At 41.2% G+C, this 72089-nt stretch overlaps 2 long non-coding RNA genes across 4 annotated transcripts; both read right to left on the reverse strand.

Moving 5' to 3' along the window:
• Nucleotides 1–21652: 21652 nt before the first annotated feature.
• LOC141574285 (uncharacterized) lies at nucleotides 21653–45906 on the reverse strand. Of its 2 annotated transcripts, none has more exons than XR_012501197.1 (3): nucleotides 29366–29588; nucleotides 27593–27716; nucleotides 21653–21771 (listed from the first exon to the last, which is right to left on the reverse strand). It is a non-coding gene; the product is annotated as an uncharacterized LOC141574285 (long non-coding RNA). The 2 variants fall into 2 exon arrangements; XR_012501196.1 differs by lacking the exons at nucleotides 27593–27716; nucleotides 29366–29588 and adding exons at nucleotides 45312–45435; nucleotides 45738–45906 and having other exon boundaries at nucleotides 21668–21771.
• Nucleotides 45907–52096: 6190 nt separating this feature from the next.
• On the reverse strand, nucleotides 52097–59648 carry LOC141574284 (uncharacterized). Of its 2 annotated transcripts, none has more exons than XR_012501195.1 (4): nucleotides 59362–59648; nucleotides 58465–58598; nucleotides 54787–54972; nucleotides 52097–52300 (listed from the first exon to the last, which is right to left on the reverse strand). It is a non-coding gene; the product is annotated as an uncharacterized LOC141574284 (long non-coding RNA). The 2 variants fall into 2 exon arrangements; XR_012501194.1 differs by having other exon boundaries at nucleotides 58465–58524; nucleotides 59362–59627.
• Between the last annotated feature and the right edge of the window lie 12441 nt (nucleotides 59649–72089).

Here is a 72089-nt window from a genome sequence, read left to right on the forward strand (position 1 = left end):
CCATACATATATATGGGGAGGTACTAGCTGCAACTCGGTTTTACAGTGAAAACTGCAGGAACTTCAAACCAGCACCTGGAAACAGACTAAAAATCCATTATAAGTCTTTCTACTGGACCCACTCCCTTTTGTTAGTTGAACAAACGTCTCTCTATATGTTGAATATTGAGTGTTAAATTTTTGGGAAGTCTTCAATCTTCTAGATTGTTAAGAACACATATTTTTTCTGTTGGAATCTGCCCTTCATACATATATATGTTGATTACTAGCTCCAACTCAGCTTTACAGAAATAGTTCATGATATTTGCCCAGATCTAGAATAAGATACTGAGAAACCAGAGTAATTTTTTCTACTACAGTCCATTCCATTTATATTGGATGATAAATCTTCTCTTCTCATTCTCAATTCTGACAGATAAATATTTGTGCATGGCATCAGAAAGCTTAATTGTTGGAAAAACCGTTTCTTTTCAGTGGGTAAATCCACTACATGCATATATATGGGGAGGTACTAGCTCTAACTCGGTTTTACAGTGAAAACTGCGTGAACTTCAAAGCGTCACTCTGAATCATACTGTGAGTCCAGGGTATGTGATTCTATTTCAACCCTTTTCCTTGTTATAGATGAACGAACTTCTCTCCACTTGCACAATTCTGAGTGTTAAGTGTGTGTGAAAGTCTTCAATTAAATTTCCTGTTGTGAACACGCAGTTTCTTATGAGTGGTTTAATTCACTACATTTGTATAAATGTGGAGATACTAGTTACAACTCGTATTTACAATGAAAACTGCATGAAGTTCAAACCAGCACTAGGAAGCATAGTGAGAATCCAGTGTATGTGTTTCTCTTGCACACCATTCCCTTTATGCTAGACAAATGAATATCTCTCCCCATTCTCAATATTCAGAACTGAATGAGTGTTGAAGCCATCCTTCATCTACCTTGTTAATAACCCAGAGTTTCAGTCCAATGGAAATTACTTTTCTTTCATATATATAGGAACTTTCTAGCACGGACTCGGTTTTATACTGCAAACTTCTTTTATTTGGAACCGGCTTTGAGAAACATGCTGACAACTCATAGAATCTGTTTCTGTATATCACTTAACCTTCAATGCTGGATGAAAAAACTCCTCTCCACAGGCTTACTTCTGACATCTGAATTTGTTTTGGAGACGACCTTCACTTAACTTGTTTGAAAACCAGAGGTTCTGTTTTAGGGGAACTGAGCTACTTACGTATCTAAGGGCAGGTGCTCACTCCAACGTGGTTTTCCACACTAAATCGCTTTTACATTGAAAACGGCGTTAGGAAACATGCTGAAATTTTAGAGAATGTGTGTCTGTAATACCTCTGCATTTTATTCTGCATGAAGGAACTCCTCTCAACATGCTCAATTTTCATAACTCTATGAGTTTGGAAGCTGTAATTCACCTAGCTTGTTGGAAACCCAGAGTTTCAGTCCAAGGCAAACTAAGCTGCTTCTGTATATATCGGGATGTAATAGTACTAACTCAATTTTAAACTGCAAATCGCCTTTACTTGAAATCGGCTTTGAGAAACATGCTGAGAAATCAGAGTAATTATTTCTGTATGTCACTTAACCTTCAATGCTGGATGAAAGAACGTCTCTCCACAAGCTCAATTCTGATATCTGAGTTTGTGTTGGAGCCGTCCTTCAGCTAACTTGTTGGAAATCCATAGTTTCTGGTACAGGGGAACTACGCTACTTACATATCTAAGGGGAGACACTCGCTCCAACGTGGTTTTCCACACTAAATCGCTTTTACATTGAAAAAGGCGTTAGGAAACATGCTTACAAATCAGAGAATTTGTGTCTAGACTACCTCTGCCTTTTATGCTGCATGAAGGAACGCCTCTCAACATGCTCAATTATCAGATCTGTACGAGTTTGAAAGCCGTTCTTCACCTAAGTTTTTGGAAACCCAGTGTTTCATTCCAAGGTAAACTACGCTGCTTTCCTATATATGGGGAAGTACTAGCATGAACTCGATTTTTCACTGCAATCGGCTTTTACTTGAAACCGGCTTTGAGAAACATGCTGAGAAATCAGAGTACTTGTTTCTGTATGTAACTTAACCTTCAAGGCTGGATGAAAGAAGCCTCTCCACAAGCTCACTTTTGACATCTAAATTTCTCTTGGAGCTGTCCTTCACCTAACTTGTTGGAACCCCAGAGTTTCTTGTATAGGGTAACTACGCTACTTACATTTGTAACGGGGGGCTTTCGCTCCAACTTCGTTTTCCAGATCAAACCGCTTTTACATTGAAACCGGCATAAGAAACACGGTCAGAAATCAGAGAATGTGTGTCTAGAAGTCCCTCTGCCTTTTATGCTGGATAAAGGAACGCCTCTCCACATGCTCAATTTTCAGGAATATAGGAGTGTGGAAGCCACCTTTCACCTAGCTTGTTGGAAACCCAGATTTTCAGTCCAAGGTAAACTTCGCTGCTTTCCAATATATGGGGACGTACTAGCACGAACTCAGTTTTTCACTGCAAACCGCTTTTACTTGAAACCGGGTTTAAGAAACATACTGAGAAATCAGAGAACGTGTTTGTACATTTCACTCTGCCTTTTATGTTTACTGTGAAACGCTGGTTTGAAAGAAAAATCACTTTGCTTTGGTAAACTGCTTTGAATCGAGTTCCTCCGCTTTGATATGTAAATTGGGTAGTTCCCGTTTTCCAGAAGCTCTGGTTTTCCAACAGGTTAGGAGAAGGACTTCTCCAACACAAATTCAAGTGTCAGAAGTGATCTTGTGGAAAGGCGTTCTTTCATCCAGCATTGAAGGTTAAGTGACATACAGAAATACTTACTCTGAATTCTCAGCATGTTTCCTAATGCCAGTTTCTAAGGAAGAGTAGTTTGCTGTGGAAAACCACTTTGGAGCGAGAGCCTCTGCTTAGATATGTAAGCAGCGTAGTTCCCCTAGACCAGAAACCCTTGTTTTCGAAGAAGTTATGTGAATGGCTCCAACTCACATTTAGATGTCAGAAGTGAGCATGTTGGGAGGCGTTCCTTCTTCCACCATTGAAGGTTAAGTGACATACTGAAACACTCACTCTGATTTCTTAGCATGTTTCTGAAATCCGTTTCAAGTAAAAACGTCTTGCAGTGGAAATGAGAGTTGGTGCTAGTTCGTTCGCATATATATGAAAGCAGCGTTGTTTCCCTAGTCCAGAAACTGTTGGTTCCCAACGAGCTAGGTGAAGGACGGCTTCCATACATATACAGATTTGAAAATAGAGCATGTGTAGAGGCCTTATTTCACCCAGCATAAAAGGCAGAGTGACATGTAGAAACACATTCTCTGATTTCTCAGCATGTTTACTAATGCCGATTTCAAAGTAAAAGTAGTTAGCTGTGGAAATCCACGTTGAAGCGAGTGCCTCCCCTTAGACATGTTAGTAGCGTAGTTCCCCTAGACCAGAAACAATGGGTTTACTGCAAGTTAGGTGAAGGACAGTTCCAACACACATTCAACTGTCAGACGTGAGCATGTGGAGATGCGTTCTTTCATCCAGCATTGAAGGTAAAGTGACATACAGAAACATTTACTCTGATTTCTCAGAATGTTTCGCAAATCCGGTTTCAAGTAAAAGCGGTTTGCATAGGAAAACCGAGTTGGTGTTAGTACATTGCCATATATATGAAAGCAGCGTAGTTTCCCTAGTCCAGAAATTCTGGGTTCCCAACAAGCTTGGTGAAGGACGGCCTCCACACTTATACAGATCTGAAAATAGAGCATGTGGAGTGATGTTCTTTCATCCAGCATAAAAGGCAGAGTGACATGTAGAAACACATTCTCTGATTTCTCAGCATGTTTACTAACGCCGATTTAAAAGTAAAAGATGTTTGTGTGGAAAACTGCATTGGAGCGAGTGCCTCCTCTTAGATATGTAAGCAGCGTAGTACCCTCAGACCAGAAAATCTTGTTTTCCAACATTTTAAGTGAAGGACGTCCCCAACACTCATCCAGCTGTCATAAGTGAGCATGTGGAGAGGCGTTCTTTCATCCTGCATTGAAGGTTAAGTGACATACTGAAACACTATCTCTGATTTCTCAGCATGTTTCTCAAAGCCGGTTTCAAGTAAAGCGGTGTGCAGTGGAAATGAGAGTTGGTGCTAGGACGTCCCCAAATATAAGAAAGCAGCGTAGTTCCCCTAGTCCTGAAACTATGGTTCCCAACAAATAGGTGAAAGAAGGCTTCCATACATATACAGATTTGAAAATAGAGCATTTAGAGTGGCGTTCTTTCATCCATCATAAAAGGCAGAGTGACATGTAGAAACACATTCTCTGATTTCTCAGCGTGTTTACTAACGCTGGTTTCAAAGTAAAAGTGGTTTGCTTAGGAAAACCGTGTTGGAGCGACTGCCTCCGGTTACATATGTAAGTAGCTTAGTTCCCCTAGACCAGAAACTCTGGGTTTCCAACAAGTAAGGTGAAGGACACCTCCAACACACATTCAAATGTCAGAAGTTATCATGTGGAGAGGCGTTCTTTCGTCCAGCATTGAAGGTTAAGTGACATACAGAAACACTTACTCTGATTTCTCAGTGTGTTTTTCAGAGCCGGTTGCAAGTAAACACGGTTTGCAGTGAAAAACCGTTTTGGTACTAATGCATCCCCATAGATATGTATGTAGCGTAGTTTCCCTACCCCAGAAACTGTGGGTTCCCAATTAGCTAGTTGAAGGACAGCTTCCAAACTCATACATTATCTAAAAATTGAGCATGTGGTGTGGAGTTCTTTCATACAGCATAAAAGGTGGAGTGACATATAGAAACACTAACTCTGATTTCTCAGCATGATTCTGAAAGCTGGTTTCAAGTAAAAGCTCTTTGGAATGGAAAAGCCAACTGGAGCTTGTGCCTCACCTTATATAAGTAAGTACCGTAATTCCCCGAGACCAGAAACTGGGTTCTCAAAAACCTAGGTGAAAGTTGGCTTCCACTCACATATGTTTCCAAAATGGAACAAGTGTAGAAGAATTCCTTTGTCTCACCTAAACAGCAAGGCTAAATCTCAAGTACTTACCATGATTTCTCTGCATATTTACTTGAGTATATTTAAAGCTAAAAGCATTTTTCGCTCAGATACCTAGTTAGAGCTTATTCCTGCTGTTATATATATCGGTCGGGCAGTGCCCCAACACCACAATTCTGTTTTTCCAGCAGTGTTGGTGAAGGGTGGCTTCCACACATATTCGGTTTTCTCTCATCCTCACTCTTCTGCTTAGACATCAATGCAGGTTGTGTATTGTGGAAGCCAAGGAAATTTTTTTTCATTTAGGATCAGCCTCGGAGAAAACTGAGACCTGCTTCTGCTTCTTTTCCCTGCTAGATTTCCTCTTGGTGCATTACCAATCCTCAAGAGTGAGTTCCTTTAACCAAGTATTTCAAAAAAATGAGCAGGTTTCCATAGGGCCATTACTTCTTTTATATTCTTGCTTTTTAACACCTCTCTTCCATCTCTTTATCTCCAGGTGTCTTATTTCTATGTCCTTTGGTTTGGGCTGATGGCTAATCAGCATTAGTGTAGAAATTGTTGCTTGATATTACTGATCTATATTCTTTCCATGGATATTTGATTTATCATTGGATTTTAGGGAAGATAGTTTCTTTAAAAAATCTCTGGTAAGTAACTTGTGGAGGACCCTGATTCTGTTGGTCTAGATCTATAATGCTTAATTTCTGAATAAGTGATACTTTCACAGAGCTCAAACTTCCAAAGGTTTGAGTGCCACCACTGTCCCGAAGACTTTCAAACTTTTCTTTGGGGGCACTCAGAACTGAGTGTGTGTGTGTGTGTGTGTGTGTGTATGTGTGTGTGTGTCCTTCTGGACTTAGTTTAGCCTGAAATGAGCAAAGGCAAGTACCCCCCATTTTACACAATCAATAGACGACTTTCACAATTTGATACCTTTTAAAAATATATGAACTGTAATGTTGTAGAATTTTACAAGAGGCAGTGACCTTCAGGACTGTCAGCAATGGAGGCAGAACAGTTGGAGGGACAGCAGGTGCTCGTGCTCAGTGGCTGAAGTCACACAACATCCACGGCCACCTCTGGTTAATCTTATAGAGTGGGTGCTGTCTGCAGCCTTTCAGGGCTGTGCCCCCTCCCCACCAAACATATATATTAGGAAAAGTGGTGAGCCTCAGTATGAGAAACAATAAAGAATTAGTAGGGGAAATTGAGTTTATTGTTTTTAAAAGAAAAATTAACATCCAGGTATTTTAATTTCAGCTCCTAATAGACTGATGTGTTGACATTCACAAGGATGCGTAAACACCTGCAAGATCATGGGGCAGGACCGGAGACTCTGAAGCAGCAATCACCACACACAACTTCCACTGCTGTCCTTGACAGCCTTATAGAATTACTTGATTAAGAAAAGGCCATAGATGTTAAATATCATCATTTTGAGGAACCAGTTCTTTTGAAATCTTATATACTAATGTAACTGAATTGGATAAAGAAATGCTAAATGTGTAATAAAGTATCCAAAGAGGTAATGATTACTGAAAACACCACAAATTGAAGAGGACCACAGCATAATGTGCATATATATTTTAATGATCTGGAAGAATCAACTCAGCAGTGTATTCGAGACATCTAGAGATGATGTCAAAAGTGGGTGTCCTTGGATAGCTTTTTGTGAATGTTAGAGTGAAGTCAGGGTCAGGTACACAAATTTAGTTTAAAAACAAAAGGTGAACCAGATTTCTTTTCAAAAATCTATTGTGTCTTGTTACAAATCATAAAATCCAGTGTCAAAGGAAGGAAAAAAAAACCTAGTGACCACGTGACTGTTTCAGGAGCTGGTAGTAAAATGACAGTTGACAATTGTGTAAATTAGATATGATCTTGATGTCCAACTGACCCAAAGATTTTTAGTCCATGTGCCAATAATATATCAAGGAATAAATAGTGATATATGTTTTATCAGCTCTGTTATCCCCCCTTCAAGCCTGCATTTTGATTGGGAAACTAAGAACTTCTACTGCAGGGAGGGGGATTTTCAAAAATAGAGTGTCCCCCAACCGAGAAAATTAAGAAAATGTAGCCATACACTGTAGAGACACAGGGAGATCTGTTGAGCCAGATGACCCTTGCTTTACTGTCAACTAGTGGAGGTGCAGCTTTTTGAAGACTTGGGTACCACGTTGCTGCCTTTCTCAAGGTATTGCCCACGGCTCTTGAGAAGCGTTGAAGTGAGGCCAAGGAATTAGCCTCCGAATGCCCTTTGCCATGGATGTTGTCTCTATTCGCCACTTTTAAGATTTAGCTTAGACAAGTTGCCGTGTCTTGCCAAGTGAGCTAAATACAGTAAGTACATCTTGAAGCACACGACTCTTTCCTCCTCACTGCAGCAGAGGACCTCTGCATTGGAGCATCCTGAGATGTCATCAATTGTCATTTTTCATGTTCGGAATCAGTAAGGATGCTATGTCCACATGGATGAGGAGGGTAAGATTTCAGTCTCTAAAGTGGGAATGATGGGTTGACCTTTTCACTTAAAGGGTCTCACATCAACAAATGCGTGTCTGTTCTGGACCAAGAAGAAACAAGTGTTTGCAAAAGAATAGCTTGAAAGGTCAGTGGGACATGTCAGGCATCTCCTTCATGTCCTCAAGTTCGGGTATCCAACATGGTTTTCCTATCCTGAGTGATACTGACAATTTGCCGTGCTCTGTGCCACATGTATACCAAAGGCTTTCCTAAATAAAATATCTAGAAATGGTAACATTCTTGATATGTGTTAAACCGGGGGATGTGAAGGATTTAAAATTAGTCCCTAATGTGCATTGATTTTTTTAAAGACATCAATTTTATAGAAACTTTTGAAGAATTAAAGTGACAGAAAATTACAAAGCACCTTTTCCTTCTGGTAAGAAAGGGTTCTGTATTCCTTTATTGATGAATCTAACATAGAATCAGTACAAATATTGTTTGTATTGTACTTAGTGTTTACAGAGTGATTCACCGATATTCTCCTATTTCATCTGTGCAATGACCTCTGGAAGATAAGATTTCCTAGTTATGCTTTTTAATGTCTATTTTTAACTCTGTCTAAAAGCAGATTGATTGAGCCCCATTTGCTCAATTTAGAAGGCTGGACTGATATTGTGTCAGAACATTCCAGGAGGCAGAGGAAAGGAAGAGACTGGGGTTCTACATGATGGAAGCTGCTCCTGAAATGATTTGACCAGCAGTCTTATCCATTTTTCCCAAGGCTGGAAACAAAACATAACCCAAGACAAGGAAAACAGGGAGCCCATGTGACTCCATCCTTGGCACATAGAGTCACTGCTGTCCTTCTGTGCCTTGGAGAGGAGGATGCTTTGGGTCTCTGTTCTACAAACTCTGTTTTGTTTATCTCCACAGTGTCTTGTTTTACTGGCATATGCTGTAACTTGATTTACATTTCATAGCATTAAAACAAAAATCAAGATCTCTTTATAATTTATTAACTATTTGGTAAATAGTTTTTGGTGAATATTGAACTTTATTATTAGGTCTTACCATGGCAATGCACAACACCTAGTTCCCCAGATAACAGCAGTGGCTTAAACATGCTAAAATTGTATTTCCCTCTTACATAAAGAAGTCAAGCAATCGGTAGCCCAGGGCTGGTTTGCATGATGGCCCCTGGGTCAGAGAACAAGATGCCTGTTATCTTCAGCCCATCAACCTGATGGCCCAAAGTGGCTGCCTGAGGGTCAACCATCAGGTCCACATTCCAGGCAGCAGAGAGGAGGGAAGAAAGGTGCTTCAGTTCCCTTTTGGGATGGTTCTGTAAAGTCCCAGGTAGCTTTCCTGCTTTTATCTTGCTTTAGACAGAGGGCTGAGAGACAGCTTGCTATGAGGTAAGCTCAACTCAGGACCAGCCTTCTCCCTCGAGGGGAGGGGAGGGAGTGCGCGGGGAGGAACCGATCATCCTGCACATGGTGTAAGACACCACGATGAGCCGCCGGGGGCCTCTTCAGTCCGCCCATTGCTTTGGGCTGCACTGAGCGGTTGGTAACGGTTGAGATTTTCACGTAGAGGTGCGTGTATGCTTGAACAATTGCTCGGTTCATTTAAACTAGTGGCTACCAGAGCACGTTGGAGAACACATTTGTTCTCACCTTCTAGCCAGTGACCCTCCCGCCAGGTTGCTGTCCTGCTGTTCATTTCCACGTTATTTTTCAAGACTTCCAGAGGAAATGTAAGCAGCCTGATGCTCAAATGCTTTTCTGTGTGATTCCCCCCTTGTTCTTTGAAGGAACAACAAATTGCCTAGAGAAGAGTGGACAAAATTCCAACCCTCCATTTCTTTAAAGCTCTGAGATTTGGTGTTAGGAAATAGAAGAAATTCCAGAAACACCGTTAAGAAACATTATTTCTTTCAAATGTGATTTTTAACAGCAAAGGACAATATAATTTATAGAACAACTTTTAAGACAATTGAATTGGCAGTAAGTTCACATAATGAAACTTCCAACAAGTCTTTATATTTCTCCTGGAAATTCCTTGGCTATTGGTGTAAATTATTAATAATTAATATCAGCTTTCTATTCTTTCTCTTCCTGTAGTTGTAGAGTTAACGTGAAAATAGCTTGTTGTGTCACTGAGAAAGCCTCCTGGTCAGCCTTCTAGTTAAACAGCTTGTGTGCGTTTCGGTGGCAGGTGTGCTAAATAGTAGTTTTCAGGCACTTGGGGGATGCCCATCACACCAGCACTGTGGGAGCCTATTTCTCACCCACGACCAGGTGAGACCCTCCTTTCCTCCACTGCCTCGCCCAGCCCCCCGCATTCTGGTTATTTCTCACCACCCAATTTCATCAGATTCAGCCCTGCACAAGCAGAGCAAGTCTTGGTTTCTCAAAGACCAGGATCTTAGTTCTAGGCTTTCTGTTAAAGGACAGTGTATAAAATCAGGCAAATTTATGTGTCTATTGAGGCCTCGGGATCTCTGCAATTAAAACAAGAAGTTGAGTTACAATACTATTCTTTTCCACTTCTGAATTTCTATAACTCCACACAATAGCTTTTTTATTAATTAGCTAAAAATTTTTCCAGAATATATTTTCCTAAGATTCACAAATATCTGTTACTTTATATTTAAAGATGCTATATTTAAAAAATGGAATAATTATTTACTTTTAAAAAGTAATTTAAGTCAAGAAATGTTTGATACTGAAAGTTTACTATGAGTCCAAGTATGTAAGCTTAATTTTTGTGGTACTGTCGTTAAAACACACAACGTGAGAGTTGTGGGTTAAGTTTTATCTGGGGCAAAATGAGGACCAGAGCCCAGGTGTCAGCATCTCAGAGAGCTCGGAGGAACTGCTCTGAATTTGAGGGGGAGTTCAGCATTATATGAGATTTCATTGAATGCTGACGTGCAGTCAAGTATACGTTAAGTCAGAGGCTGCTGCTATTCGAGGAACAGGTGTCTCTGTTAATGATTTTAGTGCTTTTCTAGATAGGAGGAGATGCAAGAATTTGGGCTCATAAAATTTCCTGAAAATGTCTAACTATCTGAAAGATTTTCTGCCCATTTTCCCAGAGCACAGAGCGCCCCATTCCTGATCTCCACCCTGAACTACTTTCAGAGGGTGTTCAGGGTCAGCAGCTGCAGCGGCTGATGACTTAATCAAATCAGAGGCAGATGACAAGTGCCAATTTTTAGTTGACAATATGTATATATTGTAGGAAAAAATGTTACTTTCCAACCCTACCCCTGTTTTACTTTTAGTTAGAGGTCAACTGATAACTGTTAGATGACTTAAGTCAGATGAGGGGTGAAGGAGTCGTCTCTTGAGCCAGCCAGTGCTCTATGTCAGCCTCCTTGATCACATTCAATTTTCTTTCTGTTCAAACAGCATGCATCTGATTTTATGAAGTTTGGAGACTGTCCTGAGCACATGGGGTCTGGAAGTGGCCCTGTTCCTGTGGTCTTTGTTTATTCTGTGAATTATGGTGTGAATCTTTATGTGCCCAAGCTTCATCATAATTTCAAACTTTAAGGATTTAAATATGGGAGATGGATGCCAAGTTCTGGGAATAGATTTTCAGGATAACAGCCAGGATTGGTAAAAAGTAGGGAGAATGGATACAGCCTTTAAAAAAGAAAAGTTATTTTACAATTTCTGGCAGATAAATTAAAGTCCTTGTTGGGATTCTATCAGGAATGTTTAATTGGGAGACCTACCTCCCATTTTCATGAAATAAAATAATTTTATTATTTGTTTAGTGCCTACTGTCTAACAAATAAGTATCCCCTTTGCATATATTTTTATCATTTAATCTCTACAAAGATTCCCTGGAGAACACATGTGTCACAGGTGAGGGAACCATGATCATCCAGGGTAAGTGGCTGGAAGGCAGATGGGTTGGAGGGCTTACCCTCCTTCAGGCTGAGACAGAGACACCAAGGTTTATTGACAAGCGTGTAGCTGAAGTGGTTTATTTAATACTTTGCTTCCTTGATGAATTGGATCTCTGAAATTGTTTATGTCTGTCTTATCTTCCCCTCTCTCCTCTGCCTCAGGACTTCTCCTCGTAAGTAGTATGAATTCAGCCTGAGCTGATTCAGGAAAATCAGAAAATAAAAAATTAGCCCACACAAATGACTTCTTAGTCCTTGTAATTCAGTACTTCCTAAAATTCTCAGAAACGCAAGGAAGGTGTGTTACCTCGGGGACTGAGTGCATTTGAAGAGTGAGAAATGTTAAGTGTGATCTGGTAAAGGCGCAGGCTCTATAGACAAAGATCCGGGTTTGGATCCTGGTTCCATCAAGTACTGGAAACATGACCACCTACAGCCTCAGTTTCTTCATGTGTTAAATGGGCTGATGGAGCTCACCTCCAAGTGGTCAGGTCAAAATGAGATGGTACGAGTGACTCTCAGGCAGAATGCTTGGCAAAGTGCTAGTTGCTCTTGCTGGTTTATAATGTCCTCTTAGGTAATTCCGTTGTCCATTGGCTTGAGACTACCTCCTCATTTGATTTAAGAAAAATAGCATGCCTTAAGAATTTTAAAAATAAGGAATGAAGATTTACTGATTAATGCTGGGTGTATTTTTATAGGTCATTTATTTTAAAAAAATTAGGAGTTCTCTAAAGAGAATTTATTCAGTGTGCCTAGAATATGATTCAGTTAAAAATGGTTTTCCTTTAAATACTTTTCAGAAATTTTCTGTGATATTTTTCTTGAAAAGTACTTGAAGATTTCTGAGGAGGTTTTACATTTAGAAAAGTTTATTCTTGTAAGAATTGACACATTAAATAAATGATTCATATCCCTGGACAGCATAAAGCCCTGGCTTTTTTTTTTTAATATATATAATTTTGGTGGTTAGTTCTATGACATTTTATTGGGTAGAACTATCTCCCATTTCCATTTTACAGGCAGAGAAGATGAGTCATACGATACTCACTATACAAGAGAAGCAGAGGCTGATTAATTTGGGCAGAAGTGTAAAAGGGTGTGGAGAAAAAAATCGTTGACTCGCAAACTGGACGCATTCTGTGGTGCTGTGCAGCTGAAACGGATTTGATTTTGCTTCTGGTTTGTCCTAGGTTTTGGCACATGTGCCTGGAAATGTCTCTCGGGCAAAGATGCTTATTTAAGAAGGTTGTCATTGTAAATGTTCTTAAGAGTATTAAACAAATTCCACAGCAAATAAATGAACATGTTTGGAAGGTTTTCCACCCTAATGTAATTTCCAGAAAACAGACATGATTCACTTGCTAAACCAAACACACAGGTACAATAATGAGCCTGGCTCACATGACTGGACAGCACGGAGGGAGCCTCATCTATTGGCCTGGGTTATGCTGCAGTAACTGCACCTGAAATTTTAATTAGAATTTATTTACAGCGAGTGCTGCTTCCGCGTTTTTCTCCCCAAAGTAAGGAAGCGCCCTCAATGCCTGGCCATTAGTCTGCAGAGCCCCGCGGCTCACACACTCCCCTGCTCATCAGGAGGCTGATGGAGCCAGTTTGCTTAGACACACTTAGCTACACTCGCAGCGGGGATCATCAGTCTCTTCTGTGTGTTGATCTCCACGTGCAGGGGAGAAAATCGACTTTTGCTGCCGACAAACGCTAATTGACTACCAGTTGTTTCAGAGGGACTGTGATGTTGAAAACTGGTGTCCCATTCATTTTTATATGTTGGATGCTGACAAATTTCACGGCAACACCTTCACGGTAAGTACACCCACCAGGGAGGGTGTCAGAGTTTGAATCTGTGTGTTTTAGTATTCAGATCCTGGCACTGGTCAGTTTACAGTGTTCTCGCTGGGTTTGGGAGACTGTTTCTGGAGCGATTTCTTTGGCTTCCAATAAATTTGCAAAGCCGTCTCCTTCAGTCGATTTCTGATGAGTTGAGTTGGGAGGGGCATGTGAAATTGGGGCGGGCAGAGAGGTGCAATGAAAACTAGCCACCATCTGGTTACCTTTCATTTTTTGTGGGCCAAAAATGCGTGTCTTCTTTTCTTTTCTCCTCCATTCATCCCTTCAGGTCAGGGAGTCGTCTTCAAGAATTTCTTCCTAAAATGTAAAGTAATGATGAAGGCAGTGTGTTTCTGTGGTTGATTTCATTTGATTTGCTTTCATTGTTAAAGATTTTCTGGTGAGGTTCTTATGAGCTCTTAAAAGCTGGAAGAGCAGCAATACCAAGGAGAGAAAGTCAGAGAAATGAGTCAGCGGCCCCTGTGAGGTCTGGGGGACGAGGGCAGGAGGTGGGGCGGAGGCAGCACCGTGGCCTCACCTGCAGCCCTGAGGGCAACGTGCGCATGTAAAGCCAGCGTCTCTTGTCACCATGTGTTCTAACAGGACTCCCACTAAAGGAATGCGAGGAGATTTGGGGAGGCCTTAACTTTTACCCTCTTGCCAAACATCTTTAATGCTGACTGTATTTATTGAAGATGACACAGAGATCACCTGCAGAGTGTGAGGAAGCGGTGCTTGCTTCCTGTCTTGCCCGCCCCAGGCTCACTCATCAGACACCTGATTCTTGCAGGCACTGCAGTGCCCGTGGGGGGAGCTCTGCTCCTTGGGGAGCTGGGCACGGCAGTGCGCACATTGAAGCCGGCCGCACCATCGCTGATCCCACTCCAAATGGTGAGATGAGCCCTTTGTGTAAGTAGTAGAGGTGGGATCCAGAGTCTTCCTGTGTTTGAGTTTTGCAGTAAAGCCAACTTGGAGGAAAGAAAGAAAATGCCTACTGTTCCATGACTGTGTCCTAAGGGTTTAAAGCTTACTGTGGAGCACACGTGAGATCTCATTCAGTAAATACTCTGGGGTCTTGATTCTGACTTGTCTTGAATTTGGCATTCTCATGTTATTTCTCTTAAAATATGTCTAAGCAATCATTTTTGTTTGATGGTTATGTGTGCATAAGGGTCCTGAAGAAACTGTTGTGGATGGAAGTGTGGGTACCAGAAGGGCTGGTGGCCCTGGGGGCTGCCCGAGCTCCACACCATTTGTTACCAGCAGTCTTTCAGATTGCATCTTATTCCAGAGCTCATCGGGGCTCCCATCTCTCACTACGTGTCTTGAGAGAATATTTGTTCAGAGGGGAGGGGACGGGGTGCTTCCAAGTTTGGGTTCTGGGGTTCCCTGTCTAAAGGTGGCACTGGAACAAATCATTTATTCATGGAGTAATGAAGCCCCCCAGTCTCGTGGCTAATTGGGACTCCCTGTCCTTCTTCATTTTAGGAGCTGGAGGGCTTGGGTTAGGCCCCCAAACCTGTTTTTTGGTGAGCTTTCAGTCCTATAATTCCACCTGGGTTGTCCCGTTTCAGTCACATGACTTTGATTTTTGCAGGTAGGTGTGAATCCTGGATAGTGCCTGGGACTTCCTGGTTTCCCCTACAGTAGGGACACTGAAGAAAGTTCACCCCATAAGGTGTGTTCGGGGGCCTCGAGGACAAGTAGGGACCCACAGACAGATGTCTGGATGGGTGGCGATCAGGCCCAAGTCTTGGAAGAACAGAGATTCCATTACTGTTTTAACAGTGATATTGAAGGAGTAATTCTGGAAGGTCTGATGCAACTGAGATTAAAATTATTATATGGTTTTTATTGTTAGCAGGAGTGGTTTTTAATCCTTAGACCCAGTCCCCCCTATTGACAATAAATATTTTGTAACCTTTCTTTTCTGGTGCCCGGAAGTGAACGTCATAGAAAATGTAACCTAACTATAAATATGATAAACAAATAGACAGGTAGATGGAAAGATGTTTTGCCTAAATTCTTATATTATGGGGTATTTTATATTCTATGCTAATTAGTGACCACTCAGGACAAAAGGCACATACAAAGGGAGTCACTTCTAATAAACTATTTTTCCAACCCTTACCTAACTGGGAAACAAGTGGCTTCAGAATGTTAGAGCACCTCCCAAGTCCCTGGGGAAATCTCCTTGTCAGAGTTACACTTGCTTATGGTGTCCTGTGCCAAGTGCAAGCAGATGCGGTTCGGAAGCTGCCCGGAGGCTGACTCTGGGGATTCCTTCTCCGTCGCAGCTGTGAGGGAGCCTTGTCTTTCCTGACCACAACCAAAGAGGCGATTTTGAATCTCTTAAAACTGCCATACCAGTGTATACCACAACCCTCACAAGATACGTTGAATAAAGTAGAAAACTTTAAGTGTCTCCTTTAGGATAGAAATAGGGTATAAAAGAAATAAATTAAAAAATTCTAGTGCCCGAATAAGTGCTACATTACACTGGCTGCATTATAAGGTTAGAAAACTTCATTACCGCTTTACATACCACATCTTGTATTTAGATTTTATTTATCTTTTTTTCCCTAAAGAAAAAACAATCATTTGATGAGTTCTTGTGTCAGAGGTGATGAGCAGAGAGCAAGTGTAAAACCGGGAATCGTGGTGCTGGTTAGTCTAAGACCATCTCCGTCACTGCGCAGATCATCTTTACTCATTTTACTGCACTTTTTGGAATCACCTTCTCACTTGGAAAAACTCCCGTGTCAGTTGGATTTGCTAGTAAAACAATTATTTTTCTTACCTAGAACATCAGTGATGTTTTCAAGATGATAAAAAAAATTTGCCCATGGCATTTAAACAGTTGCTTGTTCTCGTAACTCATGGCTCACGGTCTCGTATTTGTCACAATTGGAACTGTGTTTTCTTTGTGCAAATTCTCATTGCTTTGGTGACGCAGGGACACTTGTCCTTACTGGATGGAGTATGATAGTAGTTTTTTGCATTCTCTCCCTAAATCTGGAGTCCTGTGTTATGTTTCCTGTTAACTTAAAAAATAGGAATATTGTTATTTACCTAAATATCTAACCTCACACCAGTGGTGCATATCAAATTGGTCCAAATAAGAATTCCAATATTAAATGAAACAGTAATTTCACAACCCACTTTTCCAAAAATTTGGATTGATGGTTCAATTATACCAGGGACATTAGCTGTTTTAATTGAATCAATCATTGCTTTCTTCAATAAAATTTTCCATTCCATCTGCTCTTTTGGTTTATTGTTCTTCAGTGTTTCATTTGCTTTCTTTCCCCAAAATATATGATTTTGGCTTTTGTCATTGAAAACCCTTACTGGTTTTGCTACCTCATGCTGGAGAGGAAGGCTTGTGACTGTTTTATAGTCACTGGTTTCATGGTTGTATGAGTGCTTAATGCCACGTTGCAGGGGTGTGGAGACCTAATGAATTGTTTACATAAAAGGCTTAGTCTACACTGAGTGCAGGGTTAGTGTTCACAGCCCATGTCATCAGTATCATAATTAATCCATTACAATCATCCTCTATTAATCAGTGTTTTCCTTCTAACGTCTCCAGGAGAGGAAATGTAGTAGTCTAAATGCAAATCTTTGCCAAACTTTCAGTCAATTCAAAACCTTTAAAGCTTTGCTGTCAATAGGACTGTGTGCCTTCTATCCCTAATTCTGCTCCTCCTGACCCAGTACGCGGTCTCCACAGCTGATGATCCATGAGACACTGGATTCTTGGTCCCATGGCTCTGTGTGTTCTGGGACTTCTGGGGACTTCAGCACTGTTTTAGGGGCTTTGGGTCCCACCTCTTCATAGCATTGCTGAGATGAGATCTGTGGGTTCACCCTCATTCTTGACTGTATGGTGCATTTTTTCTAGAACCAACACACGCCACCGTGGCAGCACTACTTTGAACACGTGCTGGGGCAGCGTGTGCTTGTCAGTTCTTGGGTTTAAATTTTCTGTTCTAATTTCTATAATGGGGTATATTGACAGATACACTCCATGTAAACAGAAGCTCTGTGGGGTTTTCAGCAACTTCTAAGAACATAAATATTCCTGAAGCAGCTAATCTTCCTCCCAACAAGTGAGGAGCAAGCCGGCAAGTCCTGGGGGCCTGTGGCGGCCAAGCTGTGCAGCCCAGGCTGCTCACCGAGGAACAAGGAGAAAATCTTAAAAACCTACTTCCATGCTGTCTTTCACAGAATCTCAGAAATGAACGTTTTAATATCTAAAGAGGGGTGTTTTTTTTAAAATAAATTTTTTATTTTTTTCCTTTTTCAGTTTTATCAGGTAGAATTTTTACAGTTCAACTTCACATACACATATTGCATGTAAATACATGTATAGAGCATACTGCATTTTTTAGTTTACATATATGTACTAATTATTGTTTCATAAGAACAGATTAGAGCTTTAGATTTTTAAAATTAGTTACCAGAGGAATAAGGACATCTACAAAAGAATAAACAGAATATGGTAATCCAATCACAAAGGACAGTCAGATGTGCTTGCATATATTCAAGAAATCAAAACAATATTTAGTTCATTTGTGGTCTTATTATTATTGCTATTAATTTTAGATTCCCCATAAATGAAGTCATATGGCATTTTTCTTTCTCTTTCCACCCCACTTCACTTAGAATGACAGTCTTCAGGTCCATCCATGTTGCTGCAAATGGCATCTTTTATGGCTGAGTAGTATTCCATTGTATATATGTATCACCTCGTCTTTATCCAGTCATGTGCTGATGGACATTTGTGTTGTTTACATGTTCCTTGTTCTATGTCTCTTCTGGCAACAATTACGGATTTTAAATATTTTCCACCTTAAAATCCTTCCTGAAGGAGATGTGGTAACTGGAATCAAAAACAGTTACAGCACAGGGTTGTTTGTGATGGCCTTGGGGGCTTGGTAGAAAGGTTGGCAGAAAGGATTTCAGATTCTGATCAAATGAGTCCTCCTCTTGTAGCCCTGCTGACCGCCTCTCTCACGGCCTGCCCTACAAGTCTGACCAGTCCCTTTTGTTAATCCTACTGTATTGTGCACAAATTTTGTCCAATTGGTGTCATCCAGTAGGGACCTTAAGTGAGGCACCCAAGCTCCTGTGTTGGTTTCTTCCATCAGCCCTTACTTCCTTGGGAGCCAGGACTGTCTCATTGCCCCAAGGATCCCTAATGCCTAGTAAGATGCATGATAAAGCTGGTACTTAATGAGCACATGGGTCAAATGGAAAAACCTGATCAAAAAAAGGCCCTCATTTTTCAGACATGCCTACTTGAGCACATAGGGTAAAATGACATGTCTTCTTGGATTTGCTGTCAAATACTTCAACAAAGGACAAATAAAAGAACAAAGGTCTGAATAAAGGAAATATGGAAAAGTTTGTGAATTCCTTAATCTGGGTGATTGGCTTATTGTACTATACTTACTCATGTATACTTAAGTTAGTTTATAATTTTACTGTCATTAGCTGAATAGCAAGTATTAATGCGTATTAATTGAAATCCTTAGAACTGAACAAACTTACCCCACACAAAATCCTTAATATCCTAGTAGTTTGTCTTTCAGAAATCTTTTCCCACAAAGACAGGAAAAAAGGGAAAGGCAGATCCGTGCAGTATTTCCACGTTGTCAAAAGACCAAAGGCCGATACAAAAGAAGAGATTGTAAAAAAGATAAAGAGGCTGAAATCAATGTCCGGAAAACCTAGCTAACAATCCTAAATGGCCCAACTTAACTAACCTCAGCACTGCTGCATCAAGAATGGGGCAAATAGCACCTAGTGGATTTTTTTTAATAAATAAATTATAATCCAGTTCCTACCACAGGCAATTATGATAAGACTGAGTATAATTTCTAACACCAACTAGTGTACAAATCATAATTTCTACTTGATTCAAACTGCTTCTTCTATAAAATTTGAATCTTTTTATTCTTAAGACAGATTTGTGGCCTATGACCTAGTGATAAAATTTTCAGCTGGCTTGTATTAAAAAAGGTTCACCATAGTGAGAGTTTATTACATCAAGTATTCCTTTTTGGGAAACCCATGTGCCTTGTCACTCTCTTTCATAAGATTTCCTGTGGAAAATTCAATCCTTCATTCAGGAAACTGCTGAGCAATATATCTCATGGGAAAACCTTCATAAACTGCAACACAAGAAAATGAAAATGACAGTGAGCAGCCCGTGAAGCCGGCAGACACACAGCGCACGGCTGTGTTCCCGCCTCGAATTTCTTTAACCAGCAGGGAAAATGTGCATTTCAAGAAATAGACATAAACAATTTTCAGGACCTGAGCACACAATTTCCCTTTCAGGGTTTAGTGGGCTTCCATTTAATTCTATGAGAAATGTTTAAAACAACAGAACAACAGCTGAGATAGGGTTTAAAGTAACTTTTATGTCTTAGTGAAAATAAAGCCAACTGATAGTTATCATTTTTACTTTATTTGATCTCACTCTCTTACTTTACCTCCCCAACCTCCTCCAGAAAATGATTGTGAACATCCCCTCCTGTGTCAGAAGGCTAAGTAGAAAGTACCAATCAAATGGAGGTGGGCTTTGTTGTTTTATTTTTCAAAACAAACAAGTTTCATTCATGTGATTTAATAATTTACATCAGAAACAAAGTCTACTCAATAAATGGTAGCCAACACATGTCATCATAGCTGCTCATCAGGTTTGGCCCCACGTTACACACTTTTACATGGACATGTGCCATGTGCTGTCATGGGAAATGGTGAGTGGGGACAGGGCCTCTGCTCTCACAGGGCACACAGCCTGGTGGGGGAGGTGGTGTTCAATCATTGCCCTTTTTTTAATATACTTACAAATTATGGGAAATGCTATTTAAAAAGAACAAAATGAGTCAATGAAAGTGAAAAATACAAGGACAGTATTTAGGCTGAGGGAAGACAGGGAACCTCTTTGAAGAGCTGACACTCCACTGAGACCCAAAGGACAACTCCGGTGCTGCAGGTGAAGGGCAGGGACACATTGATAAAGGGCTGATATCCAGAATATACCAAAATCTCTTTAAACTCAACAAGAAGGATGAACAACCTGATTAAAAAATGAGCAAAATTCCTGACACAGATCTCATCAAAGAAAAAATCTAGATGCCAAACAAGTCTATGGAAAGATGCTCCACAGCATCTGTCATCAAGGGGATGCAGACTGAAACAGCGAGGTACCACTGCACACCTGTCAGAACTGCCAAAACGCAGAACGCTGACAGCACCAAATGCTGGTGAGGATGTGGAGCATAAGGAATTCTCATGCATTGCTGGTGGGAATGTAAAATGGCCCAGATACTTTGGAAGACGGTCTGGCAATTTTTTACAAAACTAAACGTACTCCTAACACATGATCCGGCAACTGTGCTCCTTGGTGTTTACTCGACGAAATGGAAACTTATGTCCACACACAAAACTGCATACAGATGTTAATAGCAGCTTTATTCATAATCACCAGAACTCAGAAACAACTAAGCTGTTCTTCAGTAGGTGAATGGATTAACTGTGGTCCAGCCAGAAAATGGACTATTATTTGGTGCTAAAATGAAATGAGTTATCAAGGCATGGAAAGACATGGAGGAACCTTAAATGCATATTACTAAGGGAAAGAAGCCAATCTGGGAAGGCTGTGCAACTGTCTGATTCCAACTGTATGGTGTTCTGGGAAAGGGAAAACCACAGAGACTAAAAGATCAGTGGCTGTCAGAGGCTAGAGGGGAAGGAGCAATGAATGAGGTGCAGCACGGAGCATTTTAAGGTCACTAAGACAGACTACTCTGTATGATGCTGTGACGGTGGATACATGTCATTGCACATCTGTCCAAACCCACAGAGTGCACACCACCAAGTGTAAATCCTAGTGTCAAGTCTGGGCTCTGGGTGATGATGACGTGTCAGTGCAGGTTCACCCATTGTCGCAAATGCATGCTCTGGTGCAGGCGTCAATAGTGAGGAGGCTGTGGGGACAAACTGCAGTTCATACACTGAATCCAGCCCCAGACACCGCTGTTAATAAAGCTCTGTGGGTGTGTGGAATGTCCGGATGCTCTGGCGTCTGAACAGCAGAGCTGAGCAGCTGCACCAGAGATCAGGATGTTTGCAGACCCTGAAATATTTACTCCCAAGCCCTTGACAGAAAAAGTCTGCTGAGCCCTATTCTAAACGAATCAGAATTCACCCTGATGAGACAGGACAGCAGGGCCCAAACCAGGCATGGTTAATTGGACTGAAGCAATCTTTTAGTTCCAACACCTTTGCTGAAGTCCTGCAGATCCAGCGACAGACTGTAGCCAGGAAGCGTCTGCACAAGGAGTCGGTAGCAGGCCTTCCCGCCAGGCTCCCTAATGCCGGGGGCCGCGCGCTGCACGGGGGCCACCCGCTTGAAGAAGGCGGATTTGCGGTGGAAGCCGATCAACTCATAGAGCTCGGAGAGGATGCTGCACTGCTGAATTCTCTCCTAGGAATGCTGAAGCACAGGGAGAAAAGCAACAAGCATCTGAACGAAACATGTAATGGAAAAAAGACCCGTAAAAAATTTTCCCTTAAAACAGAGACCGAACGACACAGGAAGGAAGAGGAAGGCTGACTTCATGCACTGATGGGGCCGGATGCAGAAATGCAGGGAAGCAGCGCTGTGCGGATGCTCCAGACCCCCTCTGGGCCCCACCTTTCCGCGTTCCGCCTCTCCTTTTACTAGAAAGGTCCGTATTCCCTGAAACAGAGGAATCTGCTACCTAAACATGGGACACAGAGAAGGGAAAGAGGAAAAGGACGGGAAAGTAAAGGAACAACATTTCATCTACACCCTAGGGCTTGGGCGGGACTGTCACCAAACACACAACCTCTCAAAGCACAGAGCACACAGTGAGAGGCTGACAGAGTGACTGCGACTTCTGCTCCTTAAACACCAGCTACCTGCCAGCACACGCTGTGCCCGTTACTGAATCATTACAATCATTTCAGAAACTATTATTACCCCAGCTCACAGGCAAGGAAATCTGAATCTCGGGGAGGATTTATTATCATCCTGGACAAATTCCCATGGCCCAGAAGTGTCAGAGCCTCCGGCAGACCCTGGACTAAAATGCTCCTCATCACCACGGGCCCTGAGCCTCAGGCTGAGGCCACATTAGGTCTGCACCGGCCCAGAGCACGAGTCTGTGGGACAGGGAGTGGTCCCATTTGAAGTGCCAGGCCAAGGCCCTCAGGAACATATGTAATGAAACCAAATACCCAAACTCATTTCCAACGCACTTCCCTGTCCGGTAGGACTGCTCAGCACATCTGGCTTATCACCTGTGCACAGGCTGTGCAAGGGGCCCAGACAGTGACGTGACGTCCCCATGGAAGTGGCTCAGAGACCGCTTCATCACAGGACAGACTCTCCCGGCTTCCAACGTTAACTCTCCATTCCATTTCCAACTGGAAAGTAAGTTTAGACTTGTTTTCCTCTCCAGAAACAAAGACAGTGGTAACATCAGCGGGAAACTCAAGACTGAGGAAGAGTCTCCTGGACATTTGGATGGATAGGCTGGGGAGGGAACAGAGATAGGGATCAGAAAGACCCGTGTTCCAGTCCAAAGTCTGCACATCACACGCTTTGACAGTTTCCTTATTAATACAGGTGATAAAATCTAATTATGATTGTTTTGAAAACTAAAAGAAATAACGTATGCCACTAGCATAGGTGTAAAATCCTCCATGAGTGTTCCAGAAATGGACGTGACCATGGTTAGATACTGTCTGCCAAGTCTTGTGTGCTAAGCTCACATCAGCCAGCCAGAGATGTGCCAGAGAATGCCTCAACAGCCAGCAGCCTTCTCCAACTTGGAAACTCACAGTGTCCGAAGAACAGGCAGTGGTGGATGCTTTGGGACACTGTGGAGGTAGCACTCCAGTGATGACTTTAAAAAGCTGGGGAGAATTTAGGGGACCATACAGTTCAAATACAGTAAACTCATTCCATGTCTACAAATATTCATCTGTAGCCATGATGATTCAGAGAGGAAATACATATTCAAACGTACATCATTTTCCCACATAAGTGCATCAAAACAATTTGGAAAGAATGTAACTTTCTTCTCTAGATCACACAGTGGGGATTACAAGGTTTGTATTGACAGCACTACGTGTAAATCATCTGCAAACGTAACTGGGTCCATTATCAGTCATCATCATTTGAAGGGAAGGATGGAAAAGAACAAAGCCAAGCTAATACTCTCCGGTAATTTGTTGGGTTACGATATCACAGAGGAGACGGACAGCTCAACCAGGAACCACTCTGCCGTGATCACGGAGCCGGGGAACGGGATGGGCTGCAAGATGTATGGCGCAGCCGTAGCTGTGCCCGCACTTCTAGACAGGTACCCAGTCACTTTGACAAGGTGTCAAAAGTGTATGCCCACGTCCTCATCACCTGTCATGCATTAAAGAGAAATGGAAACCTATTAACGGCCAATAACCTCGGTGGGTACACCGTCCAAAGAGCAACGTCACAGTTTGACAACTGGCCATCCCGGTTCCCTGGGCTTCATTCTTGGAGAACCTTAAAAACCACTCCTCTGTCCTCAAGAAGTGCTGCCTACTTGTCCTATATTTGGCTCAGGGATACAGCACGTTCACGTGGACTTTAATGTCTGCACAGATTTGACTGTCTTTCTCCAGGTTCACTTGTCCATTCTGAAGAGGCCTGAGTTAAGTCCAAACTCCATAAGATCAATTCCCTCCAGTGACAACTCAACGAGCCTGCAATTACAAACCAACTGAACAGGACTGTCCTCAGCTAAAAATGTCACCCGCCCTTCACTGCTTTCTTAATCTCCTGTCCTGGCTAATTGCAACAGTCTAACACCACCCTCCACCAAGTTCCCCAACTATGTCAAATAGAAAGTAAGGTCCATAAAAGAGGTGACAACTCCATAGTCACCTCTGAATTCCTAGCATATATTAATGTCAATAAATAGAACTATGATTATGGCTTCTTTCCTTTAAAACCTTTCTGGTTATTTAAATGAGACCATGGAAGGGATGTGTTTGGGTCCAGTATCTTGATCCAGAAGACTCTGGAGACCTTTTTCGGAATGGCTGCCCACTGATTCATTCAAAACACAACTTCTCTTTCCGGGAGGAGCTGTGATTTTCTGCCAGGAGTTTGTTGTCAGTCTCATGCCAGAACAGATTTAAACTAAATACTTACATTGGATATGTTATTTTTCCCCGCTTCCAAAAAAATTGACTTTCCTTACTTCCTTGCCTTGAGAAATGCTTTTTTACTTTTCTTTCTAATTCACCCTTTTATAAAGCAGGATTCTCAGGATGTGCTTGGCCTTACATAAGAACAGCCATCCAACTCCCAGTGTGAGAGGCCTGGGGCTCACCTCCTGCCCTCCTGTCAAGGCAACTGAAACTCAGTTCAGGAGCCAACTGGCCCCCAGGGCTTCTAAGGCTCGTGTATCTCCCAGAATCCCTGCTTTCTGGTTGACTTGGCTTCTGAGGATTTCCCCTCACTTTCTTGACAATTAGCTGTGCAGCTTGAAAGATGAGGGAGGAAGGTTTTATTTCTTAATCAGCATTTTAAGGAACTTATGTAATGAAGGTTTTCAAGAGTTTCTAGAACCCTCCATTGCCGAGACAGAAAACACACTAGATATATTCTAAATCTAGCTATCATGTGCATTTTTTATTTGCTTTTATTTTCTTAACTGCTAACAGACATTTTTGAATTAAAAAATAAAATAAGGCCCCAAATAGGATAGAACATTGAAGAGGAAACAAAATTAAAGGGCAAAGACAGAAAAATGATAAGTACTCTACAAAGTTAATAGAAAACATACACTATGGATCAGATCAGCAGTTCTCAGTAACAGCTAATTGAAACCTGACCATGAGGTAAAATGTCTCTCCTGTCAGGAGACGGCCAACAGAAAACAGAATTAAATCAACAAACTAAAATTCTAAGTCTGGCGAAGTAGAGAAGTCTACCAGCTAAATGTGTTTTCTTCTGGAAAAGAGGGAGACTCACAAGATCTTTTCTGTGGAGCCTGAGCCCAGGTGAGGATGGTGAATTGAGCTCTGTAAGTACCCAATTAGCAAAGTGAGTGATGAATAAAGAGACGTGAGCTTTGATGACAGAGATGATACTACTATTCACTTGTCCTGTAAGTATGTCTTCACGTTCAATGATCAATACCTTGGCGTCCTCAGGGATTGAGATTATAGGAAAATGCACAGCCCGGGCCTAGACCTCCTCTGTGATTGTGGCACTGCACTTAGATGTTTCAAGGGCACCACCAACTCCACCCTCTGCCTCTCCCAACTCAGTCCCATCACTCACAGATGTGACTGGACCCCTCCTTCAGGGCCCAATTTCCTCAGTCAACGAGTCACACCACCCACACCTCACCTACAAAGTTCTCACTGGCACTCCCTCAGCACTGACTGTGTGCTGGGGACCACGCTGCACATTGTGCACACGTTATCTCACTGGATCTCCACAGAAGTCCTGGGAAGTCGGTATATCACTGCTTCAAGTAATAAGATAAATTGTTTCACTTCCTTGAGTGCGTCATCCAAAGTGACACGGCTACTGAGCCACAAACCTGGGACTGAAAACCATTTGAAAATTGAACACTGCTACACCTCATAGCCACCCTACTCTGACTTATCACATCACCTCCTGCCGAGCCTTCTAAATGTTTCTAAGCATTCTAAAAGACAAAAGTGATCTACGAGAGCACCCCTCTCCCCTACTTAAATTCTGACAATGACGTTCCACTTCCCTTAGGAGAAAGCCCCACCGGGCCTGAGCACAGCCCAACGGCCCGGCATCCGCGTTCCCTGCGCGGCCGCGCCGCCTCACCCACCACGCAGTGCTACACGTGCCGTGTCCAGGACAGGGATGCTGACTCCGTACAACCCGGGGCTCGTCTTACTCAAACAATGATCTACCTCTTCAGTGCTGACTCTCAGAAAAATGTTTTCTCTGGATGAATCAGTATCTTTTTCCTTACAACTTCCCATCATTGATAATGAGCTCCCCCCAAAAGAGAGAAAACCTAATACTCAGACTCCTTATCTGTAAAGTGTGAATAACAAGGAAATATGAGAGGTTTTAAGCGGAATAATATTCATGTGAGGCTGAGGGACAATTCCCAACATACAGTAAGCACTCAATATGTGCTTACTTAATATTAATAAAATAGATTCCATTCCAGCAACCTTAAATCAATGCTTTATGGCTTTGTCCAAAAGACTACCGACAAACTATTGGACGAACCCCTTTGAGCAGATCCACCCAAGCGTACTGGGATAGGTAAGACTTGACTCCAGTTACAGCTGCAGCCAACCAGCACTACGGGGCGGGGGCAGTTTGCTCAAACTCTTACATGTTGTTTGAGCATTTAGTTGTAGTTATTGAATAAAGACAGGTAGTATATAGTCAAAGCTCCTGAAACATAAATCTTCAAAGATTGATGCAAATTAGTTTCAAGTACAACACTCTCACTAGAAATTATTTGAAAATTATAGTCTTAGCTCCTCCACATATCGAAAGGGCATTTTCTTAATGTATCTGACTATATACACTGAAAGGATTGTTTAAAAGAAATTAAGATGAAGCCATAATGAATAAGCTTTCAGTATAATCTGCACAAAGCCCCACCCAAGGGTCTCACTTCTCACTTCCACATAAGTGTTCAGGTAGTTTAACCTGGGTCTTGGTTTCTTATGACACGGGGGTGGGAAGAATTGTGGATAGATTTATGTAGCAAATATAAATCTAGGGTATTTGCTGTGTAGGAATCCTAGAAATAAATAAATTGATATATAGTCCCACCCTTAGGAAGCTCAGCCTTTCCAATTACAACAGCATTAAAAATAAAATGAGATACATTTAAGAAAATTTTACAAGATTTGCACATTGAACATTTTGAAGTATCACCAAAAAAAATTAAAACATCTACATATATGGAAGGCATCCCATGTTCATGGAATGGTAGACAATATTGTTAAAAATGTTAAGACTCCCGAAAGTGATCTACAAATTTAATGGAATCCCTATCAAAATTCCAGCTGACTTCTTTGCAATAATTGAAGAACTGATGCCAAAATTCATATGGAAGTGCAAGGGACCCAGGTCAGCCAAAACAATCTTGAAAAAGAAGAGCAAAGTTGGAGGACTCACTCAATGGTTACTACAAATCTATAGTACTCAAGTCATTATGGTACTGGCATAAGTTTGGATGCATAAATCTATGAGAAACAATAAAAAATCCAGGGGGGAAACTTACATTTACAGTCATTTTTCCAGAAATGTGCCAACAAAACTCCATTGAAAGAATAGTCTATTCAACAAATGGTGCAGAGACACCTGGGTATCTGAAGGCAAAAGAATGAATCTGGAATCTGGACCCCCTTATTTTATATAACAAATAAAATATTAATTCAAAATGCATCACAGACGGAAACGTAATAACTAAATGTATAAACATTCTAAAAGAAGACATAGTTTAAATCTTCGTGGTTCAAGGATATGCTATGGCTTCCTAGATACAATACCAAGAGCACAAGTGAAAAAAAAGAAAGATAAAATTGACTTCATCAAAATTAAAACCATTTGTTACAAAGGACATCATCAAGAAAGTGAAATGAAGGGGAAGGGTGTAGCTCAAGTGATAGAGTGCGTGCTTAGCAAGAAAAATAAAATGAATAAATCTAATTACCTCCCCTAGAAAGAAATTGTTTTAATGTTTAAAAAAACTAAAGTGAAACGACAATATGCAGAATAGGAGAAAAATTTTGCAAAGCATATATCTAATAAGAGACTAGTATCCAGGATATAAAACAAATGCTTACAACTGACCAATACAAAGAAAATCGACCCAATTTTTAAATATGCCAAGTATTTAAATAGATACACAATTGGCCAATAAGCATATGAAAAGATGCTCAGCATCACTAGCGAAATCAACATCAAAATGATATCTGATTTTACACTCACTAGGATGGTTATAATCAAAACATGGACAATAACAAGTGTCGGTCAGGAGGCAGAGAAATGGGAACCCTCAATACGCAGCCATTGGAAAGGGGCAATGGTGCAGCTTCTTTGGAAAAGCCTGGTGTTTCCTCAAAAGGTTAAAATTATATGGCACAGCAATTCCACTCCTACATATAGAGTCATCCCTCAGTATCCTCGGGGGGTTTGTTTCAGGAACCCCCCACCCTGGATACCATAATCCAAGGATGTTCGAGTCCCTTTACAATCAGCCATCTGGATCCATGAAGTGGAAACTACAGAAATGGCGGGCCAACTGTACAGCCAACAGAATGAAAATATAATCTCACAAAAACTTGCACATCAATATTCATGGCAGTATCATTCAGAGTAGCCAAAGGTTACAAACAATATCCATCCATCAATGAACGGATAAACAAAATTACCAAGAATAGTCCCACAAACTTTTGGTCATTAAATCTTTGACAAAGGAGGTGAGAACATACAATGGAGTAGACAGCCTCTTCAGAAAATGGTGTAGGGAAAAGTGGACAGCTGAATGTAAATCAATGAAGTTAGGCCACTCCCTCACAGCATACACAAAAATAAATTAAAATGGCTTAAAGACTTAAACATGTAGACAAGACACTATAAACCTCTTAGAAGAAAACATAGGCAAAACATCTGACATACATCTCAACAATGTTTTCCTAGAGCAGTCTACTCAAGCAATAGAAATTCAAGCAAAATAATACAAGTAGGATCTAATTAAACTTACAAGCTTTTGCACAGAAAAGGAAACAAAAAGCAAAACAAAAAGACAATCTATGGAATGAGAGAAAATAGTTGCAATAAATGAAACTGACAAGGGCTTAATTCCCAGAATATGTAAACAGCTTTTACACTTAATAAGAAAGAAAAACAAACAATTCAATTCAAAAATGGGCAGAAGTCCTAAAGAAACTTTTCTCCAATGAAGACATACAAATGGCCAATAGGCACATGAAAAAAATGCTCAATATCATTATCAGAGAAATGCAAATCAAAACTGCAATCAAGACTCAACTCTCACCAGTCCGAATAGCCATCATTCAGAAGTTCACAGACAGTAAATGCTGGAGAGGCTATGGAGAATTGGGAACCCTCCTGCACTGTGGTGGGAATGCAGTTTGGTGGAGCCATTGTGGAAAACTGTATAGAGGTTCCTCAAAAGACAAAAAATTGACCTCCCATATGTCCCAGCAATCCCACTCCTGGACATATATCCAGAAGGAACCCTAACTCAAAAAGACACTTTTACCCCAATGTTCACAGCAGCACTATTTACAATAGCAAGACATGGAAACAACCTAAATGTCCACTGAAAGATGACTGGATAAAGAGACTGTAGTATATTTCTCCAATAGACTACTATTCAGCCATAAAATAATAATAAAGTAATGCCATTTGCAGCAACATGAATGGACCTGGAGAATGTCATTCAAAGAAAAGTAAGCCAGAAAGAGAAAGAAAAATACCATATGAGATCGCTCACATGTGGAATCTTAAAAAAAAAAATCAAAAAACAAAGACACAAAAAGATAAACTTATCTACAAAACAGAAACAGACACAGAGACATAGAAACCAAACTATGGTTACCAGAGGGGAGAGGGTGTGGGAAGGAATATATTGATAGTTCAAGATTTGCAGATACTGAGTATGTATAGAATAAACCACATGTTTATACTGTATAGCACAGGAGAATATATTTAATATCTTATAGTAACTTATGTTTAAAAGAATATGAAAATGAATACAGGTATGTTCCTATTTAACTGAATTGTTGTGCTCTACACAAGAAACAGACACAACATTATAAACTGACTAGACTTCAATGAAAGTATTTTTAAATAGACCAAAAACGAAAAAAAAGAAAAAGGATATTATGAAACCAAAAGAATAAAGTACTGACTCAGGCTACATTATGGATGAACCTTGAAACTTTATGCTAAAATAAGCCAGACACAAAAGGACAAATAGTGCCCTTTAAGGTGAACTGTATCTAAGCGTTTACTGTACTACTTCTGTAAATTTTCCGGAGGTTTGAAGTCTATCAATATCAAAATAAAATGTATTATTCATTAAAATCATAAAACGCTTCCTCACAGGAGGGCTTTTATTATTAAATGCAGAAATGCATGTAAAGCTCCTGGAAAAACACTATGCACGTCCACACACAGACACTGCTGTCACTGCCGCTCAGAGGGTGGTGCCAGCGCTGATGAGGGCTGCCTCCACTCGCTGCCCTGCAGACAGGAGTGAGGGCCTGGGCTCTGACAGGCAGGGTGAGCATGACCCTGGGTCAGACACAGCCATGCCCCAGACTCTGCGTTACCCAACTTTCTTATACAAACTGCAACATGTAATGTAAGGCTACAGGGATGTATCTTACAACACAGGGAATACAGCCAATGTTTACAGTAACTATAAATGGAGCATCTATTGTACACCTGAAACATATCATATTTCAAATCATCTATATCTTTGTAAAAAATTAAAAAATAATTTAAAAATGTTATCACTTTAATATTCAATTCGGTATTTAAGTAACTACTAAACAGCTTAGAATGTATAAAAGCATTTAAGTGTGCTGTTTGTTTACATATTTATTTACTTTCAGCCTCCTGCTAAAAGAGAAATTAAACAATTTTTTTTAAACACACCTTAACAACCATAACAACAAAAAGGCAAAACTGAAAGTGAAGAGAAATTGGAGATTCAATACTTAAATGAAACCTGGGGGAGGTAAAGTCATAAAAATGGATTCCCTGGAGTCAGGGCAAGTGTTAAAGGCCGACTAGAAATTCAGCTGTAATATTCTTGGCAGCTAAAGCAAAAAGAAAAGATCATGGGGGGGTGGTAGAGGGTGTGCTTAGCGTGCACGGGGTCCCGGGTTCAAGCCCCAGGGCCTCCACTAACAGATAAATACACCTAATTACCTACCCCCCCAAAAGAGTCCCAAAGAAAAGAAAAAGAGAAATTTCTTTCCAAAAAAACCTGATATTAAATTTGGATTAAATACTTAAAAAAAAAAAAAAAAGAAATATAGAAAAGATGAATGACACTGTGAAGGAAAAGCCCAGCTGGGCTAACGAGCTAAGTCACAAATCTAAGTGTGATAAGTGTCGGTTTACTGATCTAAGTATTGCTGGGCTAACTCGTAAATCTGAAGTTTAGTGTCAGTTGAATGGGCTAATAAGCTAACTCGTAAATCCAAGGTCAACAATTGTCAGTAAAGTGATCTGTTCCAAATTCATAAGCTTCAGTGTACTGATTCCTTGCTTTTTGTTGTTTGAGCTTTATTGGCTAATAGCCCCTTACTTGTAATTAACCCTATAGAACCTCATGTGCAGGTCTTGGAGTTGCTCAGAGCTTCGGAACAGAAGCCCCTCTGAGCCCGCCGGCGTAATAAATCTCAGTGCATGTTTCTTGGCTGGCCTGTTGTTTCTGTAATAACACAAGCGATAATGTCCTTGAGATAAATTTGTGATGGCTGCTGGCAGGTCCCCATGTCTCACGTGGCAAAATCTGAAACATCTTTCTCACCACTCAGAGTCATCATAAGCCCACTCCACACTTCCTGCTGTTAAATGCAGGAGCACAGGCTGGGCCCGGCCTTTGCTCTCTCTGTGTCATCACAGTGAGACAGGATGGAAGGGGCAGAGCACAGCCATTCAAGGAAGGCCACAGCAATTAACAACAAAATGGTGAAGGATTCAACCCCCAGTAGGCCTTGAGGCTCAGGATGAAGAGATTTAACTTCTAGCAGAGCTTGAGCTTCATTATACACCCATTGTAATAGTAACATGGTGAATAACATGCCCCAAGGCACCATGGCAGTCCCAAGGCTAGCCACAAAAGGTCAAAAGGTGGGAAATGGCCAACTCCCTGGGAATCCCAGCCCCTTGCCCTTAGGCTGGTCCTTCTATATATTAGCAAATGAAACCACCAAGCCCAAGAAAACGAGCAACACAGCGCCACCTCGCGGTCACCCCTCTCTCTCCCCCTTCGGAGAAAGCCCACACTCTGTGGAGTGTGTACATACTTTTAATCTGAGCACCCAAACCCCACACCTCGTGGCCTTTCTCTTGCCTTTCAATGTGTCTCTGTGAATAAATCTACCTTTCCTCAACACTGGCTTGCTCTTGAATACTTTACTGCACAAAGCCAAGGAACAAAATCTGGTGGGACACATCCCAGGGGCTCAACCAAAGCCTGGGACACAGCCCTTCTCATGCCTCACATTTTATTCCTTGTATCAACAGGACTGGGTTGTGAAGGGAGCTCTGAGGCCCCAGCTAAGGGACAGAAGCTGCCCCCAGGGCTCGAATTGGCGGGCAGCCTCTTCCCCAGCAGGGGCCTTGAGGTCTGCACGGTTCTGTGTTTCTCTGTTGTGCTGACTCCACAGCCACAGAGCGTTCTCCCTAGGCCTGTCCCCACAAAACCCTTCTCTCCAAAATACAAGCACATCATGTCACAGTCCTCTTGTTCAACCAGGAAATGCTTAACCCACTTTTTCCCTCCACAGTAAAGTACCTAACTGTCCTCCCTCCCATCCCAACACTTCTTTCTTTGTGAGAACTCTGCACTCCCCACACACCATCCTGAACGCAGGTGCCTTGCTGGCTGGGACCGAGATATTTCAGTCTCACACAGCCTGCATCCTTTCACTTTCCCCTTGTTACCATAAAAAAGCCTTTCCTGAGTCACCCACAAATCTGATTCTGAACTTCATAAAGTGCTGAGGTTGCAGTCACTCTGTGCATACCTCCCAGGTTTTGACTAAGTTTCCTTCACGAGATTTTCATTAAGGAGCTGCATCAAGAAGTTGAAAGAGAATATTCTTACATCTGAGCGGAGGAGCCTGCAAAAAATTTAAATGGCTTTGAAGAGAGAGTTAACCAGGGACAGAGAGGTCGCAGGTCCTAGTCAACAGTGTCATGAGGCAAAATGTTCTTCAAAGGCTCAGAGTGGCTTCTGAATGCGGAGACGGCAGGGAGGAGGTGACACGCAGTGAGTGGGGTGAGTGACACAGGGTACGCTCCCCCAGCTGGGGAAGAATTGGATTTTGTTCTAGTTTTCCAAACAAATTCTTACTACCTTTTTCTCCTATTGTCACATACCATTTCCTACGAATTAAGAATATCAATGTCAGTCATTTGGGACACTTGGGAGAAGCAACACGATGCCATTCACAGGGCTGGGACATGACAGCCACACCAGTCTAGGTTGAAAGACCAGTGGGGGTATTTCCATGGTGATCACGGGCATGCAGCAAACTGCTCAGCTTCAATGACCTCATCTCAAAGGTGGGGCAATAAAACTACCAAGAAAAGTGCGTGATGATTATGGAAGACATCTGTTTACTAGGTAAGTGCCCGTGACAGCTGCAGCTTAATGGGGAATGAGTATGATTAACAAGGCCCTGTCTACCTGGCCACACGCTCCCTGCCTTCCTGCCTTGGTGCAGCAGCAGAGTTTGTTTAGCTGAGATGAATGCCCCCAGAGCAGCCCCGACGGGAAAGCTCGCAGCTCTGCATTGCGAGGCGTGTTCCTTTCCTTCTCAGTGCTGGTCACAGTTTGCTGTCATCTGTTTTTATGATTATCCCTTTTGTAACTTCCTCTCCTCCGGAGTTTTTGCTCAAGCAGTGCAGAGCCAGGTGTGTCTTGCGGCCTGCCCGATATTCTGGGCTGGGAAACAGCCGACCCCACATCTGATTCTGGTGCTGAATGGAGAGGGCAGAAGGCCCTGGGGCCCATGCTGAACAGAGGCCCCTGCACCCAAAATTATGGTCTGACTTTGGGCAAATTACACAGTCTTCTTTACCCTGAGATTCCTCATCTGTCCATGAAAATAACTTCCCATGGCACACAGAGTTACCAAGATTAAAGTGAATCACCATATTCACAACATATTCAAGGGGCTACCAGTGCATCCTCAACAGACACATGCTGCCTTTACGGCTCTGACACATGCCAAGCGGGGCGGCCGCACACAGTGAACACTACTAAGTGCCAGTGTGTTAAGTGCTTCATGTGTGCTACAATACTCTTTAGAACTTACAACAATCCCAGGAAGAAACGAATATTATCATGCCCATTTCACAGATTCACCAACATGTTAAGAGAGGTTGCATTCTATTCCAAGGCCGTATGGTGAGGAAATGCCGATTTAAACCGGAATCTGGGCCCAGGCCTAGGCTCCATCTCTCTCCCATCCACCTGACCATTTGCCTATGAATTCCACCTGTCCAATACACAAGTTTGCAGCCGGCCAGCTCTTAAATGCAATGTGTGCCACCATTTGTCAATGTTGGTTAATTACCATAAACTGTTCTCAGAAACCACTACAGAAAAGAAAGGTGGACTTAAGAAATTCTGCATTGCCTTCTCCTGTATTGTGCAGAAACCCTTCCCTACACCACCAAATCCAAATGTATGCTTCCTCCATGTTTATATTTGCACACGGCTTATTAAAGAAGAATGTACCTGCAGTAATTCCATCTCGGTTGCTTTCCAAGTTTGCAGATTATCCATAATCAGTCCGTGAATGAAAATACTACAATGTGAATGAAAATACTGCAACCATGTCAGTAAACAAAGAGTGCTGAAACCAAGTCATTAGCGGCTGCCGCCAACTCCCAGCGAGGACAGGCCTGCAGCCCAGCAGCTGCAGCAACTCACAATGGTGCCCTCTGAGCAGACACAGAATAAGAAAGGACAGGATACTGGCCCTAGGTAGCTAGGTGCTTGTTTAAAGAATGAATTCAGGGAGTCCAAAATATTTGCTTCCTCCCATACATAGAAAAGCACTAAATTCTTGAACTTGAGATACCTGGCTTTCTTTAGATAACAAGCAATCTTTTACTGTTCCAACAACCTGGTCTTTGTTGTAAAGCTCCTATATATCCTAGCTCCTCCTCAACCTCTTGGGAGCAGTCCCTCAGAGAGATCTGAGAGGCTGTCATCACGGCTCGAGTCGTCCCGCCAAGTAAAACATAACTCTTAACCTTTAGGCTGCACATGTATTTCAGTCAACAGTTTTGGACACCATGAAGGGACCCAGAGCAGACTTTCTCCACCTGAACTCTCCGAGTATCTGGAGCCTTGGTACCATAAGTGGCCCTTTGTGCCCATCTGCCTCCTCGGGGAGTCCAGATGAATTTGGGTGAGTCTCTCTTGGTTCTCGGAAATCACATATTGTTTGATGATCCTGAGTTTTATTTGGCGGTGTTTCCAGGTAACTGGCCCTCCAGTTGAAAGATACTGTGGTGAATTACCCACCCAGTGGAGACATACTGGGTGGGGCCTCGTTGAAAGATAACGGGAAATACCCACCTTGCGGAGACGTCCGATGTGGGGCTGGTGGAAACATACCAGGAAAATACTCACCCAGTGGAGACGTCCCGAGTGTGTCCAAGTTGAAGGACACTGGGTTCAGGGCTGAGTGGTTAGGTAAGAGGTTGGTCTAATGTTTTCCTCAATTTGGTTACCTCCTTTGAATTTTTCAGGATAAAAGTAAAACTCTTATGAGTAATCTTTCAACTCCAAAAATGGGACCCTCCTCCTGGCTGGTAACAGCTTTCTCTGGTGACAGAGAATCTTGCAGGAGTGGTAGAGGCAAAGACTTCATGCCATAGAGTTGTCCCTGAGGGAAATCTTACTAGCAAATTTATTGTGAGAACCCGACCTTACAATGTGGAATAGAACTTTCAAAAAAAATAAAAAACAGAAAAGAAAAGAAAAAATGACAGATTGCCAGCCTCCAACTATTACCCCAGCCAGGTTTATGTACGTACAAAACTTACAGCATTAATTGGGAATTAGGAAAAAAAAAAACCTCACTATGAAAGTAACTAACCAGGCCTGATAAAAACATTTTTTGGAATTCTGAACTTATACAAACAAAATTCCCGTTAGGGGGAACTTGGATTTCTCTTCCTGTGTCCTTGAAATGTAAACGTTTTATCTTTCTCTGGGTGTTTTAAGTGTGTGTATGTATGTATATATAAGTTTACTTTTTTTTTAAAGGAAACCTTGGACTCTGCCATACAAAAGGTTCAAGTATTGTGTACATATGGTGGCCACGCAAATAAATTGGGATTCTAAGCAATTCTTTGTACCAATTGTCAGATATTTTGCCATCTTAAACTTTGTTTCATCAGCCTGGACCACAAAGGCCTTTAGCTTTTGAAGAGTAAACCTTTGAATTTTATTTAGGCAACACCCCCACTCTCATGTGGAAGAGCCTCTTCATCTTATTGGTTTAAAATCACTATATATATATTATATATATATTATATAATAATAATATATATATTATTATATATATATATATATAAAATGATGGCCATATGATGGATCCTTTAATTTGGAAAAACTTTTAAATTGGTGAGAGTTGAAAGAGATCTCATTATAAACAGCTGTTTTATTGGTATCTATTAAAATCAATTTTAAAGGTAGAAAAATATATCTAATGTTTAAGCTAAGAACTTAGTGAAAAAAATAAAACTGGTTTGAAAAGCTACATTTGTGTTTTTCCTTTCCGATAAATGGTTCTAGGGATGCTAATAAAAACTTAGAATAATTAATGTTAATTAGGTTGAATAACTGGAAAAAGGATTGTTAAAATGTCGAAAAAAAAAAGATAAGGGGCTTAACCCAAGTGGATAAATATTTTTATATGGTTATTTTGAATGAGATAAATAAAATGGACATTTTTGGATTTAGGTACAAGGTTTTGATACTACACTATATAAAGTAAAAATAAAGGGCCAAAGAGATCACCTACTGCCCCCCAACATTAAAGTTCAAACAAGTCCGTTTTATTTGCCGCAGTTTAAAATATATGTATATATAGACTGAAATACTTGATCAATGATTGGGACAACAGACCAATTAATCAAATTAAAAATTGAGAAGGGTCTAAGCTCTTTGGCTGAAACTTGGGCATCCTAGAGACTTTTCTATAAAATTAGATACAATGCACACACAAAAAAAAATGGCTTCTGGCACTCCTTCTATAAATAAGAATTATTGATTAAAACATAAATATAAAAATTAAAGGTATAAGATTTAATAAAATTGAGATAAAAGTTTGTAAAATTGGTATATTTAAATGGTCTTTATATAAAAGTTTTGCTTAATTATGTTGTGGGATAGATCTGTTTCAATGGAAAAACGCTTCCCCTTCTTGGTTTTATAAGTCTGGGCACAAATCTGTCCCTCAGAAAATATTAATTGAACAAAGTAAAAGAAACCAACAGAGTTACATGAGCCGTCCAGTGTAACGTAAAACTAAAAACTAATATTCAGTGGCTAATAAAAAAATATAATAAGAGGTTTACCCTGGGTTTAACTTATAACTCAAGGAAAAGAGACCTTACTAAATGCCTTATGCAAGCTTTGGAAAACATGATAAATTAAACCTTAAGGTTTTAAAAGATGGAATTCTTTGTTTACAGCTCTTCTCACTGATAAAAAAAAATGCCAATTAAGGAGAGAAAATTGGGTCTGGGTGACAGAGCAGTTCTCTGGGGAATTGGAAGATTGTGTCTTTGTCTTGCAGATCAGAAATGGAAATACAGCAAACAGTGACCTAGGACTGAGCCTAATTAGCTCAACGAAATAAAACTTAAGGCCAAGAAATTTTTGGCATTTTAGAACTCAGAACTCTGACGTGTCCTTCAGACTTTGTCAAGAAATCTTAAATGTCTGTTTCATAAATAGCAAGCCTTAGTGATTTGAGCAAGCAAATTCACTTTACTCCAACTATTATTATACCTATCTTATAAGTAAGTTTTAAAGTGAAGCTATGAGATCTCTAGCTTTTGTCTGTTTATAAGACTGTGTACACATTATTGATGTGAGATATTTCTACAGCTAAAAAAAAATCAAAGTCAAAGAGATCTGCTTAATTGACGTAAAACATAAGAGCTTGAAAATTAAGTATTTTTAAAATAAAAACTGAACAAATTGACTTTCAGCGTCACGTGAACTGGAAAATATTCAATATTAAGATAATATTTGATATTGTTTAATTTAAGAATGTTCTAATTAATATAGACATCTTTAAATTCATCAATATTAAGTATAATGCTTTTACTGTACCTAGGTTTAATGAAAGTCAAATAAGATCCTGTTATATCTGTTGCAGAATTGTCAAGAAAAAAAACAGTAATGTGATGTGGTAAAATTTTAAGTAATTTAAATGCAAATGAGATGAGAGCTTTGGGTAAATTTTTAAAATATATTTTTAAAATGTATGCTTAAGATAATCTCTGAATGTTTGGTATCTTTAAATTCTAGAGTTGTGCTAAATTAAGTCAAATGATAGGATTTTATTAAATAGCTATGCCATTTTCAGATAAAATAAGATTGAAATATGAATTACTTAACATGTAACTTCCTCTTACAGAGAAAATAAAGGTGTTTAGAAATACTAATAAATGGATGATGCCACACTGAAATAGTCTCTATTATTAAGGGAATGATCTCAGTATCCTAGGAAAGTAAGTTAAATGTGTAAAGGAAATTATAAGAATGGAATTATATTTTGTTAATGAAAAATAGTGAATTTCTCCTGAAGCTGGTTACTTCTGAATGGAAGAGAAAATAAGGGACACACTAATATGAGTATAGAAAGCTATGGAAGGCTTGTGGAAGAGGAACCCTGAGGAAGGAGTTTCATACGTGGTCGGAATTGGCTAAGTTTAGAATCAACTTGGGCAAAGTAAATGAATCTTAGAAGTAAGCAGGTACAAGACTAGATTTGGTTTTCTCGCTGTTAAGAGGAAAAAATTTTCTTAAAATGTTAATCCACCTTCAGTAACAGATTGTAAAACTTCTTATACCACTTAACTGATCTGTTCTGCCATTACCTTTGACGCATTTTCTTGTTAATGAATTAGTACTACGTTACAGTGATCTATATGTTTATCTGACCAAGTGTTCTGAAATCTTTTAACAAGCTTCCCAAATATCAATTTCTAATTAAAGTTCTTTTAATCTCCAGTTAAGTTTGGGATGCTACAGAGGGTCCCTGAAACATCCCAAAGAGAGATTTTAATCTAGTAAATTTCATTTGGCATGTTAAATAACACGGTATTGTCAAATGAATAATAAATCTTCTAAGGTTATATTGTATGAGAAAATATTATTAATATAGATATTGTAGAAATTATATGGACTCCCTAAAATTCTGGTATATCTGAAATGTTACCAGTGATAATTCTGGGTATAGTGACCAGGTTTCTTTATCGATTATAGTGTAACGGTGTTTAACCATGATTTTAAATCTTTTGTCATTTATAGACAGTTAATGGTTGTCTTCTGATGGTTTTGCAAAATGCTTGCTCTTCAAGGAGATTTACTGAATTCTAATAAATTTCAAACTATAGCAGTGAACTAAACTGGGTAAGAAATTTTAAATTTCCAATGAAAACTGTGATTAAAAGAATTAGTTACATGGGACTGAGTAAACTGGTGAATATGGTTATAATTTTTGATTTTGTTTAAAATACTACTGGCTTTTAACCTGTTTCCCAGACATAAAGAATCTCTTTTCTTTAAGCTAGCTATGATTCAAAGCAATTTGATAAATTATACCTATGTAATCAGACTTGGAACAGTTATATTTTCTCTCTATCTGATCCCTCAATAGACTAAAAACTCTTAGGTCCCCAGTGGCTCTATCAGACAAATGAGGAAGATCATCTCCTAACAGATATAAGAATCTCAAGGTATTTTAAGGATTTTAAAGAGAAAAGAATTTACCTAAATCTGTAAGGCAGAAATCCATGACAAGCCCTTTACGGGGCTTTCCTGGCCTTAGCAAACCTTATTAACATTCTACACTGAGACTCCTAATTAAAAGTTCCAACACAGCCAATTTAAAAAAGCCTATATGATCAAATAATCAGACAACTTGTAAAGCAATTAATCTTGACATGGCTTTATTTGAGAAAAATGAGGGTAACTTTAGAGAGAAAAAAGATTATATTTTAGTGGATATTAAATTCTAGCTTTGTTAATTGACGTCCGTATTTACTAACACACTTCCCAATCATTCCTTGCTGTTATGTCACATTGCTGTACAGTTTAACTGAATTATTAATAGGATACTCTAGCTTTGTTTCTGAAGCTCACTAATCTATCCTTGGGTAAAGTTCCAATGCCCCATGACATGCAGCCAGGGGATTATACAAACTGGAACAGGCATGACTTAAAGAACTGTCTCCAACCTGAATGGAAGGACCCTTTATCAGGTACTCTTAAATAGACCATACAAAACAAAGTTGAAGGAAACGGACTTTCGGGTTCATTTCCTATCAGAAATAGCCCCTGCAATGCACTGGCCTATAGAGCACTGCTCACCTTAAAACAATGCCCAAATGGAGAAAAAGCTACCAGGCCAGGATGAGAAGAAGACGATATCTGAGGTAGACAGCTGACCCAAGACACCGTACCAGGCCTGCATAAAAATTACTGTGATAATTTCTCCTACCTTTGATTATGAACTACTCCAATTGTTAAGTTTATGGTAAATTACCTATGTCTAGTTCTTCTGTGTTACCTTTGTGAGTTTCCCTACTCCAAGGCTCTAACTAGATAGCCCTCAGAAACGTTATTCTAAAAAGAAATTATAGTTCTGTTTAGGCCTCTGTTGATCTTACAAGGTGGGAGACCTCACCTGACCAATTAATACCTGCTCTGAGACTGACCATAAATATGAACTTTCTCATAAGATCACACAAACTCAATCAGAAACACAAGCAAAATTTTAACCCCAAAATACAACTTCCCGACTATTAAATTCTTAATCGTGACTTTATTAACGTTACTAGCTGTATTACTTATATCCTATCTATTTTATAAAATTGTCTGTTACATTTCCCAAAGTGTAACTAGGCCTACAAAATTGATGATGACTAAACATCTTGAAGAAATAGATAAAATTTATAACCCTGAATAAAGTAATTGTAATAGTGTGATTCTAGGTATGGGAATGAGCAATGAAGGGAAAACACTTCCTGGATCATAACAAACAAGTAAGACAGGTGATCCAGAGAATTTTTAGTATCAACAGGGCCTGATAAAAAACTAACACCTTGAATGGCAACTCAGAAGATTCTTCACCTGAACTAGGATTGAGCCATCCTAGCACCATGGGACAAAATTGGTCATGAAATGTCTCTCAAAACATTGGCAGAATTTAGGACCAAGGGGGAGCACTGTGAATGAAAATACTGCAACCATGTCAGTAAACAAAGAATGCTGAAACCAAGTCATCAGTGGCTGCTGCCACCCCCAAAGAGTGCATGCCTGCAGCCCAGCCTCTCAGCCACTCACAGTGGTGCCCTCTGAGCGGACTCAGAGTAAGAAAGGACAGGATACTGGCCCTAGATAGCTAGGTACTTGCCAAAGGGATGAATTCAATGACACAAATGTTTGCTTCCTCCCATACATAGAAAAGCACTAAATACTTGATCTTGAGATATCTGGTTTTCTTTAGATAACAAGCAATATTTTATTGTTCCAACTACCTGGTCTTTCTTGTAAAACTTCTATATATCCTAGCTCCTCCCCTACCTCTTGGGAGCAGTCCCTCAGAGTGATCTGAGAGGTTGCCATAACGGCTCGAGTCCTCCAGCCAAATAAAACATAACTCTTATCATTTAGGCTGAACGTTTATTTCAATGAAGTCCCAGAATAGACACAACTCATCAATTCTGTAATGGAACACACTGGATCAGGAAACAAAAGCTTGTTTTAGTCTGGAAAAACTACGGTTTCCTCTTTCTTCCTGTCATTATACAATCCCACCAGAACTCATTAATTTGCTGTCTGCTCATCTGGCAACCAAACTCAGAGGAGTCAACTCAGCAGAGTGCTCTACTCGGGAGAACACCCCGCAGCAGCACTGCAGGCTACCTGACTTCCCGCACGCTCTGCTGACCCTTGGTGTCCTCCGTGACAACCAGGAAAACAGAGCTGTTCCCAACAGCTGCGAAGTCCCACACGTTAAATAAATCATTTTATTTTATACGATATTTTACGTATATACCCATCTCTGAAAACAGATTTGCTAGAAGCCCAAATCTTCAGCATCAATCTGCAAAGGCAAATCCGGTCCGCAAGGGAAAACAAGACTTAAGACGAAGCTAAGGCGTCCAAAGTACTCTCCACGACCTAAGGCCTCCAAAGTCCCCTGCAGGACCTTCAACCAAACTGCCTGCAGGCCTGCAGCTGCAGGCGGCAACATGTCTGCTTTTAAAGCAAACCCATCCTGCCCTCGGGTGCTACAATATCCCTCTACGCCCTCCCTTCTCAGGGTAAGAGCAGCCGCTGCAGAACCACACAGGGCAGCACTGACAGGACTGGACACAGAGGATCAGAGCTAAACTAAGCCTTCTGATTACACCAGCTTGTCACTCTGTCACTTTACAGACGAAGATATATATAGAGAGAGGTGGGGTGATTTTGCTCAAAGTCACACAGCTAATAAGTGGCAAAGTCTATAACTCTGCTCCTCCCTCCGGCGTGACGCCCCAGCTGGGACGCCCACAGGGTTCTCTCGTGCCTGCCTGAACAGTCCTTTACTGGCACTCATAAAACACCACAGGGTCTGACCCTTGCCTACTTTTTCAGCATCTTTTCCCTGCAGTCTCGCAGGAACAAGGCGGTTCGGGCCATTGTATGACTTCTGGCTCCCAGAAGCCTCCGTGCTCAGGCTGGTCTTGCCTGTGCATCCAGCACCCTGCTCAGAGGCTCTTCCTCCCCTGCAGGAACACGTTCCCACTCTCCGCATGACACCCCCTCAGGGAAGCCCTCTTCTCACCCTCAGCTCAGCAGGTGTCCCAGGCCACATCCCGAGCTGCCCCATTAGGACTGCGGGTGCCTAGGTTTGCTAGTCAGACCAGCAGCCTCAGAGCCAGGGATTATGCCCGGGTCACCCTGCAAACCTACTGCCCGCCTCACAGCCCCCAGCCAACAGGTCACCTGGAAGTCGCAGCAAGTGCCCCACCCAATCCCGAAGTCTCTTCATTTGCCAGCACCGCTGATGACTGGTCTCCAAACTTTGGTCAGTTTTGCACAAAACAGCAGCTTCCACTGTGAAGCAGGGGGTTTTCTCTTCTGCTCCCCATCCTTACTGGAAACGTCTAGGGAAATGAAAAGGCCTTTTCTCAACCCTTTTCTGATGACACCCACCCACCCACAATACTCACATGCTCAAGAGCTTTGGGTCTACCTGATTTTGTTTCCCTTACGCTAAGGGGCTCAAAACACTGCGGGATTCTTTCTCTTTTGAGGGTATTTTTACTCAGTTTATCGGCTTTAATCTGTTTTTGTCTCTCTCTTCAATATCCCTAGAAGTTGCCACTTCTTATTCCCTTCAGCAGCCTCCCTCCCAACATCTAGTCTAGGAAATCAGCTGTGATGAGGGGCCCAGGGGCAGTCACAGAAGATGCAACTAAGGCACAGAGAGGTGACTTAATTTGCCCGAGAAGATCAGCTTCAAGCCCCAACACTGTGTGTCACGTCCCTCTGTTTAACTCTTATGCTAAGCAAGCGATCTATTTGTAGATTATGGTTATAAACAGATGAGGTATGAAAATACATACAAGGACACACATCAACTCTAAGATGTTCATTATCTCCACTATTTTGTTTCTATTTATTTTATTTCTCTTAAAAAAAAATTAAGAACCTCTGCAGTCAATATAGCAAAATGTTACTGGGCTTTAAATACAGAATATAGAGGTTTTAAGTGTGTCATTACTCATCCTTATTTGTATGTTCACAAGACAAACTGATTTGAAAGTCTCTCTCCCCTCCCCCTACTCACTACTGGCTCTCACCTGAGCTCCCAAACCACACATCTAACAACCTTTCACTTTACCCACAGCTGTACTCATCAGTTATTCCCCAGAACTCCCTCTACAGCTTTCCCTCCTCAGAGCACAGCAGGACCATCACTTACCTCATTAATCCACCCAGAAACCTGTTCCTTCCTCCATCCTACCTTCACAGACAGCATTCATCCTTTCCTTTTTACCATCTAAACATGCCTTCAATCTGTTCGCTTTTACCCAATGACCATCCCACCGGTCAAGTGGAAGCCACCAACACTGCCCACCTGGACTCACGAGTCTCCCAAGTGGCCCCAAAGCCACTCTCCCCTACTTGAGACAAATGGGATTGTGTCACTCCCACGCTTTTAGGACTGATTTCAAACCCACTGTTCTTAGAAGAAAGTCAAGTTCTTCACCTGATGAAGGTCTTGCCCATCAAATTGTCAGCTCAGGGAGGGGAGGACACGCCCTCTCCCCTAGGACCCGCCCTCTGGCAGAGCATCAGCTTGGGAGGACCTGCTGAGCTACACCAGCCTGTATTCTAACCCTGGTCTTGAGTTCTTAGCAAACTGCTTCACTTATCCATACAAATCCAAGGTAGATTAGAAAGATATTAGATGTTGAGCTAGACTATTGATTTGGGGATTTTGCACTAGCAACCTGCAAGTACATGTTCTAATGATTCTGTCTTCTTAAAACCACACCCAGATTTAAGTAGTATTTGTGGAATGTCTTCGGAGTAAATGGGACTGTAGTTTTACAGACTTTATGTTTTATACCATGAACAACCCGGACAGGGTCACAAATGGACCGCCTCAGAAGTGACAGAAGACAGGTGAGAGGCACAAAGCAACAGGTCACAAAGACGGTAAGAGCAAAGTTGTTTCTCCAACCCCCCAAAAAATTTTTGAAAGAACCGAAAACTCTGAATTTTGTAAGTAAAATACTATCATATAAAGAAATAAAATAATCCTCTTCATCAGTGTTTCAAGATCTGACTCCAGAATTTTTAGCAGGCTATACTGAATCCAAGCACAGAAAAATCAGATGGACTAGTGGTGAGTAAGTTCCAGGAAAACTGCAGTAATTCCTCCACTTGTAAAAGGACATAAACTCACCTGTCGAAGATGAATGTAAACCGCATTCTGGAGAAATTCGGTAGCTCCCAGGCTCCGCTTCTGGATGGCAAGGACATGGACAGCTTCGAAGCATGCTTCTAACTCAGTCACCAGCATTCTTACACTGCAGGGGGAAACGGAGGCCCTCAGTCAAGAGCAGAGGTGTTCCTGTCGTGTCTCGCAGGCCGTGCCTCGGGGACTCAGTGCCCTGTAGCAGCCCGGCCCCAGGCGAGGACCCGCAGCATGGCCCACCCAAGCAGGAGGTACACTGTGCTTGAGAAAGCCCATCCCCGATGGGGGCAAGAGTGGCTGGTGGGTTTGAGTGAACATATAAATGCCCATAGAAATATGCCTGCATTCATTCAAGTGATACAAGCAACAGTAGCAGGCTATTTAACAAAATTTCAACTGTCAGTGGAAATTTACCATTCCTTTCCACTTGTCCCCTGCACTCTGAGACAGGCTTAGGCTCTCTCACACCTGCAGCTCTGATGCAATAGTTGTGAAGTCGTTTTACTTTGCTGCAAGTGTCCTCGCTCCCCGTGTGGCTGTGACTGTCGTCTCTTAACACAGTCAGATGTCTTCCTGAATCTCTCCCTGCATTCCTTGCTCCTGCTCCTCAGATCCTAAGATAAAGGGCAAGTGAACACACATGACCAGAAAAGGCACCGTGGACTTGAACGAAGTCCTCAGTGATCCCCTAGGTGAGTGCTGCCCACCCCTTACCTTCGATTCTCAAGGTTCTGCCCAGGGTGACATCCAGACAGGAAAGCGTCCTGGGCCAATTTAAAGCTGTGTGACTTGGGCCCTGGGACAGGTGCAGGAGCTGGTTCCAGAGCCGTGCCCCTCCCCACCTCTGCTCCCCTCTCTCCCAAGGACCCACTGCCAAGCCCCCAGGTTCCCTGATATTCTGTCCTTCTCTTCTAATCTAATCCAAGCCCTTTTCCTCTTCCTTTATTCCCTAATTATCACCAGCTGAAGTGGTTTTTCAGTCACATTATCTGAAAAAATTTCCGGCAGCTGAAAATGGTCTCCAGAGGTCAATGCCCATATGCTGGTTCCTGAAGAGAGCCCCTGGTTATGGGGTCCCTCACCAACACCCACGGGGCATCAGACATGTTGCAGAGTCGACCACCCCCAACAAGAGTTTGCTGTGACCCCAATGCCCACACAGCATCCTTGCTCTCATAAATGTATTTGACCCAATTATCCGTTACTAAGAAGCAAAAGTAAAAAAATTGCTCATGTTTCTTACTAAAATTATTTATGTGGTGGGAAAAGAAATTGTAATAGAAAAGAATAAATTTGACTGCATGTTAGATCTGTTCATTTGGCTTTAAACCTTTGCTGTTTTCTAGGCTCAGACTTGGTAGCTCTGTACCTTTTGTAAAAGAAAGTTGCCTTTAGCCTGAAATATCCAGGAGAGCCTATTCTCCGGGCTCTGATCTTTCACGATGTTAACTCTTCTGCACTTATGTTGAGATGGCAAGTTGCAAAATAGAAAATCAACTTTGGTTTTTTTTGGAGGTTTAAGAGGGGCACCATGATTTGACCCACGTGGACAGCTGCAAGAACAAAGAATTCCAAGGAGAAACAATTCGTACCGCAAGAAGTTTGCAACAACCAACCACATCCCCGCCCCTTTTTAGTATAAAAGCGGACTGATTCCTGACTTGGGGGAGACGGTTCTCCAGCATGTCATTCAGCCATCTTCTGGGTCTGCCAGCTTTTCAAATAAAGTCACTATTCCTTGCTCCAACACCTCAATCTCCCGATTTATTGGCCTGTCATACAGCAAGCAGTACGAGTTTCGACTTGGTTACAAGATGACTGCATTGGAGGTAGTATGTCTCCACTCTTTCCTCGTTTCCAATATGTAACATGCACATCATTTATGATCTAGTTCAAATAATTCATCAAAGACAACCACAAAAAGAAACTACACTCACCTAGCTATCAACACTGAAGTCACAACCTATCAATTTTATATGCTGTTTAACAACACAACTAAAAAACCTAACATAGGGAATTGATTCCACAGAAATAAAATTATTTCTACTCCTTCAAAACCTTTTTTTCTTTTCTATTTTAATTTGTTTTGCATATTGAAAAGAAAATAAAAGACAAATCATTTTATTTCACGTATTTTGTTATAGCTACATAATTTAAATACTACAAAGATATTTAAATTGCAATAAAAAATTGTTCATATATTGTACAAAGATATATACACAATCAATGTGGATAAGGAAAGGAATGGACATTTACTAAAAATCCACTGCACATCCAGTTTTTTACAAGCATATCCTGGAATATAAGCTCTATGATCCAGGGGTCCCCCACCTGCATTCTCACTGCTGAGTCCCTTAGTAATCTTCTACCAAGGCACCAGCATAGAACCACGCGATCAGTATTTTAGGTATAAATGAGGAAATTAGCTCATTCAATTCTAAAACAAAAACCCAAAAATAAATACTGAACTTATTTACAGATAAAGAAAATTGGACACAAACAAGTACAGTTTCTTCCCCAAGTTCACAAAGCTAATAACTGGTAAAGGCAAGATTTGAACTCATCTGTCTGATTCTAAAAACTAAGGTGGAAATCCCTTTCGACTGGGGAGGGTCCAGCAGCACAGCCTATCACCCTATCTTTGTTCAGATCTAGCCTTAGACAGCCTGAGACAGCACCCCATTATTATGGAACTTGAGGGCAAATGATAACAATAAGGATTTTATATCCAGTAGTTTCTTAGGTATCATTTATATAAACTGTCAGCAGGACAGCAGAAAAACTCTGGGAAATATGAGTGGGTCCAGGGCTTTTTGCTGATTAGAAACTCAGTCTTTCAGGACAGATTGACCTTCCCATGAGAGGCCACACGGACCTAAACTAAAGACAGCTGAGCAATGAAAACTAGCAAGACCCTGGAACTCAAGCAAGAAGGATCCCTGCCATCTCCCTCCCTGTTGCCTCTTCATCCACGTGGACACGAAGACAGAAGACCCGGGTTCTTGTCCAAGTTACACCATCATGGATTCTCACCCATAAAATGTTACGACTCTATGCTGTCCTAAGTCCTTTCCAACTCAAATATTTTGACACCAATATCTCAGCAGAATGTCTATGTCTCCACATCCTCTCTTCTACAAGAATAGTTCTATGGCCACAAAGCAGAAATCCAATTAAAAACACCATGCACTAAGCAAGGTGAAAGTCTGCATAAGAGACTTTGCTCTCACGCTCAGTGAATGAAAACTGAGAAAAATTGGTCCTTCTCCCTCAGCAAGTGGTAGGTATGCTGATTGTGTGTGTGGGTGGGTGTGCGTGTGTGTGTGTAAATCAAATACAATGACGTCTGGGATCTGTACAGATTTTTTTTAAGTTACTGTCATTTCATGAGGATGAGACACCCTTTAAAGTAATTTGAATCTAGTGTTCTGAGAGAGTCTCAGGATCTTTTGGTGGAGGAGGGGAAAGGAAAGGAGGAAAGAAGTAAATGAAGCAAAGGAGTAAGAATACTGCAAGTGAAAGGCAAGACATTAATTTTGTTCCTACTTGCATCACAAACAAATTACGGACTGGCTTTGCCCCGATGTCCTATCGAGCACTGAGTTGCAGATGATGAGGTGACAGCCCATTTCTCACTGAGCTTGTGACTGTACGTGGCATCTTATAGAAACAAATCATTTATCCTGATCAAACACTCTAGCAGCAGGCCGTAATTCTCCTATTTTGAGAGATAAGAAAATAGGAGTTCAAAGAGGGTAGATAACTTGACAAAAGTCAGAGGACCAGTAAACAAGAGAGGATGAATTCAAACTCAGATCTGAATGCAGAGTCTGATCTTCCAACTCCCAGGACTGGAAAATCCTTAACAAACAGACTCCCCAGCTCCCCTGCAGTGTTCCTGGCACCAAGCATTTCCCATGGCGATGGACTCCAGTTCTCACAGACACAGCGCTCTGTGCAGCCAATGACCTTGATCAGACCTTGATCATCTACCTGCCACGCCCACCAGGCTTCACCATACAGGTAGGAAAGCTGGCTTTCAAGTGCATACAAAGCCACCCTTGGTCTAACCTGGGCTCTTCTGGGGCTTCTCCAGCCTAAAGGCAGCCATGAAAGTGCTCAAAGTTTGTACATGAGCCACACTACCTCTCTCCATCAGTCTCCACACCTATACTTCTTAGCTATGACCATTTTGATAATATTGGAAACAAATATTTAAAAACACAAAAGAAAGGATCCTGGAACAATTACTTAATACTTACAATTTTAAATGATTTGTTACAAAGTGAGTATTTACAAACCGAATCTGCCTTCCTAGGTGTCAGTTTAAACAGTTAAAAAATATAATAGCAAAAAATTCTCACTTACAAAATTAAGAAAAACATCAACAATAATCTGGAATAAACTCAAAATTAATGCCCATGTTGTACATGGAGAAAACTACAGGACTGTACTGAGGGGTAAATAAGAGGTGTGAATGTAGAGACATCAACATATTGCATGGAGGAAAACAGTTTTGTAAATATGGAAGTTCTCCTAAAAATAATTCAAAACTTAATAAAAATCCCATGAATACTCTTATCTGACTTTTTTTTAACTTGAACAAAATATTTTAGAATTCTTTACGAATAATAAAGTCATAATAATAGCCAAGAAAGTTTGGGATGGAAGAAAAGAACAAAAAAATATCACACTGTCAGATAATAATTAATTTTTACAATATGTAAGATATGGCGCTGGAGTAAGGAAGTATGATTGACAGAAATATAGCATGAGCTCAAAAAGAGACTCTAGTGTACATAAGTATTTTGTGCATGTGGGATTTCAAATCAAAGAGCAAATTGTGAATTCAATAATTGTCCTGGGACAATCAGAGAATCACCTGGAAAGAACAAATTCTATTCCTGTCATAATGACCACAAAAAAAATTACAGATAGTGGTTTAAATATTAAAATACTAATAACAGCAAATACAACTCTTTGCTCACATTAATTCAACTTCTCCTCACTATAACAAGTACTATTATCATCTCCATCTTAGACATTAAATAAACCTACATAAGAGATTTATACCATTATAAGAAAGTATTTCTAAGAATAATAACAAAGATAAAACCCAAAAGGAAGACATTTACTATCTTAAGAATATTTTGAGCCACAACAAATATAAACCTACTGAACAAAATGAAACGAAAGAAATGACAAGGAAAAACTCTGTGTTAGATGTTGATGAAGACAAGGGATTAATGTTTATAAGATACAAAGAGCTGTCACAAAGCAAAAAGAAGCTTCCTCACTTAAATTTGTGCAAAGGACAAAATGGATCATTCACTTTTCAAAAGTCAGATGGCTAATGAGTGAAAAATGCTCAATACCTCACTGGTCATCAAATGCAAACTAAAACAATGAAAAAGCACTTTTGCTCATCTTATTGGTAAATATTTTTAAAAGATATTGTAGCTAGTGTCCATCTGTGGGAGAAAAAACTGTGAGCGACCTTTTTGGAGGATGACATGTCAATGGATATGTAAACTCTGAAAACGTGTGTACACACTGATTCAACCCCACTTCTAGGAATCATTTCGTTTAGAAAAAAAATCAGTTCAAATAGATGTAGTGGTTACACTGGTGGGAAGAAAAGCTGAAGTGAAATCATATCCAGCAATAGAGAATTGGTTACATAAGTAATTCTACATTTTTCATTCCACACTGGAGAAGGAATTTCTAGTCACTTGAAAGTAGCCTGTGATGAACATAAATGTCACATCCAGGGACTAAATTTCCAGAAGACTTAACTAAAGGCATGCTCATACAAGATCACAGGAATGTCTGTTAAAGAAAGATGCCAGTCAAACATCCTTTCTGACAGTGGAAAATGGAGAAAAGTTAAGTGTCCACCATCAAGACAATGATGCGGTAAATCACGGCGAGTTGTGGGCACTGAGGGGGCCGGCGTTTCCCCGTGGCCCAGGGCCTTGTCCACAGCACTCTCCCACCAATGGTGTCCTTACACAAGAGACCACACCTGCACATCAGGAGACCCCTCCAGTCTATCTGAAAGGACCGGGTGAGTCTGGAGTGGGAGGACGTCTATGATATACCCCTGAGTGAATAAAGCGAGCTGCAGAAAACATATAGTATGGCCTTATTTTTCAAAAAAGCATATATACACACATATACATAGATTTCTCATATGTATGTATGTATCTATGTATGGGTATATATATATGTCATAGGCATAAAGGTCATGAAATATATACACCATATTGGCAACAGCTTTTACGCTCAGGAAATAAGGGGAAGGGAGGTAGGGCTCTTCTGGTACCACCACAGTTCTATTTTCAGTATTTCAGTTAAGTACACTTGGAATTTAAAAGTTTATTTAAGTCCGAAGTAAAATGGACAATGCCTCCACAAGACATAATGCTATACTGGTCATTAAAAATCATGCCAGGGGAGATAGAATATTGTAGAAAATCATGTAATAAGCCGAATGGAAAATGGAGGTCTCCACACAGTAAACAGGCACAGAGTGCTCACTGGTTTTTATGACAGAGCTGATACACACTGATGAAAAAAACAGAAAGTAGATGTTAAAGTGTTCATTATTATTTCTGAGTAGTGGGACATGGATAGCCTCTTTTGTCCCTTTTTTCAGACTTATTATATTAAATATACATTATTTTTCATCTGTAAAAAGCATTTTTAGATGTGTAGTAACACACATTGGAGAATAATACACGAGTACTTACAGAAACAAATAACCAGGAGACACCGCAGCAGCGCCACACAATGTAGAACGGGCGATCCTGATTAACACCGCGCAGTTACATAAGGACCCACAAAGTGAGAGCACCTGCTGTAACAGGGCGCGGCCCCCTTCTATTTGTCACTTGTGTCTTCAGGGCTGAGGTAGTTCTGAGCATGGCCAGTGTCAGTGTTGGTGTCTGGATGGATGCCACTGGATGTGAGGGCACCTGCAAGCCGAGAGGAATAACAGAAATCATCCTCTGCCTTTTCTGCCTTGTTTCTGTGTTACTTTAAAAGAGAGGCATAAATAAGATAAACTGTTTATCTTCCCTACTGAAATTTCTGTAATGAAACCGTTTTCAAAGTGTTCACAACTTATATTCTGCCTATAACAGACTTTTCATCAAAGCTTCATATTTATTAAATGTTAATTAACTCAGTTAATTAACTCCCTGTTGAAATCTTCTACTATAGAACATGAAATGCACTATGTGAAAGGACCACGCCTGCAGTGACTAGCTTGGCTGTCTTGACGGCAGTGCAGTCCGCCCCCAACATCCCGTGGCTCTGAGCTCCTGATGCTGCTAAGAGAGCACGCTGCCGCCTCAGATGGAGAGAAAGTGTGAAAGCATTTCCTGAAATCTACAGCACTGACAAAACATAACTGACAAATCCCAGGCTCCTTTGAAGCTGTCATTTTCGGTTTCTGGCCAACCCCCGTCAATGAGCAGAACCACCCCATTCCCGAGCAATGGCACTCACTTGGTAAGAAGTTCTGGAGAAATTTCCAGGTATAGAATGTAACCAACTATACGTAGAACTCTGACAAAAGAAACAATGCAATACCCTGATTTTGGAAGACACTCAAAATATTCTCCTTTGTATAAGCCTTTGTAGCTGGAAAGGTTGGGCTTCTCCTGAGCCACTTATTTATTTCACAGCCAGTGAGCATCTCCCACAAACACTGTTAACCTGTGTCTGCTGGGAGCATCAGGTACACTCATGCTGTCGATCTTATAAGTCACAGGGCAGAGGCGTGTGTCTCATGGCTGCAACCATCACAAAGGCTCGCCTCCTAGCCTCACAGTTTGAACTTGGCCCAATTTTCTAACCTGTTTATTTGGTATCTGTTCTTCTGTAAGCTGCCTGAAATGCTTTTTGGAACAAGTCAGAAGAATGAGTGGGTAGATAAATGGACAGATGAACAGGTGAGAGATGGGCAGACCGAAAGAGAGACTCCAGGAAAAGGGGAACAAATAAAATTTCCTGTGCAAAACCCTCTTCTAGTCAGGGAAGAAAACCACCACGGAGAAGAGTGAAGAGGCAGGTAGCTTAGGACTGTCTCCTGGATTCCATGAAAAGTCACACCAAGAGATGAGAGGGTAGAACTATAAATAATAAAAGAAATAAAGCACACATGCTTGAAAAATATATCTAAAATATGTACTTTCTAAAGAATAGATTCAAATCAGCAGGGCCCAATACCACAATCCTTGGGTATTTACAGAAATGAGAATCCCATCTCCAAACCACAAGGCATCCCTTTGGAGCACTGAGAGTCTACACGGGGCGGTCATAAAGCCATCACCGCAAAATCTATGCTATCCTGCACTTACGAGGAACGAGCAGTTGTGCACGCGTGACAGTTACACCCCACAGCACCTCTAAGGGGGAGAGAAGCCTAGCGAGCCCCATCTCTGCAGGACAGAAAACCAGTCTTGGAGAGCCTAAGCCGACCTACCAGTTCTCCATCTCACAGGACTGGTCACTCCAGAGCAGGACTCGATCTCAGACCCATGTTTGTAACCACAGTACTACTGTGCTTTATGTGCTTTTTGTGTGTATAATACATTTGTTTCTGGCATGAAAGGATATTTAATAAATTTTCGGTTGTCTTGTCTATCTCATTAGCTCACAATCAATCTTTATACTGTTGAATTGTACTCTTTTCCTCTGGAGAACGGAACGGAAAGAGCGGGGGTCAGAATGAGGTGGAGCTCCATTCTTTATCTGGTATCTCATCTCATCCAAGTCCCCAACCAGGGAGAAGGAGACAATGTTCTCTTCATCTTTTAAAGAGAGGGGTCCACTGATGATGACTTACTCAACCCAAAAACCAAGGCTGGGGGAAGGGCACATGTAGCAACCAGAGCAGTATCAGATATAGGAAAGTGAAAAGAGCTCACAGGAGGGCTCAGGGGGTCAGCCTGATTTAATTTCAATCGATAAAAAATACCACACTGTAAAAATACTAGGATGCAATGGATTTGCTCTTTCTTGACATCTAGCAAGTTTCCACAGCCCACATGTAACATTATCGTGAACCAGTGAAAGGAAGAGTCTACAGACAGGGAAAATCAATGTCACAGGCAGGTTGAAAACCAGGCTGGAGTTTAGGAAGAGAAAGGGCATAGTTAAGAATTGGGGAAAGGCTGGAGGAAAAAATCATCACAAGGACTCTCAAGCATCATCCTTCAATCATATAATCATTCATTCAAGAGAGAGTTACTGAGGTCCTATTTTGTGGAAGATTGTACACAAGGCAAAGCAAGAGCGCAGCGACCATGTTGGCAGCAAGGGGCGGGGCTAAAATACACTTCTGATCCCGGTACCTTGCACACTTGTCCTCAGTATAAAGGCAAAGAAAAAAAGTAAAATAATATTCTGTAAACTCAAAGCATTGCTGAAAAAAAATTAGAGAAGGCCTAAATACCTGGACAGACACGCCACGTACATTCCTGGATCAGAAGACAGTGCTCTTGGAATGGCAGTGCTCCCCAGAGTGATCCGTATATTCTACGTGGTCTCGATCACAATCCCAGTGGGCTCCTCTGCAAAAACTGATTAGCTGCTGTTATAATTCATATGGGAATTCGAGGGTCTCAGTAACCAAAACGATCTTGAAAAGGAAGAACAACATGAGAGGACTTGTAATTCTCAATTTGAAACTTTACAACTGTATCTCTAGGTGAGATTAGAGGCCATTTTTAAGTTATTACTGTGTTTATCCTTATTTTCTAAATTCTCTAGAATGAATATAATTGTTATAATAAGGAAAATAAAAAGTAAGGTATCTTTTAAAACATGCAGACCGATTCATTCATTGGAAAAAATGTATTTTAACTATAAAGAGGTAAACAAATATCTAGTGAAAAAGGACTACTTAAAAACAAGAGTGCATTTACATTTTTAAGAAATTGAAAACTGAAAAGCACAAACACATCAAGTTTCTAGGGAGACAAATACAACATATTAACACTTATTTTCAAAAATTCTAATTGAACAATGAAAATTCAAGAAAGGGAAAATCGCGATTGACAGCCAAATGCAAACACATGGAGAGCAAAGGCCTAGAAATCACAGTTCCTTTAACTCTGCTACTACCTCAGTAGGGGAGGAAATTCCTCACTGAGGAGACAGTGGAATCCCATGCATAAGACAGGATACACAGTACAAACTGCACTAGAATCGGGGGTGAATTTCTTAGAAGAATTCTAAAGTTAGAACATTGCTGAAAAACTATAAATACACTGACAGACAGATTAAAACACACAGTCATATATATTATATAGAAACATATGAAGTCTGCTCCCATGTTACATAGAAATACAAACATATTTGTTCATTTATGGGCACTGATTACTTTTTCCCAGGTAGAATATTTCAACTAAAACAAATAATCAATAATACACCCCTCTTGTCAAATCTAGTTGATAAGTTACTCTGCTATGTAATCATAATGTGCCTAAGATAGATCTAAAATAAGTGAAAAAGATCTTTGTATGGTTTCTTGAACTCTTCTCAACATTCCAATCTTAATTTTAAAATAGATCTGAGCAATATTTCTATATTATCTTTTCCCTCGTGAAATGACCAATACAGTCTGTTGTCAAAATTCTGTCCTTACAATGATTCACGAGCACCATATCCTCACAAAACTGCTGGACAGCAAGTCACTATCCAGACACTGTGACCAAACAAATGAAACACAAGGAAGACAGTGACCCTATTCTGGAGGGCTTACCGACTGTGTCAACACCGGGGTTTTTATTTGATTGGTTTGATTGGGTAGCAAAATAAAATCAATCAATTATTTTCTTCTCTGAGCATTCTGTAAGTCATGACTCTTCAGTGTCATGAGCAGGAAAGACTTAAGCATGACTTGATTAGGTCAAATAGCAACAATGATCACCGGAGAGTGAGTAATAAAGAAGTTAACTGATAGCAATGCTTCTGCCTACATGAGACCTAAAATAAACCTACACTGATATCCGAAAGGAAAATGAGGAGATGAGGTTCCCAATGAGAAAACAAACAAACAAGAAACCAAAAAAGGAAAGACTTTTTCATTTACGATTCCAGGCAGTAGTGGAGCATGGTGGTGAGGAGCATAGATGCTGGGTACAATCATGATGCTCTGAACTCCCACAGCACTGGGTAGCTTTGACACTCATAAGTCAGTGAAATTTTCTGCATCTCAGCCTCCTATCCATAGACTGGGGACAACAACAGCACCCGTCTTCTAGGACGGTCCTAAGAATTAAGATATTTTATATGTAAATTTTAAATCAAATACCTCAGATTTTAAATATTGCCCCAAAAGAACAAGGAAAAAAGAAAACAGAGATAAATTTGAGTTCATCAAATTTAAAACTTCGCTTCAAAAGACACCATCCAGAATGTGAAAAAACAACACTCAGGAGAAAATATTTTCAAATAATTTATCTGATTAGGAATTTGTATCTCCAAATAAAACAGAGCTCCTACAATTCAACAAAAAAACAACTAAATTAAAAAATGAATAAAGGATCCGAAATGGTATTTTTCAAGGAAAATATACAAATGGCCAATAAGCACAATGAAACGATGTTCAAAATCATTAGCTGTAAGGGAAATCATGTCAAAACCACTAGGAGAAACCACTTCACACTCACTACAAGGTTATATTTAAAAAAAGAATAACAAGAACTAATGAGGACACACAGGAATCAGAGATAGCAGCCCTTGCTGGTGAGATGTAACACAGCGTGGCTACTTTGGAAAACAGCCTGGCAGGACCTCAGAGAGTTGAACTGTTGGTTTCTGAATGACCCAGCAATTCTGCTCTGTGGGCACACACGTAAGAGAACTGAAAACAAATGTCCACATAAAAACTCCTACAGGAATGATCAAGGTGCCATTATTCATCACAGCCAAAAAGAAGAAACAACCAAAATGCCTATCACCTGATGAATGGGTAAACAGAGGGGTCCAGCCATACAGTGGAATATTATTCAGCAATAGCAAAGCATGGAGTACTGACCCAGGCAACAACGTGGACAAACATTGAAAACGTTACTCAGTGTGAAAGAAGTCAGTCACAATAGACGGTTCCATTTACATGAATTGACTCGATTTAAATGAAATGTCCAGCACAGGCAAATCCACAGAGAGAGAAGAGTGGCTCCCTGGGGGTGGGGGTGGATGGGGAAGATGGGAATGAGTGCTTATACATACAGGGTTTCCTGTTAGGAGGATGAAAATATTCTAAGATTGACTGGGATGCACATTTCTTGGCATAGAGTAAAAACCGGTGTAAATTTTAATGGGTGAATTGTATTAAAACTGTTAAGAACAAAAGCACCTCGGGCCAGTACCTTCCCATAGTAGATGCAAATTGCTAACTTTTATTACAGGAAGAAGAAACTGCCCTCAGCATGAAAGCAGGAGATCAGCAAATGTGAGTTAACCGAAATTGGACAAGAGCAGTTCACTTGAAACAGTTGCTGAGTGTATACGAAATATTCAGAATGAAGAAAATCAGTTTGACATCAAGATGAAGCATTCTGCTTCAAATGCAGATCAAGGATTCGGCAAGCCCACCTGCTAGAAATAACCAGAGAAGAAACCTGGTTCTTAAAACAAGCACCACATCCAACAAGGAAATGGTGGTGAGGAAAGCAGTCAGCCAAAAAACTGGAACAGTTTGCTACAAATAATTTCTCCACTGAAATTTCAAAAATAAAATGAAAGTGATGCAATGCTGCACTGCCCTCACGTGAATGGGCTTCCTCCGGTGCTCGACAGTTCTGTAACCCCGAATGAGAGACTCAGGAGAATCAGCATGGCTCCTGGGAGTCCCCAGGTGACTTCCCACCAGCACGCTGACCACCATCACATCTGCCAGGGTTGAATTGCAGAGAAGAGACCAACTTCTAAAAGGCAAAGGAAATGTTGGCAAGGGAAAAAATGGCTGCAATCAGTCCTGGGACAGAGGCCCTTACAGCAGAATCCAGAAGGCTGCAGGTGAACTGGAGTGTCCCTGGGGAAGGAAGGGACCAAAAGGGAGCAGATCTCAATTCTCTTCTCTCTCTCCCTTGGGTAGGAGAGATAATGCCTGCATCATTCTCACCTGGAACTGTGGGTTATGGCTGGCAGAAGTCGTACCGACACGGAATGATTATTCAAGACTCTGTGGGAAAAGTCCAGAAGAAGAGAAGATGTAGGGAGCCAACTCCACGAGCCTCTCAAATGCTCCTATATTTACTGTGTATAACGAAAGGAAAAAGTCATTAACAGTTGTGTGATAGTAAGTAGGAACTTGAGGAAAAACGGGAGGAGACAGAGATTGTAGAATCCACAATGAGTACAAAGGCTTAGTGTATCTTTAGGGAAGTCATGGGGTGAGGGGAATAAGATAAATTCTTTAGATATGTGAATTACAAAGCAGACCACAAGACCAGCCAGGTCCTTGTTTTGGGGATAATAGACTATCTAAAAGCACACAAGCCCAGCTTTTATAGCTGAGGGCCTGGGTCCTTGCTTTGAAATGAGCAGAGTGCTATCTAAAGCATCAACTATGCAAGCAAAGCATTGTCTCTGCTTTTTAAGGCAAGGAGACAAGGGTGAGGATGCACATGCTCCTGCTTGCAAAGCAGTTACTAAGCACACATTTTTCTTCTGAACATTGACAGGCGGCTGGGGTCTGTTACAATTTGTTAACCTAATCTTGGGCTCCCACATGTAACCATTATGGAACCATTATGGAGGACACCCTAGGATAACAAATCCTAGCTCTGGGTCTTTTCCTGTCAGCTTCAGTCACTCTAGCAGGATCTAGACACATCCCTGAATAACGATCCCACAGAACCACCCAGACTCTTAACTCCTGGCGCTTGAAACTTAATTTTAGCTCTACACAACTTAACAAAGAAAAGTTTCAGAAATAGAAGATATTACATTCTTTTATATCTCATCCTATGAACTAATTTTTCTGATTGCTCTAAGCTGCTTCTAATTGGCAAAGTACCTAATTCTGCAGGTGAATTCAGTACTTTCCATTGGGCATAACTTGCCAGTTTGGGCTCGCTGAATTCTATTGGTCAAATACTGATACACTTAATTGATTTCATTGTTCATCAGTTTCAGCCGGGAGGAGAGGGAGTGTCACTCTTTTCCTCAGCCCACCCTCAACTCTTTTCTCATCAGCAACTCAGGCCTCCTGAAATTAAAAGAAAGAATTTGTTTCCCTTCTACGCTTTCCACAAACCCAACAGGAAACATCAGCCTGGAGAAAGAATTCAACAAAAATATTAAAACAAAAATCTATAAAACCTGAAGCAACTCCATCTCCGAATCATGATACACAATGACATGAAAGTAAGTGTGTCAAGCACAAAACATGCGTGAGCCTGACCACCTGATTTCTATTCTTCAAAGGAAGGAAGGTTTTCATATTTTTTATCATCACTCTTTCTCATTGCTTCTGATTAAGCCAAAAATTAGTTTATGAAATAATTAAGCACTGCAATAACAGATTTTTGTTGTATCAATTATAGAAGGCATTCAGAGGGGATAGGAAAACCCACCTTTGTAAAAAATGTAAAATTTATTCCTCTGTTAAGAACACGTATACAAAATGCAACAGAGAATTCAAATTCTTGTGGAGAGGAGCAAAAGCCACAGAATCAAAGCAAAGTCATTACTATGAGTCAATTCAAAATTCACTAGACAAGCATGCTCAAAGCATTCAAAGAATTTTAAAGGCACACTGCAAACCATTCACTTAATGATCTGCAGGCTAGAGGAAGAATTTCCCTCTTTAACAGACAACAGTAATCAAAAGGGTGCCCCTCCAAACAAAGACGAAAGATCAATCAGGTTTTTAACAGTTCTGATAAATCAGCATGTTCTAAAGAACAAAATTCAGAAATTTTAAACATTCATTCAAACCACAATGAAACAAGCACTTAAAAAAAAAGAAAAAAACCCCAAAGAAACTAAGCACATTGATCATGCACTTGGATCAATGAGAACGTCTTTTACCCTTCGAAGAAAGAACAGGCTATAGCCATTTACTTGAAAATTAACACTACTTTAAAGATAACTCCTAAAACGGATTTCATCATTCATGTTGCCTTGAAAACTCTGAGGCAGTTGTATCTTATCAGAAAAGCAATTCTGAGTCATAGTATGTTACAATTCAGCGCCAGTTTGTTTTAGAATAAAAGAAAAAGAAAGCTACTGTTCCTCAAATCCTGCACAAAGTGTGAAGGGCCACCCTGCCTCTTTCCCCTCCTGTTTTCAAACCTGATGCTCCCCAACCCTTCTGAAACAAGTGTGAGAACCTCATATTCCCACCAATATATCAAATGACTAAAGAATATTAATTTACTTGTGTAAATATATGCCTACATCTTGAACTGGAGGAGGAAGGTATCAGAGGGCTACATGGAAGTTTTTTCTACCTTCCTGAAATCACACACAAACACGTTCACACAGACACAAACACATACACGCTGAATTACTGAGCACTTCACAAACTTAGGAATTCCAACTTCTAGAAGATAACTTTGCAGTTAGTTTAAAATACAAAACTGTCAAGTTTGAAAGACTTGATCATCTGCTAAATCATCCAAATATCAATGAGACCCAATTTGCCTTCTCTGTAGAATGTAATTTCCCATGATGTCAAAACAGATCCTAAGAAGTGCTGTATCCAAGACTCGTGTTTATCACTAGCTATGATCGTTTTTAAACAAGTAAACAGATTGAGAAAGGTAAGTCCCAACATTTATTCTTATTGAAATAGCATATGTATTCAATTGTCTATACAGAAAATAGGTCCCATGATGGTGTTTAAGAGCTATTTTGTGTATTGCAATATTTATTTTTAAGTGCAGACAAGGAGGGTGGGTATTACTCAGTTGTAGAGCACCTTCTTAGCATGCACAATGTGCTGGCTTCAATCCCCAGTAATTCCCCCCCCCCCAAAAAAAAGTGCTTATTTAAAAATAAGAAAAAAGTTATAAAAAAATGCAGACTAAAAACCACTGCAATGTAGAAGCCAGAACTATAATAAAAAACATGTGTTTCTATCAAATACTGACTATATGTCAAACACAGGGACAACCACAAATCACCCCTGACAACCATCACGTGTGATTCTCAGCAACCCTTCTAAGTAGACATGGATGAGAAGCCCAGCACTGGGGATGAGGAGACGGAGCTCGGAGGAGCCGGGGACGCTGACCGTCCTGCTCCCCGTGACAAAACATCAGCCCAGGACAAGTGCTGACAGAGCTGCAGCGAGGGGACATGCAGCTGCGTGGAAACTTTAGGAGCTGGGAGACCTAGAAAACACGAAAAATTGTTCAGTGAAAAACCAGCTCAAATATATTACACTGTGCCACATTCTTTAAAAAGGGAACATGACTGAGACCTTTTTGATGCCTCCGTGTCCTTTATGCCATCATCAGTTATTTGCCCTCTCAGCGTTACCAGTGATGGCCTGGACCCCTTATGAAGTGCACTCAGATGGCAGAGCTTTTAAAGCTGTTTTATGAAGTTTGTAAGACTCTGTCTATGCCTCACACAGGCGGTCATCCATCACTTCTCACCGGTGTGGACGTACCACCTGAAATCACTCCTTTCTGCTTTTTAAAATCCCTTCATCTAATCCAGACTTTTCAACAGCAAAGAATCAGCTCAACCACAGACAGTGAACAGCTTTTCACCAAATGGACTCGAACAGCCCATTGGACTACCTGGAAGCCCTTTTCTTCTATTAAACTCACTTCTGGGTACTTCATCATTTTCTGATTGGTGGAATTGGCCGCTGACTGGCCTACTCACAGAGCTCCCAGCGTCACATCCAGGGATGGGATAGGACCCTGCTCTTGGGAGAAATCAGTGAGGAAGGCGGACATCCTCGTCAGGACTGCACGTGTAGAAGTGCCGCAACATGCTCAGAAATTATACCGTCAACACCCCTGGGCTCCCATGGACTGGTTTCACATTAACCAAACACACGAGACACTGATGCAAGAAAACCAGAAACTTAACTTATTAATGTAACAGAATATGTGAAACTATGAACCAGACTGAAATATCAGAGTTCAACCATGAGTACAGTTTCTCCTCCATGGCCTAACCACGGGCAGGCAGTAACATGGCAAACATGGACAGAAGCAGAGCAGTAAGGATTTCTAGATTAACTCAATGGACTAAATTTCTGTTATACCAACAGATCTACTGCCTGGAAAACAACGCTAATCACGGTGCACTCTTCATGGACAGTGGCCGAGACACGACTGTGAGCAACTGTGTGAATCTCCTTTCTCTGTCCTTTCTGGGCTTACTGATGCACAGATGTACAGAGATCCAGGGATGCAGATACCTCTAAACACCCAAAGCCCATCCCTGGGAGCCTCAAAACCAGACAGCCAGAGTTTAAATACCAGCTCTGCCACTTACTAGCTCTGTGACCTTGGCCAACTTACCCTCTGTGTGCCTCAGTTTCCACACTGTAAACCTGGGATAAAAATCAAACATTCCTTACTCCATTGTTGAGAAGATTGAAGGATTCATTTCTGTAAAACTCTCAGAAAAGAATGTAGCACATTATTGGTGCTCAACAAATGTCAACTTAATATTAAAGTGATTTACAAGTCTCCTTTCTAATCATCTTCTGTGTTTCCTGGCTAGACTAAGTCCCAAAGAAAATCCTTATTTCTCCTTTTATAAACTCTTGGGGAGCACCCTTCTGTTCCATACCACCACCTGTTTAAACTGAGCGAGGGGACGCCTCCTCCCCAGTCCTCTTGGCCACGGAGAGTGCTTCTCCACACCACAGACCCATGGCTCACAGCTAGCCCTCGTCACACTAACAGGGTGAGGTGTGAGTCCGGAGAGACAAGCAGGGTATGTGAAACCGTTCCTTTCCTTCCAGTGCTGGCCACACTTGGGAAGCACACGGGATGCTCATCTCCATGGCAGGACAGCCCTGTGCATGATGGGGCAGGTCCTCTCAAGGGAAGGCTCGCTGTGGCCCAGAGTTACCTGGGACAGGGTGAGTCTCTACTTCTGGGACACAGTATAATGACACGCATTTTCCCACAGCCCTGAAGTTCATGGAGTACGTGGCTTCATCAGTAAAAAAGAAGACATATATCGCCTGCTTACCCTTTTCTGTCATCTCTCAGTTGGCTGCTGGAGACAACATGTGTATAAGTATTGGATCCCCTTAAGCCCCAACATATTTGAAGTAACAAAAAATTCTGTGGCTTAACGTTGGTTCAGGGCGACTGTGTAACAGTTCTGACTTTGCTGATGCTAAATTATGGGTATAGGAACTATGGAACCTCCTCAAATATCTTTCATCATAAAACCAGCTTTCCTTATTTTCCTGTTTCTTAGTAATTGCCAAAGACTATCAAATGATGGCTTCTCACAAAACAGTAGCTAAAGTTTACGAGCCCTCTTGACATACCCACTGTGGTAAACAGTTTACATAATTACTAATTCTCACAATTCTACAAAGCAGATATGAGCATCCCCATCTCACAGACGAGGGAAATCTCAGAACGAACTGACTTAGGCTCACGTGGCTCAGTGGCAGCGCGTGCACGCAAAGCCAAGTCAAAAAACTACACCCCTTCATATATGTACCAAATCTCCTACCACCAATTAACACACAGCGGCGGGGTCAATACTCAGGGAACCCAGTACACTTTTCAGCTTTAAGGTGCTCCAGAGGCCGCTTCTAGCTGTTTTATAAATTCCCGGCTCACTGGTTTCTAGCACTGGAAGAAAAGTCCGAATTTGCCATTGTTTGCACAGCAAGTCTGAGATGTTCACAGTGAGATGACAGAATAAAACTAAGATATAAGGAGAATAATTTTTCCAGGTAGAGAGACATAATGGAGACTGTGCTATTCTGAAGCATTAAGCAAAGAAATCAAAATAAAATAACGTTGTTTAAGCTTTCTTTAACAAACAGGAAAATTAAGAAGGTAAGAAGGTGCAACAGAGCCACCTATGGCTAAAAAGACCTTCCAGGTTACCGGGAAACATGCAACACAAAATTGCCTGTAGGATCAGAAACGAGAATCAGATAACTAAAAGCTTCTGTAGCACATACTGCACTTTGTTTTGGGGTAAGGGAAGGGTATTCAGTAATTAATCTGATATTGCTAATACTCCTGAATATAAACAAAAGACATAGGCTTATGGAAACTCATCTTAGAGGAGGAAAGAAACCAGTCCAGCCTCTTCAGTTTACAGAAGGGGAGACTGAGACCTGGGATCTGTCCTCCTGGCAATCGGCAGCAAAGCTCTCCTAGGCCTCATGTCTTGCACTGTAGCAAAAACCAAAAGATCTTTACTAGGCCTATAATCATAAAATAACGTCTGCATTTTTCCAACAGTAGGTAATCTAAGTATCTTGCAAAATACTTCTCAAAGAGCCAGGAAATCGTAAAAGTTTGTTGAAATACAAAAACATTTATTTACATATTAAAACAGCATGAGATTTATTCTATTAAAAAAGTTACATGTCAAATCAATGTTTTGATATTTTAAACCTGTTAAAAGTGCAGGAAAAAAAATCAAAATTTTCTTTAATCACAAAAGACAGAAGATTATTCCCTGAAAATGATAAATGTGGATTTTTCTAAACTTAATGGATCTGGTCAGAATCCACGAATTTAAATATCTGAGTGGATGTTACACGGCAACATGAATTCTGAGTTGTAACAATACACATTCTGTGTAAATAATCTTCAAGGTCGTCTGCTTAAGGCAATTTAACTAGTCCCTGTCTCAATAGAATGATAAAGATTTCATTAAAACTTCATAGTGCACTAAAAAAAATAAATGAATCCTTATTACTTTAAGCCATATTCATATATATCATATATATACATATTGAATATGCATCAGAAATAAGCCACCCCCTTTAGTATTCAGAGTTGATCCTTCTAAAATACCTGTCATTGTGACAGCACATTTTTATTAAGCACCCCTTGGGTGCTTTGTGTACAAGGCGTCTAACTCTCACAGACAAGGAAAACGATATTACTCAAATTTCACAAATGAGGAAATGTACTTAAGCCATAAAAACAACTTACCTATTCATCATCAGGAAAGAAAGAGTAATGATTTTACTTACAATATTCACTGACAATCTTTTCTTCCATACTAAGGCTACATAAAAACAATTCAGTCTTTCTAAGTATTTCTGTCAATAAGGGCCACTAGAGAAAAGCAAGTAACATCACTAGCAATGATTGGACTTTCAAAGCCCACTTCTCTTTTGCACTATAATTATTTTTAATGTTTTTTTTTTAGTGCTCACAGAGCACTAAAATTAAAAAAAAATTAACTTTTAAGTCATTACCTGAGAATAAAACTTTTGTAAAAATGTACAATTTTAATTTATGCCACTCTGTCTCACATTCTCACTGGTGTCTCTCCTTTGAAGTCCTCATCAGGCTGAGATCACTAAAATTGGCCATTTATGGAGTCACAGGAGTTCGGGAAAACACTCAACGGGAGGCTGATTACAGGAGCAATTAAAAATGCATCCTGTGCAGCCAGGGTTCCAGCACTGAACTAGCCACTGCCAGCTGTGTGTAATTTGGGACAAGCTGCTCCATCTCTCAATCCCTCAGCTGCAAAAAATGAGACACTGATACCTACCCTCAAACACCTGCTATGAAGTAAAACATGAGGAAAGCATTTTAGCCTTAGGCAGGTGTCCACTCAGAGCGAGGTTGGTCATTATGATGATAAGGATGTTTGTTAATAAATTAAGCTAGACCAGAAAGTAGAAATCACCATAAAGGAGAAACATTTTAATCAATGAGCATTTTCTTTTGGATGGATTGCAGAATATTTTATTGATTTTTTTAATAAACCAAGATTTGTCCATTAATAATAGATTTACAGGTTCATGGACAAGTCTCCAGAAAAAGAATTAGAGGCCTCTAACTTCTGAATACTAAGAAAGTAAAGTTTAGAAAGAATTATGGGGGAGATTATACCTCATTTGGGAGAGTATGTGCTTAGCATGTATGCGGCCCTAAGTTCAGTCCCCAGTAACTCCATTTAAAAACTTTTTTTTTTAAGAAATGGAGAATTAAAGCAAACAGATGGAGGAATACAGAATTTTTTTAGAGACTCAACTCAGACTTCTGATGGGGAATAAAACATCCATTTCTCAGAGGAAATCTTGAAAACTATGTAAACTGGAACTGAGATGTCTAGTCTTTTAACATTATTCAAGAATTCATATTACCAAGTCTTAAAACTACCTGATAACCCACAGTGGTGATAGTGATCATAACAGCTGCCAACACGGATCGAGCTCCGGCTAGGAATGCTCTGTTCTGACATCTCTGCTCCTGAGGCCTCACCAGGCTGAGAGCACTAACTTCGGACATTCATGAGCATCTCGTGTAAGTCCTCAATTTGTGCTTCTCACTCCCCCCTCACCAGGCCCTCTGAGGGAAGCACTGTTATCATCTCCCCCACCCGCAGTTAAGGCCACTAAGGCACAGAGACTAAACCCGATCCAGGTCAGACTGGCATTAAAGGACGTGTGTATTTCTGCTGTTTTACTTTTTACAAAGGAATCTGAGATATCAATTTAAGGGAGACTGTTAAATAATAAAAGTCTGTCTGGTCTCCACTTCAAAGAGCAGATACTATAAATTCCTGATGTAGGATGAGGCTGCCGCCACAAACTGACTCAGCTTGAAATTAATATCCAAGATGAAGCAGCGAATACAAGTAAATATTCACGACTGTCAACTCCGCTCTCGGGTCTGGGCCCTTCACTGCCTGAACGGCGGTGAAATCCCCACCCAGGTCAGGGAGGAAAGCGCGGCTCTTCCAGGTCACACCCAGGCTTCAAGGGCTGTTTCCCCTCACAGACTGTCATCAACGATTAAAAAGCTCTCAAGATTTTTACACCATGCAAAACTGAAAGATATTTCTGCAGATGGAGCACTTTCTCAGGCTTAAACCTTTTTTGCCTACACTCAGCAAGGGGGAGAAAAAAAACATGACTCTGCAAAGTGTCTGAGCCTCACCACTCACAGGAGTAGAACTGCCTCAGCACAAGATGACAGTTCACATTGCAGGGTGAGAACAAAATAAAGCCGCCCCAACCACAGGCACTCCCAGAGACAGCGCTCAGCAGTCTTCTGCACACTCATGGTTGTGCAGCCCTCACCACCATCTATTTCCAGAACACTCCATTATCCCAGAAGAAACCCCCTGTCACTATCAGTCATTCCCTAATCCCCCTCCACCCAGCCCCTTGCAACCATCACCTGCTCTCTGCCTCTGCATTTGCTTATTCTGCGCATTTCAGATCACTGAAGTCAACAATATGTGGCCCTTTATTCTGGTTCCTTTCACTTAACGTGCTATTATCAAGGCTTTTCCATGTTGAAGAGGTATCAGCATCTCTTTCTTTTTTTTTTTTTTGAAAACGTTAAAGTTTATTAGAAGGTGGTAAGTACTATCAAAAAGACTAGAGTGGAGCATAAGTGGTGGGGATTCAAAGGGAAAAGGGTGGGTTGAGCAGTCAGGGTGGACTTCCCAGGACAGGTGGCCTTTTTCATCTTCCCCTTTATTTTTTTTTCCTTTTTATTCACCCTTACGTATGAATAATGTTCCACTACATGGAGATACTACATTCAGTTCATCCATTCAGCAGCTATATATGGACGACATCCAGAAGAATGAGTGTAAGATGTGACTAGCAGGGGTGGCATTTAAGCAAAGGGCAAGATGTGCTTTAAAAAAAAAAGCCAACAAACAGAGGCACAAGGAAATTCAGTCCGTTTCTGAGCAAAGTGCATGCTTGCTTTGGCAGCATTACCGTGCAGGGCTGGGGAGGATATTGGCAGGAATCACGGGGAGGGAATCACCTGAGAAGATGCCCCACTGCAAGTAGCTCAGCCAGTTCTCCTCCCTCATCCTGTATTGTTAGAGCCATGTTTCTTGGTTTCTCTTATTTCAAGTAATAGCACTTTAACTACACATCTGATCATCTGCATCAGACCACCTTACCTCCAAGCCACAGAAAATCATTCACTGACCGGAGCAGCTCCAGGACATAACGGTGATATATCAGGGAGTACTGCAGCATCCCTGCCTGCAAGCACAAACCACACATGTGCCCTGGTGATGTCCGGAAAATAAAATGCATGGAAATATCTCACTGCTGTTACACGACATCTAACCCTAAATTTCCCCAAAATCATGCTGTCAAAGTATTACTCAACCCTCTTACTACAAACAACAACAACAACAACAACAAAAACAGCTAAGAAGGCAAATTTAGGCTCTTCCATTGAAAACCAGCAACCATCAATGCCAGTATCTGAGCTGGAATGCTCCTGACTTCAAAAACCACTGCGCAGTTACTTTTGAATCGTGAAAGGCCCATATGTATTCCGTGGATTATATTACAGTAGGATTTTTCATTTCAAAATTTCCAGTTGCAAATTTAGCACAAAAAGTTTATGTTTCAGATTTCAACTAAATCAATTATCTTCCACATTCTTAATGTTGATCCTATTATTATTTTATAAAGGGAGCTATGCTGCATATTATAAACCAACTGTTTGGTTTCTGCAAACAAGACCTTTATAACCTCACTATTTCAGAGCAAACTTTAATGATGCTTTGAGAGGTGGGGCCTGGGGCGCTCCCTAACAGCTCTTTAAATACTGACAAGGATGTGCTATTAAGTAATGCAAAGGCTCTAAGTCCACATTAACTAGGAAACCAAAGAAACTACACCAAAGCCTTATCATTTTTAAATATTCCTATTTTTTGAATATTAATGTTCTTAAAAGATATGATTTTTTTTGAGAAAGATAACAGCTGTATTAAATTTCCTCTCACCAAGAACGCAATTTTTATCAAGAATAAAACACCTATGGAAATCCAAAAGACGGATATTTCTACCAGAGTGTATATGCAGATCTGAACACAAACCTAAATCCTATCAGATCTCAAGAGAACGAGCTCAACAAAGTCCTGGGCTACCCTGGAACTTAGCTCTTCTGTTCCAAATGTTGGCTGAGCTAAGATCATCACACAAGGCAGGGAAGGAGAGAAGAGGAAAGTCCACCTGGTGGCCTCCATCTGTTTTCTTCCAGCCAAAAGGCGCCGCAAGGGCGGCCCCGCTAACAAGCCCTCCCCATAAGAAAATCCGTCATCCACACTGCCCCTGCCGTCCCCAAGCAGCCCCGACGCCCCTCTCCCACGGGTCACCTCCCAGCCTGTGAATGGTTTTCTAATGACCCCCCCCCAGTTGGTGGCACCCTCCCGCTCTTCCCCGCTACACACACACACACACATACACACAGAGCAACGGCAGCCTTCCCAAAGCACAAATTTGATTACATCACCCCCACTTCAAACCCTTCAGAGGCTCCCTGGTGGAGTTCTAGCCCCACCCCCGACACTGCTCACCCAGCCTCACCACAGTTCCCAGGTCCCCAGTAACCTCAGGGGCCCCCTGACCTGCTCCTACTTCCCACTTGCCTCCAGGCTCATTTTGACTGTTTCTCAAGGAAGCCTTCCCTCCCCCCAACCTCCACACTTTGTTCCTCTGTTCCTAGAACATTCTAGGCTAAGTCAACTTCTGACACTGCTAAGCTCCCAAGAAGCAAATACATTTTGCTTACTAATGTGGGTCCACTCTCTCTCCCCTGGCCACTCAGAAGTGCTCGTGTAATGAATAAATGAATGACGGGGTGGGACTCCAAGTTACAGACATACCTGCTGTCACCCATCCCGACACTTCTTTCTGTAGAATATCAGAAGCAAAACCAGAAGTACCTTTTCTGAGGGTCACTACCTGCTGACACCCTTCACTGCCTCCTGTGTCAGTTCTAGTAAAACCCAAACTCATCCAAAGCCCTCCACCCAAGGTCATCTCCAGTGTCCTCCCCAGCAGGGCACCCTCCACCCTGGACCACACAAGGCACACTCCCCGAGTTTCCACCCCACAAGCCTCCAGGCCTCTGCCCGGGCTGCTCCTGCCACGTGAGCCATCCTCTTGATGCCTTCTCCTGGCTGACACTTACTATGTCCTCACAACTGAATGTAGAGCCCATTTCTTCCAGGAAGTCCTCTCTGATAATGTCCTTTAGGTCTTGACTGGGCTCCCTCTACATCAGCACTGCATGGAGACCAACTGGGTGTTTGCCTGCTCCTTTGAGACCACGACCTCTTGGGGGCCACGTGTGAAGGAGTGAGAGATTACAAGAGGGGTGGGAGAAGCAAAAAGCAAAAATCACAGCTGAAGTCCCAAATTCAAGGATTCTTTCTCAGAAAAAAAGAATAAAATATTTCACACGTATGCAATATGGTTACTATTTTTGTGGCTTGTGGACAGCAAGAGCTTGGTGTTCTAGTCCAAAATCCAGGTTACATGCAAAGAAATGTATATATTCATATCCAAAGGAAACCAGAGCTGCTCAACAACAGTTTGCAGTTAGAATTGAAAGGAATTTTGATAAGGGCAGTCTCTCTCTCTCTCTTTTTTCTTTTCTAGCATCATATAATTTTAGAAGTATTTGCGTGACTAAGAGATGGCTACAGCCCGTAATTCTGCACTGGAGTGTTTGGGGCTGAGGAAGCCCAGATTACATGCACTGTGTAAATGCAATCACACCAACACAAAGACAGCGCCCTGGTGGTGGAGCTGATGTTCCAAAGCAGGCAGCCTTATGCAGTAAGAGAACTCTAAATAGAAAGGAAGAAATGCAATGTTCTGTACTCAATTTCATTCGCTATAAGGGCCATGAACTGATAGTATATCTTGTCTAGTGAAACCCAAAAATAAATTGTCAACGTCGATTTTCTTCATCTGACCGTTTTATGCTAACTTTATATATGAAACCCTCACTCCATACGGAAAGCTCAGGCCTACGCTGCAGCACATTTACATCCCGCGGAAGAAAGTCTATCAAGGGAGAACTAGAGAGTTTCCCTTCAGAAGCTGCTAAGTCTGGTTTTGCACCTGTACGTCATTTGCAACCACGTCATAGTCAAAAGAGTAAGACCTTACCTCTGTGGGGCGAAAAGCACTGCGGTGCCGAACCATCAAAGAACACTGAGATTTGTGAAACAGTCCTGAGGCACATAAGTTGCACTTTCTCTGAAAGGCTCCAAAACTGACCCACTTCACCATTCCACGTACAACAGGGAGGTACCGGAATTAGTAGAGAAAACATGCTCTTGAAATCTGACAAGGCCCTGCTTGAATCTTGCTACAGCATTTACTAGCCGCAAAACAGACCAATTCCTTAACCCCTCTGAGAAGGCTTCCCAATCTGCAAAAGGGGGCTGCCACCACCCACCTGGGAGGCATGGATGTGAATGCAACACGCAAGTAGGGCGGCCAACTGGTACCTGACACGGGGCCTGGCTCGTTTCCCTCCGCTGCCCTCCTCCCCCTTCAAACTTGCTCTGTTCCCCCCGGTAAGGGTCAAGCCCCCGGAACAGACTGCCTGATTCTTCTGTGTGTCCCCGGATACATGACTTACCCTTAGGAGGCCAGAAAAACAACTGTCTCCTCCCCAGTCACCATCAATGTTCTTAAGAGTCTGAGAATTTTTAACTCTATTTTGCAGGGAGATTATTCCAAAACTGTCCAAGCACCATTCTCCAGGTTGACTCCCCTCCCAGCCCCCATCCCTTCTCACCTCAGATCCTCTGTCTGATTGC

Source organism: Camelus bactrianus, chromosome 20 (genome assembly GCF_048773025.1).
Source record: "Camelus bactrianus isolate YW-2024 breed Bactrian camel chromosome 20, ASM4877302v1, whole genome shotgun sequence".
NCBI classification, from domain to species: domain Eukaryota; kingdom Metazoa; phylum Chordata; class Mammalia; order Artiodactyla; family Camelidae; genus Camelus; species Camelus bactrianus.